Below are 72089 nucleotides of genomic sequence, written 5' to 3'. Positions count from 1 at the left end.
CGAAAGCCATCCAACAACGCACAAGCCAGAATATGAAAAGGAAGAAGGCGAAATTCCGCTACCACATGAGCATGCAACATAAAACATTTTGACCTTTTATCTCATCATTTCTTCCTGCTTTGTTTCCATTATTGCCCTCGAAAATATTTTAATGCCGCTTTAAAAGATAGAGAACAAGTTTATTATTGTTTTTTAACTGATGTAAGTGTACCACGGTTGTTTACGGAGGTTTACTATAGCACATGGAGTCAGCAGCTCAACTACGCGAAGGCCTTTGGCAAAGCTTTGTGTATATGCATTATTATGATAGATTTAGACTACATGTTGTTATGCTCGAGGAAAATAGGGCGAATGAATTCAGCATACATGTAAAGGGTCCGTTTACGTGCTCGCTAATTCAGCCAACGCATATTGTTTCACCTTAAAAATTCCCTGCGAAGGATTCCATCCCGTTATCCTAGGTTCAGTATGCCAATTAAATTCGCCATGCACCCTTAAGTGCAACATTTATTTGATTCTACTTGTTGAAGTAAGAATTAAAAATAATTTTCGTAAAAGTTCCTCCTTGTTGACAGCATCTTAATAATAAATAGGCACTCTTCGGCAAATTAAGCATTGATTCCAACAGTGGAAAGTTTTCACATGTCATCTATTAAGGTAATAGTTACTTGCTACATGGTGTAAAATTAAAGTGCATAAGGTATTAAGCCTATGGATGTTATTTTACTATCGGGCGAGTTCTAATTATAGAACGGATTATCAACAATTACTTAGGTGACGATTGTTAGAATCGCTCCCATTATTTTTTTCCCGTGCGAATGTCATCGAAGATTGTCAACTCTTTTCACTATCTTTTTTGAGCGCTCGATTTAACTTGACTTCAGAGGCTAGCGAGCTGTGGGGATATCAAGTCACGCTCATTGCATAGAAACCACTCGTAATAGCAATATGCTCGTATATATAGCCCCTCGATTGAAGAAAGATTCACCAAAATACATTATTTTTACGAGACAATTTCATCTTCGATGAAAGTTTCGGCTGGCTTCTCTCATTTCCCCTTCTGCTCCTCTCAAGTATTTTATCAAGCAATCACTGTGATATCTACGCACTCAACCACCAACGAACTACGAAGTGACGAGATTGATTGCCTCAACAGTGTGCGTGTGTATGTCATGACCTGCTTTCCCTGGTCACACGGGGTTATAAAGCGCTATTTTTCATTCTTTTATTACCTCAGGATTTGTCACTTAATAAATGGCACTCGAATTCACATTTTTTGTCAGCTCATTTCACGAATCTGCCCTTTCGCCATACATGATACCATCCGCGAGAAATTTCACAGTGTACATTACATTTACTTGGACTGAGATTTGAACCCGGAGCCCTTGATTTCCGGTCAAGTACTTTCGCCATATTTTAACTATAGAGGCATCCTGTGCTCTGTGAGCCAGTCTAGGCGAACTATTTCTGCGCTGTGAATTTGTTTCTCGTTCATAGGTGCGGAACAGCAATTGATGACTCCTCCGAAGTTACTGTTCCGGGATCAAAATCAAAATAACTCTGCATTTAACTCCGGGACCACTTCTTTGACACCCCTTGACCTCTTCTTTGACAGTATCCCCCCTGTAATATTTGAGGCTCTGAAAGTAACACTTTCTCAAATGTATGTAGCCTTTTCTTCTCATTGCAAGTCATATGCTTAAAAAACCCCTTTTCCTTCCGCGAGTCATTGTCAATGCGCTGAGGTTATTTTCTCCAGGCACGGTGTCCACGAGTGAATCACCATTTCATTCTTCATCCAGACGCACCGAAAACTCAATGCGATAATTCCGACGAGAATGTAAACGTGGTAGCAGCCTGGCGTCCGCAATGATGAAGTCAAACCGATTCATACGTATGCTGGGAATAACAGTTATACCACGCGGTCAGATATTGATTGCTATGATCTCCGTAATAAGTGCGCTTAGTTTTTTAAGAGCACATTCGATGAGTATTCCTTCACGTGAAAAATAGGTTAAGATGTTCGGGTGGATCTTGTGCAACTTACTTCAGGCGTAGAGCAAAGACGGCCTTCCTTGCGACAACTTTCGCTTATCCACGATGGGATTTCATTGCCATTGTATACGAGGCTCGTCTATTGATCTGGGATACTCGAAGAACGGAACCGTTTCACTGGGCGAACACCCAGCGCGATCACTTTCGATAATAGCGGCTCTTCGATGGTACTCCGCACTTCTACATCTACATCATACCCCGCAATCCGCCGCAAGGGCGTGTGGCGGGGGGTGTTAGGACACCACCCGTAATTTAGAAAAGAAAAAAACCCGCATGCAAGAACCACAAATCCACACATCCACAAAAAAACACGGCATACATTCATGCAAGAACACTTCCAGCCCACACACATGCAAACACTCAAACTACCACTGATATAAGTACACATGCACCTGAAAGTATACCTTTGCTTATATATAGTAGTAGTATTATAAGTATAGCTTTGCAGTGTTTAACTTTGCTCCGACTTGTAAATTCAATGTTTTTTATGTTTCTAACCATTATGATTTCTGATTGTTTGGGGAAAGAATGAGTATTTGTACCTATCTGTCCTGGAGTCTATCTCCCTTATTTTATCTTTGTGGTCTGATCTACCTATAGTATAGTGTGGGGCCATTATAATTCCTTCAGTGTCATAGTTAAACTCGTTTGTTCTGAACCTTTCTAAAAGTCTAAGCCTCGCTTGTTCTCTTCGCATTTCAAGTGGTTCCCAGCCTAAATCCCCTAAGAGACCTGTCACACTTGTGTTCTTATCATTACAATTTTTAACGAATCTAGCGGATTTTCTCTGGACTTCATCTAATTCTTTTTGCCAAATTTTCTCCCAAGAATCCCAAATACTTGCGAACACTTGTACGTAACATCTCAGCCATTTTGAGGTTGTGGCTGTTTACTAGATGCCTATAGCTTTCGAGACTGCCAATCGCGACCTCCAGTGGAACTACGATATAGCGGGAAATTCAAATTGAAATCTGTCCGGATTTTTTAGCCGCATCCTGTATTTGTGCGAAAAAATAGGGACGATGGCGTTTGCTTACACTACCTGCGCTTAATTCGGTTGCCCGAAAGCCAAAAGAAGAGTTTCAGTATTGATTCACATAGATTTCAGGTCCAGCTAATATTTTTCCTGACTTACCTTAAATTGTTCCCAGACTAATTTTCCAGCTGATTTCCAGACATGATTTTAACCTTACTGTAGAGCGTACCGATGTCATCCTTCCTCTGCGAAATTTCCGTATCAAAAAACGTTGATGTGACAAACTGAGAAGTGCACCCAAAATATTAGAGCGGTTAGGCTGGGAATCACTCACGGAGCGAAGGTCAAATTATAGATTAAATCTCTTGCATAAATTGGAAGGACGTCTCTTTAGCAGTGAAATTGAAAATGTATTATTACCCCCCTTCGTGCTATGTACTACGATCATGTCAATGATTTAGAGAGATTAAGTGCAGAACAAATAGATCCAAAGTGTCATTTTTTCCTACGGACGACAAGGAATAAGAATAAAATAACGTTTGCCCGACCGCGCTAGGAGGGATGGGTGTTTTGGGTCAAAGATAGTCGTCTTGAGTGTAATCGCCCCCTGCCACAAACCCTAGTGGTGGCTAATGATGCGCTAAATAAACTGAAATTGTGTTTTGATTTTAAATATAAGTAGAATTAGTCGTGATTTCACATCCTCATTGCGGATATCTCCGAACAACAGTTTTGGGGACTTGCATCTGAGGCATTCTTCATTGACATGAACCTGCGCCTGTGAAAATTTGAATTGGTTTTACAATTTCTTTCGTTAAATGGGATAATTAAAAAGTAAGCCTACTGCGCTTGCAATAGTCCCCGTTAAAAACAGGTGAAAGCCTGAACAGTCGAACTCTGCAATATTCAGTAAGGGTTGTGAATTCGTTCGCTCTGAAGCTGATCTCCATGGAGGGTGGTGAATGGTTATTATACCTCTGCAATCTAGCTCTGAGACTTCGCATATCTAACGGTTATGCGTAAAGTTATACCTGTACATGCTCTTGGATGAATTGGAATGATGTCTCTTTGGTAGTGATGTTGAAAACCTATTATTGCCCCCATCGTACTTCGGTAGGAGAGATCATATCAATGAAGTTAGTGAGATTAAGTTTATAACAGATTGATTTAAGATGTCATTTTTTTCACGTACAATAAGGGATCAGAATGACATTGTTCGAGCGCAGTAGGGTCATATTCGTGTCAGAATTTGTCTGGCATGTATTCACCCCCTGCCACACACCCTATCGGTGGCTTAGAGGGTACTTAAATATCTACATGCTATTACTTGAAAACTATGACCAGTATTTTGAGTTAATTCTTTCGCTCTTTTCGTCACTAATTTCTATTCCAAATTCAGAGAACGCTCACCCCTTTCTCGATTTAAGTTTTGATCTTTGCAAACGTTTTATTTTTTTCCATATATGTACCGTGCCTGTGGATTTCGGATACCACATGCCATACGACGGAAAAATGTGCCACCCCTTTAATATTTGTGGGGCTTAATGAAGCCGAAGCCGTTTCTGCAAACTTCACACGGACATTGAATAAATGAAAAACTCCAATAGCCGTAAACAGTTTACCTTTCTAAACAAAGTACAAATGAGATTAGTTGGCTAACGCCAAAAGTCAAGGTTGGGGTGAAAGGTAAAAAGGGAAGGGATAAGAAAGGTGAATACGTATACGCGTATTTCGGCCACAAAGTAGCCCTCTTCAGCGTACTGAAGGTGAATTTGAATTCACGACAAAAACCTTCACCTTTTTGCATTTTACCCCATGCTTGACCCGTGGCGTTAGCCAACTAATCTCATTTGTACTTTGTTTAGAAAGGTAAACTGTTTACGGCTTTTCGAGTTTTTCATTTATTCTATACTACAAGCCGTAATAGCTCAATTCTATCAATATTTCACACGGACACTCGCAATCGTACCATTTAACAATTCGTAATGAAAATTCGAAATGAAAGATGCCATGAACAATTTTTCAAAGTGTTTCTCGTATATTGGTTGAGTATTCTAAATGGGTCAGAGGTGCAAGAAGGCAGCTTTTGTTAACCTTTGAATAACTCCTATCTAACCTATATAACTCCTTAATTTTTCTTATAAAATTTGCTTAATTTGTGATGCTCCATGCTTTGTGTGTTCTCACCCCCTGCCAGATACCCTGGCGGCGGCTTGCAAGGACTATGTAGAATAGAATGTAAATACGGGCCCGGAACTTTCCACCTATGAGAAAATTTTTAATGAATATACGGCGTATAAAATTTGGCACATGTATATAAAATTATGTAACAATCATAGTGTATCTCCAACACCATTGCGCAGATTAAGGCACTGTTGCAAACATCTTCATGATACCGTCCATTTTGCAGTCTTAAATCTAAAACGTGGAATTCCCACTTAAATTGACAAACAGGACCGAAGATTAAAATTTCTAATGTAATTTCTGAGAGTAATTTCTTGTGGAATTTTGAGCTTATCCTGCTATTTCACTCAGTATTAAAAACGTGCTGATTTGGCATCAAAACCGTGTGGTATCTGTGGCACCTGTTAATTAAACTTCATTGATCAGTGATTATTATACTATTGTAGTTCTTAAAATATTGTTTGCATGTGATGTGGATGGCGTTAGAAGTTGTATTGCAAAAGTGAATGATGTGTTAACGGGGCGTGATTTTGAACGGTGTATGAAATTGAAGAGTGTGTGATTATGGACGGAGTGCGGCGATGGACGGAGCGTTGGGTAGGTATGGTGTGAACCTAGACCTTGTGTGATGGCAAAGGTGCGGTTGGTAATCTTAAAGAGTCATTGTATATAAGAGCATTTGTCTCATATCTATTCTTCTTGTGTATATATGTGCATTGTAAGAGTGACCGTTGACCAGACTTGACCGTTGCCACCAGGACAATTGCCTAATTGCAACGATATAAATTCTTAAATAAAGAAACAAATCAAAGTTCTCCTAATTAATACCTCTGAGCATTCGAAGAGAAGACATTTGTCATCTTTATTCCGACCATTGGTTCTCTTTTCTCCGTGGAGCGCCTCCGTCCAGCCTCGCTTTACCAACAATAAAAGGCAATGCGAAGCTATGGAAAGAAAAAATGAAAATCTTGTGATATCCATGAAATCGTTTTCGCCGTAATGACGAAGCCGACGCGACGACAAGAATAGCAGAGGGAACTATAATGAGGCGTTAAATGCTGTAAAAGAAAATTGTGCGTATTCACGCGTGAAAGCTGGCGCATGAATAAGCGGATGCTGGACGCTTAAAAAATGTACTCGCTTGATATGACGAATGATATATCTCCAGCGATCTGCGTATTTACTCGAACCTGAAGGCGGGACTGAGCATGATTCCTCAACACGTCGTCAATCATGAATGGACAATGAGTGCGGGGGGTTCCTCCTCTCGCTCGCGACTAATCAAGCTCAAATTCGTCTATTAGCCGCACTTGGAACATCGGCAGTGCGATGACACACTGCTCGAAGGAATACTCCAGGATATTCCTTCGCCATAATCGATTGACAGTGTTTTTAAACGTTTTTATGCTACCCAACAAATTAACCATCCCGGTTCAAAAACCGGTCACCAAATGATTTCCAGGACATATTTCAACCCGTTTCCGCATCGCTTGAGACGTTTGAATGCGAGGAAGGCCCCACAAACATTAAGAATGTTTGCATACATAACATGACGTTGCAATGTTAAATTTCGTGCCAACTTGTAAATGTTTTCAATATTTCTAGAGTGACTTCGATTCCTTACTATTATGATTTCTGATTGTTCGGGGAAAGAATGAGTGTTTGTATCTATCTGTACTGGAATTTATCTCCCTTATTTTATCTTTGTGGCCTGATCTACCTAAGTAGCGTGGGGCCATTATGATTCCTTTAGTGTTGTCGTTAAACTCATTTGTTCTTTCTAAAAGTCTAAGTCTCGTTTGTTCTCTCGGTACTTCAAATCCACTTTGCCAGTGTTTTTTAAGCCTTGCAACCATAGAGCGCCATGCTCCACACGAGTCTTGACGAATTGCTTCCTTGTTTCCAGCCTTAGGTTCTTTGAACATAGTAATTGTCTCTTCTTCATGAATGCATTCTTAGCTTGGGATATTCTTCGCTTGATGTCGTTCGAACTTCTTCCATCCCATGTTATGCTGCTGCCAAGGTAGATGAAGGATTCCACTTGCTCTAGTTTCAACCCTCGAATGGTGATATCTGCATTCAGCTTCCCTCTGCCACACACGAGGATTTTAGTTTTCTTCTTGTTGATTTTCATATTATATTCCTGCATTTCCCCAGTACTTGGTCCATAGCACTTAAGAGTTGCTTGCAGGTCCTCTCGTTTTTCCGCCACTACTGCAATGTCATCTGCAAACCGGAGCATGTTGATATCTTCTCCATTTACGTACCGTGACTCCTTTGATACCCAATTCATGTGTTACTTTTATTGCCTCTTCCAGGCATACGTTGAATATTGCTGGCGAGAGGTTGCATCCTTGTCTTACTCCTTTGTTTATATGTCTATAGTAAGCATTAATCCGCATTCCTTGAACCAATCCGAGGTTGTGTCTAAGTCTCTAGAGAGTAGCTCGCGATCTAATTGCTCGCTCGATCTCGTCTCATTGCACACCACCGTGTCGTCAGCAAATAATCTGAGATTGCTACTAACGTGTGCGCTTAAGTCATTAATCTACATTAAGAATAGATGCGGCTCTATTACACTTCCCAGTGGAACGTCAGAATTCACATCTCTATCCGTTGAACACAACCCATCGATAACTACTTTTTGTTTGCGATTTGACAAGACGTTTCTAATCTAATTTATTATTTTCTCAGTATATCAATCGGTTTGACTTCATCGTTACGGACGCCAGACTGCTAACGCATTTACATCTTCGTCGCGATTAATGCATTGAGTTTTCGGCGCGTTTGGATGAAGAATGAATCGGTGATTCACACGTGGACACCGCACCTGGAGAACCCCAGTGCATTGGTGATGACTCGCGGAAGGACATGGGTTTTTTGAGCATATGACTTGCAATGAGAAGAAAAGGCTACATACATTTGGAGAAAGTGTTACTTTCGGAGCCTCAAATATTACAGGGGGGATACTGTCAAAGAAGAGGTCAAGGGGTGTCAAAGAAGTGGTCCCGGAGTTAAATGCTGAGTTATTTTGATTTTGATCCCGGAACAGTAACTTCGGAGGAGTCATCAATTGCTGTTCCGCACCTATGAACGCGAAACAAATTCACAGCGCAGCTCGCCTAGACTGGCTCACAGAGCACAGGATGCCTCTATAGTTTAAATATGGCGAAAGTACTCGACCGGAAATCAAGGACTCCGGGTTCAAATCTCAGTCCAAGTAAATGTAATGTTCACTGTGAAATTTATCGCGGATTGTATCATGTATGGTGAAAGGGCAGATTCGCGAAATGAGCAGCCAAAACATGTGAATTCGAGTGCCATTTATTAAGTGACAAATCCTGAGGTAATAAAAGAATGAAAAATAGCGCTTTATAACCCCGTGTGACCAGGGAAAGCAGGTCATGACATACACACGCACGCTGTTAAGGCAATCAATCTCGTCACTTGGTAGTTGGCGGTTGAGTGTGTAGATATCACGGTGATTGTTTGATAAAAATATATGAGAGGAGCAGAAGGGGAAATGAGAGAAGCCAACACAAACTTTCATCGAAGATGAGATTGTCTCGTAAAAATCATGCGGTATAGAAGCAGGCAAGATCGTATTTTTACTACATTATTATTTCACGCGAAAAAAATAGCTCAATATCCTAGACAAGAAAGAGAACAGTGCGTTCATTTCACGATTTCAAAAAATAGAACATTTTTCAAAAAACATTTTCAGAGAGTAAAAAGCAGTCGCCTTGCCCGGGATTCAAACCCGGATCCCTCAATGTCCGGCCTTAAGTGCTGCAGACAGTTAAGCTACGGAGGCATCCTCTTACTCGTGCATTCCGAGATTTTGAAAGCTTTGAAGGAACAAAATGTAGTACAGAAATACCGTACATACAATGTCACAGGCAATAGGTAAAACACCCCTACTGTTCGAAGTTAGAATATATTAGGAGAGTACTTGGCATATGTGATGAAGAGGTCAAAGAAATACGTTATCTGTCGTTGGTTATGCCACATATAGAATGTTTTGCAAGTATATGGGATCCTCACGAAGTTGGATTGATTGCCGAAATGGATCGCGTGCAGCGTATAGGAGCTAGAATTGTAATACATTGTTAGGTGAAGCTTAGTAGGGTATCCAAAATATTAGAGCAGCTAGGCTGGGAATCACTCACGAAGCGAAGATTAAGTTACAGGTTGAAGCACTTGCATAAATTGGGAGGAGGTCTCTTTAGCAGTGATGTTGAAAATGCATTATTACCCCCATCGTGATACGGTAGGAGAGGTCATGCTAATAAAATTAGAGAGATTAAGTGTAGAACTGATAGATTTAAGATACCATATTTTCCACGAACGATGGGGCATAATAATAATATTGCTCGACCGCAGTAGGGCCATGTTCGGGTCAAATTATTCTGGTGTGCACTCACCCACTGTCACATACCCTAGCGTAGGCTTGCAGGATGCATAAATAAATAAATATGTATAGTTGCTAGTTCGATCGTGAGGCACTTTGATAGTAAGGAGTTATCAATGAAAAATCAGCATAGTTTCCGAAAACATAGACCCTGCGAGACACAACTAGCGCTTGTGGTAACGTCAGCTTACGCTATGACATTCTTACTTCGGGAGAGCGCGATGTTCAAGTAGCCGCGATTTTTCTAGATTTTAAGAAAGCCTTCGACAAAGTACCTCATAGTAAACTACTTGCAGAGCTAGATTTATATGCTATAGATAAAAATATCTGGGGTTAGATTAAAGACGTTTTGAATGGTCGGGTACAAAGAGTAGTGATAGATGAAGTCAGCTCAAATGCAGTAGAGTTGCTTCAGGTGTTCACCAGGGAAGTGTTATCGGACCTCTTTTATTCCCCATTTGTGTTAACGACATTGACTCCGTAGTCACTAGTCAGATACGTGTATTTGCTGATGATGCAGTGGTTTACCGTGATATCCGTTATTCTGCGGAAACAGCAGCTTTATCAGATGGCCTTAATGCCATGTGACGTTGGTGCGACTATTGGCAATTAGAATTAAACTTAAAAAAAGTGTGTAGCGATACATTTTTGGAAAAGAGCAATTCCCCCTCGAACGCTTACTGCATCGGGAAAACCGGAATGATATGTGTAGACTCGATTAAATACTTAGGCGACACCTTCACTCACGATCTCTCATGGGTGAAACACATGCGGGGAATATTTATTTATTTATGTACCCGGCAAGCCTCCGCTTGGGTGTGTGGCAGGGGGTGAATACACACCGGACTAATGTTTACTCGAGCATAACCCTACCGCGGTCGGACAATGTCATTATAATCCCTTATCGTTCGTGGAAAAGATGACATCTCCAATCCATTTGTTCTACACATTATCTCTATAGTTGTTGTATTGATACAGGTATGATCTCTCCTCCTTTCTAGATACGGCGCAATTTCCGAAGCTAGTTCCTAAAATATACGAGCGGGTATTTTTTATTGGGCCCGTAGGATATATTAGGCTTAATATTTTTCAGAAAGCGGTCTATTCCATTTAATGAGATTTCAAATTTGGGCACCTATACGATTCGTTTAGCAATCGGAGGCATTCGGTGTGATATTGGTGAAGACGCTTTGAAAGACAGAATTTAATAAGTAAGCCTTTTCCAAACTGCTGGTTACTCTCTCGCCTTTATCATTTTTACGTGAATTAACAGTTGAGTTATTTCCCAGAAAGTCGCTGACATACGACCAAAATTCTTTGGAATTTTCTTTCAAATTTTCCACTAATTTTTACACTTTGATTACACTATTTTTTACATCTATCCTCCCTAATTACCGTTGACCGACTGCTATATAGAAATATAAACGTATTCAAATATAAATGAACAGCCTCGATGCTACACTTTACATTTAAATAGCATGGACGTCTGAAAATCACGGGCCGTAGTTGGATTTTTTTAAAACCACGGATGATCATCTCAGAGTTGCCATTTGACCGATGAGGGCGCAGTGGTCAAGCTTCGTGCACAAATGACTTCATACCGACGATATTGGCCGATATTGACCCCCATAATGGCGTATCTACCCCACCCTTGCTCTGGAAGTATTGTATTAAAATTCGCGAAATTCTCCTTTTACTTCATATTGTTTTATTTTGAGTCTGGCAAAACTAAGCTCAAAACAAAGTAGGTATTGCAATTTAAAATACGATTTTGGAATCTAATGTATGTGACCCAGGTTGAAAGAGTCTGAATCTGCTCTTTTGCCTAAATACTTAAATTGTTGATACTTGTTGGTCCTTGGTAATAATAGGACAACCTGCTCCCTTCACGTGTCCATCTTGAGTATCGTATCCTTCTCCCCAATCTGCCGTCGGAGAGTGACGTCACGATTACCTTGGCTGTCTGTCTCGTGACGTCACTTGAGAACCTGACGCTGCCTCACGCGCGACGTACGCGTGGAGCCACCTGTAGCGCACGACTCGGCGGCGACGGCGCGACCGAAGACGTTTCGCTCTCTTCCCTTCAAGTTACCGGCGCGAAGGCCGCGATCCGTTCGGGGGGGGGGGATGAGATAAGTTGTCCGCGGCACAATTTCCTCGCACGGATTCGAACCGCGGGGGGGGGGGGACGTAGAGTAAGTGGGGTGGGGGGGGACTCATTGCTGAGCCCGGCTGGAGGTCGACCGCACTTGATGGGCGCCTGCGGAGGTGGAAAACAAAAGGGGGAGGTGTTTGATGCGACGCGAACCGGCATCGAGATATCAGCGTCCTTGATAGAGGTCGCGGGGGATGGATGGGTTGGAAAGGCGGGGAGATGCAATGATGGGGAGAAGATGGCGATTTTTTTCGATATCCGAAGGTGAATTTTCATTAATTATTGTTTTTTTGCTTAAAATTCGTACGAATGCGGGCCTAAATTATATTGTTACCATGTGGTAGGTGCAAAACATAGAATGCTGGTTTAAGGAATCAAAAATGGTACTATTTAAGACAGTATAACTCCCCACATTATTTGCGATGTCTGTCCAATAAATACTTGAGCTGAGGCCAGAAAAACTATACTTTGCAAAATTTAATCTGCATCGACTTTATTCCCTTCAAATTACTCTCCATTCGTCGTTGCTATGCACTTATTCCATCTTTTTTTCCACTCTTTAAAGAACCTTAGGAAGTCCTCGGCAGTTAGGCTTTTTAGTTTTCTCGTAGTTTCTCGCTTTATTGTGTCCACATCTTCCCAGTGATGTCCCTTCATCACATTTTTGCACTTTGGGAATAAGAAATAGCCAAAGGGGGCGAGATCTGGCGAATAAGGAGGATTATCAAGAATGGTGAATGAATTTTTTACCAGAAACGGGCGAACAATCAATTCCGAATGAGCAGGTGCATTGTCCTCGTCTAAATAATCCGGCGGTCACGGGTTCGATTCCCGCCTGGTTGGGTTTTCCTCCACCTATGGCGTGGGGGCTTGTAATCGTGTCCATTGTTATCACTGTGAATAGTCCGAAGTAAAGGCGAAAAAGGATTGTTTTCGGACTATGGCTAAATAAACGAATGGAGAGGCGAGCCGTGCGAGGCTTCCGGATATTTCCTTTCGTTCATTTGTCAGGCCGGAGAGGTTTATTCACAACTCATGCTAAATATGGCTTCATTGTGTTAAAATAAACCACGCCGGAAATTACAAACCTCAGATATTTGGGGCAAATTCCGGAGTGGTGACTTGCGTGATGGAAATCTTGATGAGATGCCGGAAAATAACTTTGCTATTCCTTGAAAATCAAAAGCATGTTAAGAACTCCAAATATATAAATATATATAAATGCAAACATAATCCTTTCATTCTTAAAGGTGTGTTATTTACTATCGAACTATTTGGTTAGCGTTAGCCCCTCAATTGAAGTAATTTAAGATTCAATTTTATGATTGATGACAAGTTTATTAGAAATAATGTGGGCTAGTGGTTAAGGGATAGACGTACGAGTACATTATATTTCTCAGCGAGTACTTCCTTTCGAAGAATAAAAGATTCCGTTGGAGTTCACTCTAGGTTTAGATGTACGTGTAGAGTACAAAAACGCACGACTTAAAAGTTGGCCTTTAAGTAAAGAGGAGGGAAGTGGATGGGTGAGGAATTAGATTGGTTTGGGGGGAGGCTGTAGATAAAAACAGGATATATAGCGGAGGATTGCCGAGTTAATCGCTTGAAATTGAACGTGGAAATTCTAAAAAGGCAGAAAAACTAAATGGAGTAATGTTAAATGCAGGTATCTTTACGACTATTTTGTGAGAAAAGATAAGGTAAATAGGGGGCAATGTGCAACGAGTAAATAGGGAGGAAAAATAGCAGGAATCGATTAGAAAGAAGGTAAAAATCCTATTGACTAGAGTTGTCGAAGTTACTCCAATGTACCGCAGGGTCCTCAGCTATAGCTGTACGATAATAGGTTGGGAGGCGTTTGATTACCAGAAAACGGTTTTGGATAGTCCTTCCCTACAACTTTAAGCCCAAGGCTTTCATGCCAGACGCCAACTGCGTAACTCTGACCCCATTGCATGAGTAAGTCTTAGTGAAAATTGAGGATTACTTTGCTGAACCTGTAGATTTGATTTCTCCAAGCTATGATCACTCGAACAAAACTCATTCGGCCTCGAAGAAGACAAAAAATGATACATACGAGCTCTTGAACTCGCGTTGACATAGCATTAGAATACGTCTCCATATTTCCGCCTCTCAAAAACCACTGGATGGTTTGGTTGAGGGCGTTGAGGGTAAATGTTACTTCCACATGCCACCAGGAGTGCTTCTGAAGGTCATTTTGTTTGTGGTCTACAAGCATGTGTGCATTAGTTTTCTTAGCCTACCCACGTACACTTATTCCGTATTTGTTTTTTTTGTAGACTAAGAGCACAAAAAATATACATTCCTCCATAATTCACTCATTTTTCAACCCATCTGTTTTTGTTTTCACCACATACATTCTTCAATTACTCCATACCAACCGCTTTCACTCGACATTTGTGGTTATCCGAATCACGCTGTCCGTTGCCTGCAACTGCTGTGTCACATTCCCAGCTGGACTAAATTGGGTCAATATGGAATTTAAAGAAATAAGAAAGATTTAGCTCATGTCAGGTTATTATTACTTTTGGCCGGAGTTCTGTATCTGTAACTTTAGGGGCGGAGAATAGGATTTGCATGCCCTTGTAACAGTAAATATTCCCCTGCTTAATTTTCAATTCAGTATGACTTGTCTTGTTATTGTGGAGGCCTGTCGTAAAAATGGCTGTGGTTAATTTTTATTCCCTTTTTTAACAAATGACTAATTATTTTCACGTTATTTGATAGTTTTTTACTATCATTCCCTGTTCTCTTCCTCCCCCATATCTACCCTCATCACTTACCCTTCCTACCTGTTGCTTGCACCCCCTGCCACACACCTTTTTGGTGGATCGCAGGGTATTTATGTCGATGTTGATACTAGCATACATAATTTTCACTTTCGTAGACAAATGTGAAATGATGAAGGAATTAAATTTAGCATATGGAATACAGAATTCGAGCAGCTAGAAAAGTTATAGCACGTGAGATATCTTGCGATGTGTGCCATGGGCCCACCTTGAGGAAATGCTTTGAGTGTAGTGTATTTCTGTCTGGTGCATAGAGTTGGACATGAGGGGAAACTGAGAAAAAGATGCCTTTGAAATATGGTTTTGCAGATGAAATAGAAGATGAGTTGGAAATATAGGGTACGATATTCTAAGAGTAAAAGATAGGGTTAAAAAATGTTTGGAACAGTTCAAAGAAAAGAGAACGCTATTGAGGACAATATACTATATTTGTTTACACTAAAATTCATTCTCACTTTTATACCAATGAATCCGTACCGGTCGGTCCTTCTGCAAACCTTTCGGACTATCATTCATAATTACTGCATCATGGATGTATATTAAACGGGTATATTCCCCATCATTACACTCTTACAATCCCCAATAATCAATACTACTCTATGCATGTATCATTATCCTAATACATTCATCCATAAAAATAGCCTCGATTACATTTTTCAATTGTTTCCCACGATGCTTTATTTCAGTCCAGTCGCTCGGGGTCCCATTTATTTTATATTGTCGGCACGTTGTCATGAATGTTTTTTACACCATTTTACAATATCTGCTCATTCTCTCAATCTTCTCACCACACCTTCCAGAACTACGCTCTTTTTACCCCATTCTTCTCCAAATAAAATGTACCATAAACTTTCATTTGCACATCCATGTGCTAATCACATTAAACACTGGCTGAAGTTCACTATGAGAATCCTTACATCTCCTTTTCAGACATAAGTACAAACAAAGTTCTCTTAAACTTGTTCAATGGAACCTTCTTTTAGTACTCTTTCAAACAATTCTTCACCGAGCACTTACCCAGGCACGTTCAAAATATTAGTTTCTGTATAATTCTTATATGCTATTTTATTTTCCTCTCATTTACTGAGTGCAACAATTATTGAAATAATATTTGGGAATTGTAATGAAAGTGTGAAGGAGCTTTGTTATTTCATGTTACTTAGGCCCAACCTTGAGTATGCTGCAAGTGTATGGGATTCTCATGAAGTAGGCTTAATTTTGAATCGATTGCAACGAAGAGCAGCTAGGTTTGTGAAACGTTGTTATGAAAGAGGTAGCAGTGTCACGACACTATTATAAGAATAAGGATGAGAGCCACTAGTTGAGCGTAGGATCAAATATATGTTAAATTTACTTCGTAAATTTGAGGCGGATTATTTATCTGAGGATATTTATCGGTGGATGAGGAAGACATATTACGTGCACCCACTTACTGTGGTAGATCGGATCAACAACTTAAAATCACGGGGATTAGTAGAAGAACGAATAGATTTAAAATTTCGTTTTTTCTCGAGCCATTAGAGATCGGGATTAGACATGATAGGAATCGCGTCGGAGATTATTAGAATTGGTAGTCTCTGTATTTTGTCGATATCCTACATGTTATGGTATCAAATTGTGGCTTTTGCATGCGTTTTTTTTCTTTCTTAATTACGGGTGGTGTCCTAACACCCCCCGCCATACGCTCTTGCGGCAGCTTGTGGGGAATTAATTGGATGAAGTAGATGTGATGAGATGTTATTCTTTATATTTAATCGGCCCATCTGTTTAACAGTTCTGCAGCATGATTGGAATATAGGTATATTTTTATTGTAGTGTTGCATGTGGGTACTTTCTTTCGTGTGATTTAATTTGTTCCTGTGCATGATCCGATTAATATTTGTGTGGAGGTGTCATGATTGATATTTTTGATGCAATTGGTTGCATTCTTTTTACGGGTGGTGGCCTGGCACCCCCCGCCACACGCCTCATGGCGGCTTGCCGGGTATTAAGTAGATGTAAATGAGTTGAATCCTTCCAATCATATAGTGCAACCAAAATTTGTAAACTTAAGTTAAACGATTTCCACAAAGATCAATGGTGAACTTTCGACAGCACCTTCGACAGACAAATTGTTGCTCAATGCGCCGCTAGCTTCGACCACAGTTTTTCCATTCTTCTTCCGTGGCATCGCTGCTCTTCAGATCTCATTTTGCCATTTATTCATCAATTCCCTTGCACTAATGCCTACCTTCTAGCGTATAAGAACAATTGTTGAGTGGAACACCTTACCTGCAAAAATATTCGAGCCCTTTCCTAACAGAGTGTATACTTTTAAGAATAGATGTAAGGTATATATGTAAAAATTTGATTTGTGTGTGGTGTATGGTATTATATGTTATAGCTTAATTTTTTTTTATGTATCTTTTTTTTTTCTTGCTGGTTAATGGTTGTAAATGGGATGGGGATTCACTTGTTTTGTTAAAGAGATCTGTGTTTGTCTGGTTTTATGTATTATATTTTGCAATTGTTTGGGACTTGTGTGCCACCTGAAAGTGTCTATTAGCACATGTGTATTTATAATAATAATAATAATAATAAGGCTCACTCTAAAACTCCACCCTTGAACTATACAAATCTACAGAATACACCATCAGTCTCCAGTGCCACAGCAAATGCACTCATACCTTAAAATTTCACATGCATGTTGGAAAGTAAGAGAAACTATACTGAACGTAAGTGTTTGCTGACTGCCACTCGCAGATGGCGTAAACTGTTTAAACCCTGCCGGTGGAAATAAAGTACACAACCGTGAAATTCAAAATTAAAAATATTGAGTATCTTCAGGCGTGATGCGGTGGAAGTCGAGCATAATGGATAGCTGATCGTAGCACTTTTACACATGAAAATTATTATAACTTATGAAATGGAAAAATTATTGTAATTATTATTAACTTATCAAGTGGAAAAGTGCTACGATCAGTCATTCGTCAAAAATGTTATTTATTCGGTCACCACTCTCATTTTTTATTGCATTTTTTCCGTTGCCATCTACTTGCGTTAACTTTTTCTTCACTCACTTCCAACACAACTTATTTCCATTTAAGACATTCCTCAGTGTTTTTTTTTTTACTGTTGACATTCGATTAACTTCCATACTTTCTTTCGCCGCAATTGGCATTTGCCCTTTGTCTCCACGCCAACACGCAATTTCCCGTGCATCCTCGGCTTTCGCTGCCAGCGTCTCTCTCTTCCTTTGCCCTCACAGGCCATCTCTTGCCTTTTTCATTCCACCACTCATCACATTTCATTCTTCCTACCACACCTTTTCCGCAATCACTTTCTACACGTTCAACAACTGTTCTTTCAAAACTTTCTCAAGTGTCAATCATACTTCAATTTTTCGATATATTTTTTTTCGCATTTCGAATGATTCACGTTAAGTTTATCCTCAAGTATTGCATTCAAATTGAATTCTATTACTTTTGTCTCAGAGGTTTCAATTTTTTCCTCTCAATCTCTCTCACAATGCACTCACTCCACTCTCACTCACTCCTGTCAGTTTCTTCTCCGCGCAAGTCCCGTTTCCTCCCCGGACCCAACGTCAAAACTACCAAATTGTGACCTATTCTATATTTAATGCCTCTCAATGTCTTCTAAATCTACATCAACATCAATACCCTGCGAGCCACGAAAAAGGTGTGTGGCAGGGTGTGTAGCACCAGGAGGAAAGGGTAAGCGTTTTTCAAATGGGTGGGGGGAACCTACAAAAAAATTATATACATTTATTATATATATACATACATATATATATATATATATATACATACATACATATATATATATACATATATATATATATATATATATATATATATATATATATATATATATATAACCACGCGCAGTCCCTACCTTGTAGGTTAATACTTATTGAGTCGAACTGACTCCTGGGGATTTCAACTACAAACATTCTAGTCTCTTATCCTTCTTGGAGAAAATGAATGACATTTTAAACCTGCCAGTCTTGCATTCTATCTCTCTAATCTTATATTCGTGATCCCTCCGCCCGTAATACGCTGGGGTTCGTATTATGTTCTTGATACCATTGGGGAAGGACCCATCTTTAAATGTTTTAATAAGTTAAATCTATATTGTTAACGCCGCTGTGTAAGGGCGTTTTTAGACTAACCAGCCTAAATTTTCTATCGAAGTAGTTACGCTACTGCGTTGGTCATAACAATATTCGTGACGTCTTTGAGTCCTTAACCAACACTGTTAGTCTTTGTCACATCTAACGAAATCAATAATACTCCTGGTCATCGCCCCCTTTGTCATGTTTAAAAATGAATGGATTGATGCTCATACCATATGTTTGAGGCAAAGGTTTCCATTCGTACCATCAACAAGTTTTCACTATTGTCGTCGACACAAGGGTCATCCAAGGGTCGCTTCATGTTTTCGGAGGTATCCCGACAAACACCAACCCACCCATCCCTTAATTTCTCCCTATATTCCTTTTGCCAGGGTCACGCTCTTTCATAGCCTTTCTCTCTTCACCAATCGCAACCCATTGGAGCGTATCAAGTTGCAATCGAACATCTTCTGGTACATATTTTCATACGTACTGAACGTAATCCAGGAGCCACGAGTCCGTATTTCCTTACAAGTCTTTCCCGACACTATAATTCATAAACAGGCCTATATCACGATCACTATGCTTTTTATTATCAATTCTTGAACATTTCCATTTCTATCGATTCGAAGAACGAGAGAAATTTGACCTTTGTTTCACACACGCATGAGACGTCCTTTCGTCTTGTCATAATATCATTCACCTGCTTTTTCCATACGCATCTCTCACATTCCAAACACCAACAGTCCAGTCTATTGATGGACAGATAGATATAATGCGATCCACGCCGCCCATGATGGACTGCGTCAGTTGCCCGTGACTTTTTTGACATTTGTGATGGTAATGAAATAATGGTTTGCAAGGATAGCTGTATTTTGAGTTATCGCCTCACGCGCGCAATTCCCCGATGAAAGTTAAGAGTGTTTTACCTATCAGTTTTACTGAGCGTTTACAGATCAGATATACAGGGTCTGTCCCAAAAATAAGTAGACTTTTTTTTGCCACCAATGCAGATTGCTGGGGTGGGGTAATTTGTGGCGATATACAATAAAATTGTAAAGCGAGCTTGGAAAACTGGGTTCGGAGACCATGACCATGGTTAAGGATGCTTATGGAGATGGAGAAATGTCCCAAGTGATGGTTTTCTGCTTGCACAAGATATCCCGGGAGTGTAGAGAGGAGGTTGAAGATGAGGGATGCCCTGGACCTCAATCAACAACACAGTGTGATGAAAATGTGCAAAAAGTGAGACACATACTCAATTATAATGAACCGCAAAGTGTCAGGATATTAGCAGAAGAGTGCAATATTCAGAACATCACAGTGCATTGCATTCTTAGAGAAGATTTAGCCATGAGAAAGGTGGGCCAAGATGGTCCCCAAGGTGCTGTCGGTTTACAGGAAGCTCCCGCAGCTGGCTGATGCACCGGGCATTGGCGCGTCGATACATAGGGGGGTTCTTATGAAGAATTTTAGCAATTTATACTTTGATCTGCAACTATTTTTTTCCTCAGATTAATTCTTCTTATTTTATGGACTGAACCTGTAGTTTCGCCAGCACGATACTAGCGAAACTAATGTCCCAGGTTCGCTTTCATTATTCTGAGCATTTTTTTTTCCTTTTGGGGTTCACCTTTATAGGCAACGTACTGCTGCCCTCATCCGAGTGATTTCGAAGTGCATTGAAGCATCAGGACGCTCGGATTGATGGATACGCGTATTGATAATGTGTCGATAATAACCAACATCCGGTCTTCCCGGAATGGATCAAGGTTTTGAAATGAATTTCGTATCCTCCATTCACAATTATCTAGCGATGAAAGTCGATGTTTTCAACGGTTACCTAAACGGCATGATCATATAGGTACCAATTAATGTCACTTGCTGAGGGATTGACTGTGCACAACCAATGCAGAATGTGCAGGTGCATTGTCATGGTGAAGGATCCATCCATCATGTTCAGTTAAAAAAGTGTGCACTGTTGATTTTCCAAAATTCAGTTCATCGGCTGTCATTCGGACAGTTTTACGACGATCGGGAGGACAGAAGGACGGAAGGACAAGGGACCGCACACGATCAATGTTGTCAACACAGGTGGTGGAAGGTCATCCTCATTGCGGGAAACAGATAAAATACGTTTTTTTTTACTTCTGTTTCAATTAATTATGCTCTAGGGGAAAGGAGGTGAGTCTTGATAGCTGTCTATTGGTTTTCGCTTGTGACTCAAGAGAAATAATTTGCTACGTTGAAAACACAATAAGATGAACAGTCTGTACCTCATTTGGATAGTTATTCAAAGGAAAAGTGTTACGCAGAAACAAAAGCTTGTAAAGATTACTGACGGTAGGATCAAATGAGCACTCGGGCAATGATGCGTTTTGATAGAACATGCGGAGATAATATTTTAGTTATTCGCATTTAAGACTTCTCCAAATGGGCAAAAAGGGCATTTTCATTCATTGTGTTTGCTGTATTATTCGTTCTGACAAGTCGATACGATATCAGTATCGTTCATAATGTTACGTGTGTATCGGTAATGTAAAAAAATCGCTACCGTGTCCATAAACGTGACAATAATGTTGTGATCAAGTGTTTTACAAAATCATCATAAGTGGGAATTTGACTTAATATCCCATATATATTTAAGTAGGAGTATTTAAGAAATATTTAAAAGCAATATAAGTATCTCAATCAAATGCAGTCTTTGATTTTCCACATTAAATTAGTATATTACTGATTTTTACTGAAACATACATTTCAACCCACGCAGACTGTATGGATTACTAATGCGTGCGTTCATCGTGGTGGATTTTTTCAAATTTTACCGTTATTGCCGTATTTATTTTTCCTCTCATTACATGTGTTTTTGTCTTCCTCGAGGGATCCATCCTTATATTATGCCTTCGGGAATGTTCCATGCAAAACGTTCGTGTCTCAAGGTGTGCCTAATTCGTTTGATTCCTCTTAATAGTGTGCTTCTCGGGGCCTCACCCTCAACTACTCCCAAGTACTTGCCCAGTCCTTTCTCATCTTATCACTCCATTTGATCTTCTCTATACGATACGCCTCCAGCCCCGCGTTCCAAGGCTTTTATTATTTTTGCCTGTGGTTTCATTATGGTCCATAACTCTCCTCCGTTGAGTGCCTCCCACCACACGAATGATTTCACGTACTTACATCTCCTTGTTTGTAACCATCTCCTCCTTGGGAACAGTGGTTGGTTGCCTTTTCATGGTGAACCCATGAGAGTACGTGTTAAGTTTGAGCTAGTGCCCCGTAGTCGCCCATTGAACGTTCGCCATCATACGCTATGCTACTAAGGGAGTGGGTTTAAAACTTGACGTGCTATTATTTATCTCTCTAATGCGCATCATCTACTTTTGGTTTATCACTTCCACATGTTAGGCTTTTAATTTTGTCTCGATTTATTTGTTCAGAGAATGCAAAAATACCGTCGGTTCACATGTCTTTGGACATCGATATTAATACTCCGCGATTCACCCAAAATGGTGTGTGGCAGGGGGTGCAAGACCCAGGTGGGATGGGAAAGTGACGAGGGAAGATATGGGAGAGGAAGGGGAAAGGGAAGAATATTTAGTATAAATCTATCAATGCATCAAAGATAATTCTATACTAGAGCTATATCAGCAAATGAAATGTTTCTCATCCCCCTATTACAATCTCGACATTATAATCGGGGTGATTTCAATGTCCCATCTATTGATTTGAGCACATTCAAGTATAGTTTTAAAACGGGAGGTGTGTAGAAAATAACTACGAGTCGCTATTACATTCCACAAGAGACTGATACGAATAAAATTCCAAAACTTTACACTTTATTATGAAAGGTGAATAATTCCGTTAATTAAGCAAGCTCACTCCCAAGAGATTGATATTTAGAGCAAAAAAATGAACGATGCATTCTCGAACTCTATATCATTGAAATTAAGCAGGCGCAGGATAAAAGAAGAGAGGCTGACTCCATTACCGACACGTTCATGCACTCGTTCTTGCCTCTCCCGCTTCACAATCATGCTAATATCGCACCCTTGTCACCCAACATTTTTATTTAAAAATCGTCGTTTAATTTACTCGAACACACCCATTATAGCATTTTTTTGAACACAGGAATATACTTCTGTTTGCAAGTGTTCGTGCTTTTATCTTTGCTAAAATATTTTTCGGTATTTATTTTCTGAACTGCTTATTATCTCAGTTGCCGGGATGTCTACGATTTTTTTAACTGACCCCGTTGTTTTAATACGTTATAATATGTATATTTTGTGTGTTGAAAGAGGGTGCTCCTTATTCTGAGGTTCAACGAGTTGTCGTTAGCATTTTTTTTTTCAAATTATTTTCCCATTTTAGTGACGTAGCGTGTTTTTCTTTATTGATTGATTGATAGCCTGTCCTACCTCAACTTTCCGTTAACATTTTTTGTCGTCCCAGTCATTTGAATCGGTAATTTGCTTATCACCTATTCTAATTTCTTCATCAGCAATATTTCCTGGCCGGCGTTCTACCATGGTGGCTTTAACAGATTTATTCGTACGTTTCCGTTCCCTCCATCCCCCCTACACCCAAGATTTTTTAGTCTTGGTCTACGTGAAAAGTGCCAAGGCTTTCTTTCGTTCACCCATTCGGCCAAGATCACCTTTTCCTTTGGGTAGGCATGCCTAATTCATAGCCACTCGCCATTTGTGGCATTGCCTGAGGAACGAACCTATTGGTGAGTTCCGATATGCTGCCTTGTTTGTCATGCAGCGGAAGGACTTGGTCCCCGCATTATACCAAGTCTGTCCAATAAATACGCGAACTGAGGCCATAAAAACTCTCTTTCAGCATATTTAGTCTACATCCATTTTGTCTCCTTCAAAGTACTCTCCAATCGTTGCTATTTACTATTTCCATCTTCTTTTTCACTTTTTAAAGCACCCTCGGCAGAAAAGATTTTTAGTTTTCTCGTCGTTTCTTGCTTCATTGTGTCCACATCTTCCAAATGATGTCCCCGAATCACAGTTTTGCAAATGTTCTGGCGAACAAGGAGGATGATCAAGGATGGTGTGAATTTTTTTGCCAGACTCTGGTGAACAATCAATGCTGAATGTGCAGGTGCATTGTCATGGTGAAGGATCCATCCATCATGTTCGGTTAAAATAATGTGCACTGTTGATTTTCCTAAATTCTGTTCATCAGTTATCATTCGGATAGTTTTCCGACGATCGGTAAGGTCAAGGGACCGCGCACGATCAATGTTGTCGTCAACACAGGTGGTTGAATGTCGTCCCGGCCTTGCATCATCTGTGGCGTCTTTTCAGCCAGTTTTAAAACACTTATTACACTCGAAAACGGATGGATGTTTTCTTCAAAGCATTATCACCGTAAACAGCTGTCAACATTTCAGTAATTTCTTAATAACTTTTACCATACTTCACCAAAAAACTTGATGTTAAGTCGGTGCACAGTGATTTCCTCAATTTCCATTTTCGACAAACAGTAAAAACAAGGACACCAGACACTAACATAACTGGCACAGCTCGACGATCCGCCAAGCACAGACGGCTTATTGGGTCTCAGGCAACTAGCGCCGCTAGTGGGCTATGGTCCGCGGCATGGCTGCCGGATTGCACCAGTTCGCGTATTTATTGGGCAGACCGCGTAGCTCCGATTAAAGATGGAATAAAGGGGAGCTGAAGACACCACTGGAGAAGGGGAAAAGGTCTCCGTGTTGTGATTCCTCTGGAACGATCCTCAAGCCCATTAGTATTTGTATCTGGTAGATTACAGATACCATTCTAAACCGGAGTATTCAATAGGGGCTGCATAATAATCGTGTATTGTATCCTTTTCAGTCGTTTTACTCTATTCTTGTTTCAGGATTGAAATCAGAATGCTTAAAAAATCGTATTCCGATTCGATAAATTAGTTGAATTCAATTTTTATGAGATAAATGAAATCGATATTTAATTTCTATCCGATGCTTGAATCCAACTGCCAATCGCAAGTCGAAAGCAATTTCGCATCCGAAAATCGAAAGGTGAGTTGGATCGTAAAAGAGGATTTATCCAAGACTATGAGCTAAGTTGAACCATTGCATGTCATCTTGATTAACTGTTGTGAATATCGTGTAACGGTATTATCGAGTCATTTACATGAATAAATGGACCCGTAAAAAGGTAGAGGTAAATTCTAACAAGGCAACAGAGTGGCGATTTGAATATGCATTTGATCTCTTTTTCAAATTCGAACTCCGGGGGGAATTTAATTAAAAATTCAAATTTTCCAGTATTCTGGTCAATCAAAACATGACAACTAAGGCAACTGGAATGTGATGAATACTATACGTAAAATGGCATGACAATGGACAAACGTCAAGATCGCGACAAACTCGCTTGTTTCTGGGAATGCAAAATGTGCGATACCCAAGCCGTGTGCAACATCTGTTTTCCTCTGAATGCATCATGATGATGCTCTGGTTTTGGTCATCTCCTTGGCCAGCGCAGCATCACATAGGAGCGTGTGTGGCTATTTGTTGCTGTCGTAAGGACTCCATCATTCCAGCTCCGATTGCACGCGCTAAGTAGCATCGTATGCTGTAATAGTAATCTCCTCAAGGGATTTTGTTTAATTAGCACAAAACGTAGTAATCGCGTAACGTTGCTCGATCGTCGATTCCATTTTTTGTGACGCGGTCGGCGCGCAGAGGTCTACATTAACTTATGTCCTGCCGCTTCCACAGCTTGGAGAGCACTGAGACTGATTTCGCGGCAAAGCTTAGCTTAGCATCCCTTCCCACCTACTCCAAGTGCTTTGATCCCACTACGACCAAAAGGAGCGGCGCGGGAAATTCAATTGCATTACTTACGGAACGCACCTTGTTTATGGGCGCTGAAAGACCGAAAGCTATGCTTCGGGCGCACAATAAAATGTAGAAAGTGGACGAGGTGTTGGTGTTGGGGGGAGGGAAGATGTGGAGGAAGCATTGCGGTACCTTATATTGGGGGCGGCGGTGGGGTGGGGGGGTTGTCGGCCACTAGTCCCAAAAAGTCTTAGCGTGACTGATAAAATCTACCCGAACACCAGAGCCATTCGCTGAGCGAATTGAGTGTCATTTACCACATTTTTCAAATGCATGCCAAAAAAGCAACATCATAATTGGTACAAATGGAACTTTTGGCGATTGAACAAAAGAAGTGAACACTCTTGATTTAACCTGCCAACCCGTCGAGTGGTCACCGCGGAATTCCCCATAGCACCCTCCCCCCCAGCTCTGTGTGCCATTTAAGGCACGCATGCCATAGTTTCGCTACCCCCGTCCGAGAGAATAGGGATAAGGAGAACCATTAACCCCCAAAATATCCGGAATCACACTTGGAAAGGTCGAATTGCTTGTGAAGATGTAACTTTTTTCCTAGCTCAAAATAATATTTCAAGTAAAAAAGAAATCGCGATTATAATTGCTAAATATTTCTGATTAATCAAAATCAAATTAATCAAATCCAACTTCACTGTAACTCTTGCGAGAGTTAAAAATCAAATGATGAATTACGATGCTATTTTTTCTTTCGCTTTTTAATTTTTGAGCAGGAAGACATGAGAGGTGAAAGCAAAGCGATTTTTTTATAAGAATTAAATTCCCGCCAGTGGCACGTGCTCCCTCCCCCTGAAAAAAATGAGGGTCACACCTTGCAAGACTATCGGCGATGATGTTGCCATGGCAACGACCCCTCTTGCCCCATGTCGAAGAGCATTGCTAGGTAGAGATTTGCCGAGGCCGGGGACCGTCATACTCGCGGCAAGACGGACGAGAAGGCGTTTTCCCGCCGGGGTGTGATGTCCTCACCCCATCCGCCCCTCCCCCTCTCTCCGAGCCGACTCAAATCCGCACCACCCGGGAATTCCGAGTGGGCCGGAGATAGTGCGGCCCGATTTGCGGTCTCGCCGATAAAGTGGTGAGGAGGAGCGTAGCGCCGGGATGACGGCTGGCGTATTTTAAACGGGGTGAGGAAGTTGGTTACTCCCTAGTTACACCGCGTCCGCTGGCGATAAGGGATTCCCTGCCGTGTCGACACAAAAGATCCGTAGAGTGGGTGCCGCACTGAAGCGAAGGGCCCGAGAGAGAGAGTTGTGGGATAACCAGCGACGGCGGGATATTTCCCGCTTCTTAAACTCCGCTTTCAACAGTCCAGGGCTCAATTTCGCCTGGCCGTGTTGGTACGTAACCCTCGTACCAAACTCATTCCTGTCGTACTGCGGAGTGACACTAATGTCATAGACTCCAGTCACGCGTCACATCTGAGAGTGACGCTTATACCAGATTAGGTTGTCACATTTGGGGTGTGAGCCTCATTCTCAGATGCAACTCTCTGTCACACTGGGTTAGGAACGCTCGTGGATAGGTTTAAAGCATTATTTTCTCCAAAGAAAACTCTCCTTCATTCCGTCATATTAAAACTAAAACTATTTTGATTAACGAATTGTCATATACGATTATTAGTTTAGTCTTCAGGAAGGGTGTGGGCGAGCTAGCAAGGAGATAACTTAAAAGGACGCTGAACTTTCGGAACCCTTAGTCTCTAGATCTACTGCTCTCTAGTTAGAAGTATGAGTGTTGAGGTTCGGGTCATGTTTTGGATCACACACTTTTTGCTGTAGTTGACGCTAGGGAACTCGCTTCGTAGCGGTTGAGATAGGACGCACCTTTGAATACCTGACCTGTATTTGTTGTACCTGATGTTAGGCCTACTGTAAATCGATGGGTAGTAAATTTTCGTGGTTGAGAGCCTGGAAAAGCCATAATTGTTGATGAAACACACAGCGGACGTCAGATCACTGCCACAGACGGTAAACATCGCAAACTCGTCGAAGATTTGATTAAAAATGACCGGCTAATCACTCAAAAGCGTATCGCAAACCATATTGGAATATCCAAGGAACGTGTCGGCTTCGTTATTGAAGAATTGGGATACCGTAAAATCTGTGCACGATGGGTACCACGCCATCTCACAGACGAGAACAAACAAAACCCTCCTTATTCCCCCGATTTTGCGCCTTGCGATTTTTATGTTTTTCCTCAACTCAAGAGACACCTCAAGGGTATTGATTACACCTCGGACGTTGAGGTGAAGGCAAAAAGGCGATAACAGCACGCTGTGTAACTCGCGTTGACATAGCACTGGAACACGTCTCCATACTTCCGCTTCTCATAATACACTGGATGAATGTAACGACCTCAAGCCTGCGCATGCGTGTTGAGCGGGAATGTTACTTCCACATGGCACACGGAGTGCTTCTGAAGGTCATTTTGTTCGTGATCTACAAGCATGTGTGCATTAGTTGTCAGCCTACCCTCGCAATTTATTACCGAGCAGATGTGTCGATTGATATGCATTATATTGGATGAGAAGTTCTCTCACGCCCATGTCAGTTGACTAAATCTCTCAGCAGAGAGGGAGACGGAGTTATTTCGGAAGGACCAGTTTTCTATCTCTTTGAATTTGTCCTTGCGCATTGGTGCCGGGAAAAAAAGGTATTAAGATAAGAAAGAATGGTTTTGGAGACCAATAGCATCTACGTGACCAGTTATTATCATAATATGTCGACGGAGTCACAGTTCACGAGCAGAGACTTGTGATTTAGTTACCGCCCAACCGCAAAACCGTAAGCATTAACGCCCATCCACATCATTCAGTAATGAACGAGTTTCATTTCAACGTAAAAGTTAGCCATTTATATGAAAAAGTACGCATTTGAGTGCTTGGGTTCGATTTTCCTATGGTGGTGCAACGTGCGAGGTAAGTGCTCGTTGGCGAACCTGCCAGTGACGCCTCTCTCTCCATTTTATTTCGGATTTAATCTAGCAATGTGATGTGGAGCCGTGATAGTGTCCATGTACCTCATTTAATCCATGAATAAACAAATTATAGAGGTGGTTTTTCATGTAATTTATTAGATCACAACAATCAATTTGCTGTTCACCTCTATGTTTTAATTACTTATGGTGTTATCAGGAATGTTTGGTCTCTCTAGGAAACGTGGTTTCAACTCTTCGTGACTCCCCCTGCCACGCACCACGCCGGTGGCATGCAGGGTATCAGGAAGAGATGGTTTCGCTGTTTTCGTAAGTGCGAAAATTCTGATCAATTCGAGGGAGCACCTTCCATTTATTCACTGCCATTTGTTTACTGCACACCATATCACCTTTCAGTACCTCCCACCAACCTCTCTGGCTTCTTCGGATATGGAAAACGACTTCCTCTTCCCCAATTACTAACACTTTCACGAAATAACTTATCTCTCGACACGACATCAGTGCAATGTCGACCCCTCCTCGATAATTCGATGTTGACAATATCAAGGACCATGTTGATGTCGGTGTTCGACCTCATGTAGACATTCTTGAGGTCGATATCCATATACCGTCGACTTCCAATTTAGTCTACATCGATTTTGTCCCCTTCAACAAAGTACTCTCCATTCGTTGCTATGCACTTATTCCATCTTCTTTTCCAAAGTTTAAAGCACCCTTGGAAGTCCTTGGCAGTTAGGCTTTTTAGTTTTCTCGTCGTGTCTTGCTTTATTGTGTCCACATCTTCCCAGTGATGTCCCCTCATCACATTTTTGCATTTTGGGAACAGGAAACAGTCGCAGGAGGCGAGATCTGGCGAATAAGGAGGACCATATCAAGGACCATGTTAATGATGGTGTCCCTAATGTAGACATTGTTGAGGTCGATATCTTTATACCGTCGACTTCCAATGGCGAGTCGACATTGTATCTCGTCGACACCGTCCAATCTCTCGGTCTGTGGTCTTGTCTGTAAAATCGGACTGTTAAACCCATCACTGAAGAGTTTACATTTGAAGAATTACGATTAGCGTGCGTTCGAATCTCATCCCGAAACGATTCTCGCAGGGTAGCATCGGACGGAGAGGAGCGCTCCTTATGACTAATGTGCACGTTACACGACCCTTAAGGGTAATGCTTAAATGTGTAGCAAATGTGTCGTATGCCTCCAAAATATATGGAGCCGTTGGCTTTGTCCCGCATGCATGAAATGTTTCCTAACATGCTCCTATGCCCACGAAATGTAGACATGAATATCGCCCACGATATGTTGACGACATCTTATCGGTCGACAGGTGGTCATCAAAGTAAACATCGACACCCTTTCGACAAATTGAAGTATCGAACAGTCCTTACTCCTCAGCCTCTACCCCGCAAGTCGCCGCGAGGGCGTGTGGCAGGGGGTGCTAATTCACGACCAGTAAAACAGAATAAAACCACATACAAAACCAAATCATGTTACCTCCACACAAATATTTGTTTGATCACGCACTCGAAAATTGTTAATCACACTATAGAAAGTACTTATAAGCAACAATATTTAATAACAGGACACGTATATTCAAAACATGCTGTAGAACTGTTAAAAAGATGGGTCTATCAAATAAAAAGAATAACATCCAGGAAGAAACGTGTAGAATATCGACAAATATGTATGTACACCACCAATTCAAATTATCCCCTACGCGAGTGCTGTCATATCTATTTTGATCTTTAATGGGACGAGGAAAATACGACATATTAAATCTATCCGTTTTATCATAAACCTCCCTGATTTTACGATGGTGATCTGATCTATTATAGTAAGTCTAGACCCGTAAAATGCCTTTAACATCCTCAGATAAGTAACGCCTCTTGAGTGGAGTCACATCCTCGATGGCCCTTCGCGTGAACAGCATCGATGAAGGGACTGCCGTATAATCAAGTAGTATAAGTCCTTAAGGACTTGTCTGAAAAATATAAACCACTCTATGTCTCACAGTTCCCATATTCATCTCTTCTACTTCTTTATATTTGTCATGTTTTCCAAGTAAGAGTAAAAGAAAAAGACGGAATAGCGCACGGCAGTACTGACTGACTCAACCTGCTCATTTTGGTCCATCTCGATTCTTCATCGCTATCCTTATAATTCTTTTTGACTCCGACGCACAGGACAATGTGGGTCTTTGAGCAAACTAGCACTCCCATCCGAATACGTATTCTGGAACGATTATGTAAACGTTGTCGAATCCACTCCGAAAGCCATTCTCGAAATTGACGAAGCAAGCGGTTGCCTCAAATTAAGACGTTAAGTCGATTAAATTATTTATTGCTCCCAAATGAATATTTTTTTGAATTAATATTCCCCGTAAAGAGCAGCAGCCACTCCATTAAATAAGTATGAACCGGTTGCGCGAACTCGAGAAATTGCACAGCAGTGACTCGGCAGAAGCAGTTAGCTTTTAATAATTCATGAAATAAGGAAACGTAATGGTGCAATTGAAGGACAAATTAGGAATACTGCGTGATATTCAATCATCCGATTCATCTACTTGGCATTCACTTAATTACATAACGTTTTACCATAGGAATGCGTGACTAATCACCGTGATGGAGTACGGTGAAGTCGGGCGAGCGACTTCGTCAAATAATGTTTTATTTAAAAAGACGTTTAAATTACTCCGACCACATTTTTTGCCGCAATTCCCTGTGGAGGCTTGCCGGGGAAGGATCCACATGAGAATGAATGGTAGCTGTCAGATATTTATGAAGAGACTACACATGAATCATTCAAGTTATTTAAATGTTCGTGGTCTATTGATTCAGAAGCATGTTATGTTTTGCATTGTCATGCACACTAGGCTGAGGTTCCATAGTGGTTGGAGATTCTATTCCGTTTATCGGACGGAACCTGTTCACTGTGACGTGAGCAAATTTTAGTGCCTTAATCGAACACTGTGAAAAATATGACAGCTTAAAAATGCTTTATAAGATCATTCACTCGGAAAAGAAAAAAAAACGTTTTATGACATTTGATGAATTGACTTCATAGGTAACGAAACAGTGGAATCTATTATTTTGAACCATTTTCTTTCATGTACTAGAAAATGGAATATATGTGTTCAGGACTTGGTTGAATACATAATGAAAAAGGCATTGTAAAATTTCTAAATTTTCTTAACATACGGCAAATATTAAAAAATATAAGGGTGCACAATATCCCGGGAAAAGGTATTCTAAAGAGAAAAATACGGTAAGGAAATGGTTTCTAGATCACAAGAACTTCAGCACTAGATAATTTCAGTTCTTATACCGAGTGACCCTCCCAGGAAAGGGTGTATTAGCTACATGGGTGGACATTATTACTATATAAATCTCGGTGCAATCAGGCAATTGTCCTGGTGGCAACGGTCAAGTCTATTCAACGGCCACTCTTGCAATGCACATACATGCATACAAGGTGTCATCAAAAAAAAGACCGGTCTGATTTTATTCTGCGCAAACCGTTAAACGGACCGAAACGAGACACAGTGTGCCATCTAGCGACACACCTGACGACTAAAACGAGAGGTGTTGCGTTTGTTTAAGTCGAGTCGTTACGCAGCAGCAGTGGTACGTGTCTTAACCTGTTCGTCGCCGCGTGCAACGGCAGCAATGAAGGAGCTAGAGGAACAGCGCGTTTGCGAGAAATTATGTTTCAAACTTGGCAAAAGTGCTTGCACACTCTTTACAGCACATACGTGTACACAAGGAGAACAGATATGAAACAAAATACTCTCATTTGACATTTGGGATCACAAATGACAAACCTGAGGCCGAAAGGTGAAGGTGGCAAATGATGTGTCTGGGGTGTAAATGTACATAGCAGTGATATAAAAAATGTTTTAAACTTGTCGGTGACTGATGGTTTTAAGAAATCCAATATAGTTTTTGAACCTGTGAGTCGTTCCCTATCGGATCAACGATTTGCTCATAGTACTTTTGCTAAGCGGCGACTTTCGTAATTGGATCGTAGACCCGGATAACCTATGAAGCGATTCCTAGGGATTCACAGATATTTTTTTAATATTCTTAATCATTCATTGACAGAGATAACGTCATTGTATACCTCAATATATTATTCCTCTGTCCTGACATTGACTGGACATTGAAAACCATTTTGCTGCCATGTTCATTCAACTAACTCATTTGTTCCCAAACTTTAGGTCGCGACTCAATGGAGACGTGTGACATTAAGCTCAAAGAGGGATGAATATTTATTATTTATAAGAGCCATGAGTATCGTTTTTAATAGAGTATTTAGATATTTCAAAAATTTGAAAAGTAAGGAACTAGAAAATTTCATACAGTTCTGACTGCTTTGCCTAATTGGGCATTGTAAAGTGACTGTTTTGTTGATATAATTTTATTTATGATAAGACCAGGATGGTGCGGTAGCTTAATGAATTTAGTGCTCGGCAACTGACCGGAGAAGCTCTGGATCGAATCCTTCCATTGGGGAAGTCCCGCTAATAAAATCCAAGCGAGCCGATTACCTGAATACCAGATCTCCATGGGAACAACCCCCTCACCCTAAACGTCCCATCGGGGCTGAATTCAGGGAGACTTCTAACTTCATCTGAATAAAAATAGCCCTTAGGTTTGATTAATGGGGTAGATACTAAGGAAAGACTTGCTACATATTTCTCAAATTCACTCAGTTTTCCTGAAAACGTGTTCCTTTCTCGTAAACCGCACTTCCACCTCAGCCATGTTTCTTTTTTCAATGCCATGCGTTTCTTATGTACAATGACCGGTAAAGGTGGGACTTCACTCACCGGGACGGTTTATACTTGCCCGCTTGGGCTGTCAATGAACCTTTGTGTGTTCCTGTCATCCATTTCCAGCCGTCAGTTATATTAAGACCTACCACACTACCTCCCCATTCGCCATCGTTATGAATAAAAAATCGCTATTCTTGAATTTTGATCTTGATAATGACACACTTCGCAGGAACCATGGTCGGAGAACTGAGTGTGAAAGTTGGCTAGTTTTATCCTTTCATAGTAATGGTTATAAAATACTAATTTCACAAGAAGACGTCCGAGACTCTGTCCCATGTTATGTATGTATACGTGACTGTGTAGGCGTTAACGTTTACGGATCTCTCCAGCAGCAATTATTCATCACGAAACTCTCGTTGGGACTGGAAACCTTTCTCGCCTGACCTCTGTGCAGGTCAGGAGTGCCCCGCCAGAAGGACGACGCCAGGAGGTGATGAAGGAGGCCGAAAAGTGACGGGGGGGAGCAATGGTCAAAAGTGCCGTACTCTGGCGGACGACCCGCTCGCTCTCTATCCCAAAGGGAAGTGCTCACAATCCCCGTTCGCCTCCCGATCTCATCTCCCGCAGGTGTCACTGACCGAGACAAAACTTAGTGGGGATTGTTAGAAAATACCGGTCAACGTTTGCATGTATTAATCCGTTTCCTTGGTCAGTGTTTTCAATCAGTGCTACGGATGGCATCAAAAGTGAGGGCTGTTGTGCGCGGGGTGCACCTTCACTTTAATCTTTGGCGTTTAATAACCCCATTCAAGCAAACTGGGTGGTTGATGTATTCTGGCGCTTGCTCCATTCGTGTCGTTAGATCTCGACACTTGAATTTTTCTCCGTTTTCCAGAGGGCGTACTCTGTCCAATAAATACGCGAATTGAGGACGTTAAAAACTTTTTTTTTGCAAAATTTAGTGTACATCTATTTTGTCCCCTTCATAGTACTCTCCATTCGTTGCTATGCATTTATTCCATCTTCTTTTCCACTGCTTAAAGCCCCCTTGGAAGTCCTCGGCAGTTGGGCTTTTTAGTTTTCACGTCGTTTCTTGCTTTATTGTGTCCACATCTTCCCAATGATGTCCCGTCATCACATGTTTGCATTTTGGGAACAGAAAAAAAGTCGCAGGGGGCGAGATCTGACGAATAAGAAGGATGATCAAGGATGGTGACTGAATTTATTGCCAGACACTGGCGAACAATCAATGCTGAATGTGCAGGTGCGTTTCCATAGTGAAGGATCCATCCATCATGTTCGGTTAAAATAGTGTGCAGTGTTGATTTTCCTAAATTAAGTTCATCAGCTATCATTCGTACAGTTTTTCGACGATCGGTAAGGACAAGGGACCGCACACGATCAATGTTGTCGTCGACACAGGTGGTTGAATGTCGTCCCGGCCTTGCATCCTCCGTGGCGTCTTGTCGGCCATCTTTAAAACGCTTATTCCTCTTGAAAACGGACGTGTTTTCTTCAAAGCTTTATCACCGTAAACAGCTGTCACAATTTCAGTAATTTATTGTTAACATTTACCGCACCTCACTTCAAAACTTCGAACTTATTCGTTGCTCCGTGATTTCTTCAATTCTCATTTTCGAAAAACAGTTAAAACAAAGACAACAGAAAATAACATTACTGGCACCGTAGGCACAGCTCCACGATCCGCCAAGCACAGACGGCTCATAGGGTCTCAGGCAACTAGCGCCGCTAGTGGGCGGGGCTATAGTCCAAGTCATCGCCACCAGATGGCACCAGTTCGCGTATTTATTGGCCAGACTACGTATGCAATTTTCAGGTTGTTACATCAGTGTTCAAAGTCCGATGTATGTTAAGGTCGTAGTGCTGTTTTCGAACTAATGCCAAATAAATAAATAAAATCTCTCTTCTTCCTATCGTGTACCCTTTCCGAAGAAAAAATCGCAGATTTATTACAAAAATATCCGCATCTTGTTCGACAAACATGGCTTAGCAATCCAAAGAAAACAAATCCATATGAAACAATGATTATTTACAGGTATGATTAAACCATCAAGCAATAGGATGTCAAATCCGAAGGGCGGGTGAAAGGTCAGATTAGCGCCCACTTCATGCCGAGAGCGCCTCGGCTCTCGGCATTCAGCGAAATGGGGTCTAGAGCCTTCTTCTGGTGGCATCTGTGATTTCCCAGATTTGGTACTCGGAGAAATCAACAGCTTGATTGCTACTAGGGGTGTTCAGAGTCACAAACGGGGATTCGAACCCGGGTTCCATGGTCAGTAGCCGAAAACTATACCCACTAACTACTACTAACTTTTCATTATTTCGGAATTGCCACTGTTGTAAAAAAATTGCCCTTCTTCCCTCGGGCAAATATTTGATCGTTTTAATGATACCTCAGGTGAGTGTGGACAATATTTTCTGAAAAAGGTGTTTGGAATCTGTTGTCGTTCGGATATCGATCGGATTGTCAATGTCCAATGCATTAAGCCACACGAATGAAAATCCATAAGAATATACTCATCTATGCAAAACCGCACAAATAATGGTACATCACAAAATGGAAAAAATTGCATTAAAATACTGCGCACGCTATGATTACCCTATCTACATCTCAATCTAAATAATACCCCGCAAGCCGCAGCAAGGGCGTGTGGCGGCGGGGGTTAGGTTACCACCCGTGAAAGAAAAACAAAACCACAATAAAAACCAACACACATATGTAAACCCATTCCCACAGTGCCGCATACATTCATGCAAAAATTCTTTCATTTTACACGTATGTAAATACATACGAGCATCATTTAACATATAATTGCACCTTAGGATGCAGTAAGAAATTTATCCAACAACGTGTAAGGTAGAATTTGAAAAGTAAGAAGGCGAAATTCCACTTCCACATGGACATGCGACATACAACGGTCTCCTTCCTCAGGACACAGGTAGGGAATGTGACCTAGCGCTGCAGGTAGCGGGAGGGCCCCCCCAACAGAGAAAGACGAGGGATGGAAAGGGAAACTTAAAAACAGAAAATGCAGAGCAAGCAATGCTGTAAAGAGCCCTACATTAATTAATGGCATTCTAATGAGGTAATGTGGAAAGAAAGGGTTATGACAACAACACACGCGAGTTTAGTGAAAGTGGATGCAATTGAGCAGACCTAACTGTAATTATTCCCTAGACGCTGAGGGTGGCAAGAGGAAATTTTGAAATCTACAACCTTACAGTTGCTATCCCGTATTGTCCGTGGGGAGAAGAAGTCCTTCAGTCTGCATTTATTCCCTAAATTTTACATGCATAATCCAAGCGACCAATTTATATCTGTGTGCGAATAATTTGCGAGGCCGTATCCGCTATACGACACACAGCTCTGGGGTAGTGGAAGATCTTATTTATGCGGTTTGCCAAGTGAGTTCAGCCCTTGGAACTTCAAACAGAGCATTGAGTGACTTCCATCAGGGTTACGTATAAAGCCATTATTTACATAAATACAAGTATATGGTAAATAGCACCACGTAACCGCATTGGAATTCCGTTCTATTTCCTACGTTGTGACATGGAGTCAAGCCTGCTTATATGTAGATGCTCCCCAGTTAAATTCCAGTAAATATCCTGTGGCATCCCTGAACCGAGTACGTCTGGGAAGAGGCGAGACGGGACAAACAGTAAATCCCGCTCCCCCTCCCCACGCATTCCTTGTAGGGCCGACTCGCCCACCCCGAGCAGCGTGGCGTATATAATTTGCGATGGAGCCCAAAGGGGTGATGCCCTGGCGAGGAGGACGACGGGTGGGGTGGGGATCTGGCGGGAAGGAGCCGCGGCGTCGTCGGCGGGCAAAGTTTGCGGGGACGACGAAAAAGTAAGAATGGAGAAGGGGAGAGATTTAGCGTTCATTTTTATATTTTCCTGCTTCATTCGCCCACTCCCAGGGTGAAAGCTGACGCTTCCCCAGGCTCTAAATATTGGAATTTACGCGATTCCGGCACTCCTGTGACCCATCCCGCAGGCTCGCTTTGATAGTATTATTGAGATACAATAGGAAAGTTCACTCGCTCGCGGGATTGTCGACTGGGAGATTGATCGAACCAATCTTATTCCTTATATATCCAATATGGTATGTGTATATGCTTTCGGAGACGTAACACGGAAGTGCCGAATAGTACAATACACAGTAACACACAATATAGAAAAATAAAAAAATCGCCCTCCGGACTAATACCTTGACGTGGTGGAAGGGTTTGTGCGTTCTGATGACCCCTAGAGTTGTGCTGGCGGGAGTAATAATAATTGCTCCTGGTAGGGTCACCCATGCCAAATAGGTCGAAGGTTAGGAGCCAGACGAAAGGCAGTCCATGCAGCGTCTGTTCCTCGGTGAGGCGGCTGCAATGGCGTCTGACCCCAGTGGGGCGGCCAATAAGTGATGGTGTCACGTTAAAAACACTATTGAGGAAGGCAACGGGAAACCACCTCAATTATCATTCCCAAGAAAAATATGATGGACTATACAGAGATTTTGAGTCCTGGCAACTACGGGGCTCGGCCCAATCGGCCGTGTGTCGTGCCCGGCAGCGGGGGAAGCTAGGCTTCCGCGGTCGTCATCCCACGAAACCCTTGCAAGGGAAAACCAGCAGCAGCAGGACAGAAGACGCAGGAGAAGAAGACCAAATTAGTTAGAATAGGAACGTGGAATGTTAGGACGATGATGAGGACAGGGAAATTGGAGAATGTAATGCGAGAGATGGGAAGGGGAAATATAGATATTTTAGGTCTATGCGAGGTGAGATGGAGGGGGGATTACTGGAGTGATAGGTATAGAATAATGTACAGCAGCGGGGACGAGAACCAACGAGGGGTTGCCATAGTATTAAATGAAGAGTAAGGAAGAACATAGAGCAGGTAACGGACAGAATACTACTAGTAGAGATAAAAGCAGAAGCGACGAACTTGGTTATTATTCAGGTATACATGCCAGCGAGCAACCATAAGGAAGAAGAGGTCGATAGGATATACGACCAGTTAGAGGAGGTAATCGCGTGTGTTCCTGCAGGGAAACATTTGATAGTGATGGGGGATATGAATGCGACGGTAGGCGAAGGAAGAGATGGTGATGAGGTGGGGGACTACGGTTTAGGCACGACGAATGACCGCGGGGAGAAAGCAGTTGAGTTCTGCAGGAGACAGGGGTTAGTCATCACCAACACTTGGTTTAGACACCACAAAAGACGCAGGTGACGTGGAAAATGCCAGGTGACTCAGAAAGGCATCAGCTAGATTAAATTTTGGTTAGACACAGGTTTAGGAACAGCGTGATAAATTCGCACAGCTTTCCGGGAGCGGATGCGGACTCTGACCACAATTTAGTTGTTATGAAATGTAGCGTCCGTTTCAAAAAGATAAGGCAGGGGCGGCGGGTTAGAAAATGGAAATTAGAAGCATTAAATGGATTGAAAAGGAAGGAGTACCAACAGGCTGTAGAGGAAATCATGTAGGATAGTAAAGAGCTAAGTACTATCGAAGGAAAATGGGAAAGTATCAAGAAAGGGTTATCTAAAGCCGCAAATGGCACTATTGGAACCGTTAACGCGAAAAGGATTACGGAACCATGGATCACGGATGAGATAATTACAAAGAGGGATGAGCGGAGAAAATGGAAGAATTTAAATACAGAGTTAGGCAAAATGAAGTACAAAGAATTAAACGATAAATTGAGGCGGGCAACAAATAAAGCAAAAGAAGCATGATGGAAGACGCAGTGCGAGGATATGGAGAGTCTGCAGAGAAAGGGTGACATTGGTCCGCCGTACAGCAAAGTTAAATCTTTATCGGGAAATAAGAAAGGAAGATCTATGCTAACAGTTGGAGATAAGGCGGGTAAGATAATAGTTAACACTGCCTATCCGGGGAGTCCGGATGGGCAGTGTTAGGAGGAGGTGTAAAGAAGGGTTGCCCATTATCACAGTTGCTATTCTACGTGCCCCTCTAATTGTTTCCTCAATGTGGAGGAAATAATTAGAGAGGCACGAGAAGAACTGGAGGTGAGAATGATAGTCGGAGGGGAATTCGTAAAATACGTCAGGTTTGCTGATGGTCAAGCTTTATTTTGCCATTCAGGAAAGGGCTAAGTCATTGCTGTGGGCATTGGAAATTCATTTCAATAGGTTTGGAATAAGAATCAATTTAAACAAAGAGAAAATATAATTTGGTTTTCAATGAAGTGAAAATCTGAGTTAAAGAGGACATAAACTTAGTTTGAGTACATAAATGAAAACAGGTTGAATATTTCACTTGCCTATGAAGTGTTTTGTATCCCAATGATCCAAGTAGCACGAATACGAAAATAGGAATTGCGTTTGACACGTCTACATTTAATTCTTGAACTTTGATTGCATGGGGTATTGGATTGCATTCATTCAATACTATTGTTGTTCAGACCGAACAGAATTATAGGCTATAAAGCGCCTCAGACTGGAGACCGATTTCTTGTGGTATTTTCGAAATGGAGATTAAACGATGACTTCTCCATGCATATGCATCATTTGTCCATGTCTTTCTTGAATAATCCCAGCATTTTTCATGGATTTAATCGATAATGATGCTTTGATATGAGAAATGGACCAAAGTAAAACAAGATGATGGTAAAGTAAAACATATGGGAAATGAACGGTGATGCATCTAGTGTGGGGAAAACTCGTTAGCAGCATCTCACCAAAGAAACCTGGCTTCAGCAGACGAACATTGGGGAATTAGCTGAAATGAAAAAGTTAAGATAGGTGTTGTTCTGAGTTGGAGGGACCTCGACCTTGGATGCGAGACGGTTATTGCAACGCTGAAATGAGGAGCATCAATTCACAATTGTACAACGGATAAAATCTGCCAGTTTCGGGTCAAATTGCAATGAACGGGCTGAAGAAATCACAAAATTCTGAAATTAGGACCTTTGGAACAAAGAAAATTAGAGCTTACCATCTGGCTGTTGGATAAATACAAATCTTATGAGTTAAACGGTGACACAGGGGAAATAACTGAGCATCCACGAATGACTTTGATGTGCCCGATCACAATGAGACGGATAAAGGAAAGCGGCTACTGTACTGAGTGATGTGAGAACCAAGCAAAACAGTTATCCATTATGATACGAACAATCTATTCGAGCCACCAGAATTTGAAACGAAATGCTACGAAGCGAAAAATAAAATGAACGTTTAAATGAAACGAAATGCTACAGTGCGACGGGGTGAGGCCCGAACGGGGTGGACGACGGTTGGGGTGGGGATCTGGCGGGAAGGAGCCGCGGCGTCGTCGGCGGAAACGTTAGGGGGTGCGATGAAAACAGGTAGAATGGAGAAGGGGAGAGATTTGGTGTTTATTTTTATAATTTTCCTGCTTCATTCGCCCACTCCCAGGGTGAAAGCTGACGTCTCCCCGGGCTCGAATTTCCGCGATCGCGGCACTCCTGTGACCCATTCAGCAGTCTCGCCTTGATAGTATTGTTAAGATACAATTGGAAAGTTCATTTACTCGGGAGGTCGTCGACTGGGAGATTGATCGAACGAATCTTCTTCCTCATGCGTTAAAATATTTATCTATGTTACTTGAAGAAGGCCGATAGCTCAAACAATATACAATGTGAGCGTCCTTCTAGTTTTATCTATGTTATTTGTGTTCTATTGTGCCAATATAGTACATTACACAGTAACAAACAATAAAGAAACACAAAAAAGGGAACACTCACACGTTATTTCTTGATAATTTCGATGGAATTCTACCCCGTCTTCATCGGAAAAAATAAAAATATATACATATATATATATTGTGTATATATATATATATATATATTTAGTATATATATAGTATGTATATTGTACCGATATATATATATATATATATATCAGCAGTCCAACGTTCTACCCACTGGACTAACGCGACCATAATTATATATATATATATATATATATATATATATATATATATATATATATATATATATATATAATTATTATAATAATACAATATATATATACGAGGGTCATCCGGAAAGTAGTACCCGTTCGTGCCGCATGACGTGCTGACGACGCGAGTAGCCGCTGGACGAGGTCAGATAGCTTCAGTGGCTTGTCTGCCTTCTCTGAGCCAAGTTGCGTGACGCTAGCATTGCCTGTGTTGTTTCTGTGATTGTTTACAATGTTTAAAAAAATTGAGAACGCCGCCAGTTGTGAAGTGAGGGCAGTGATTAAATTCCTCAATGCAAGAAACGTTCGCCCATGTGATATTCATCGCCAATTAAAGGAGGTGTATGGAGACAATGTAATGGACGAGTCGTCTGTTCGGCGGTGGTGTCGCAACTTCAACATGGGGAGGGGGAACACACACGACGATGAGCGTTCGGAGAGACCGTCTGTCATTACAGACCAACTGGTGAGCTCAGTTGACGAATTCGTGAGGAACGATCGGCGCGTCACAATTGATGACATCTGTGAGCATTTTCCCAATGTTTCTCGAACAATTGTTCATGAAATTGTTAAACACCATCTGCATTATGCAAAAATTTGTGCAAGATGGGTCCCTCGCGTATCTCAATGAGCTGGCGGCGAAGGACTATGCAGCAGGAATACAGAAACTTGTCACACGTTATGACAAATGCCTTAATTTGCTTGGAGATTATGTTGAGAAGTAGTTTAAAGTATCCTCTTTCAAATAAAATTTTTTATGTTTGTTAATATTTACTTTTGTCTTTTTATTTCACGAACGGGTACTACTTTCCGGATGACCCTCGTATATATATTGTGTGTGTATATATATATATATATATATATATATATATATATATATATATATATATATATATATATATATATATATATATATATATATATATATATATATATATATATATATATATATATATATATATATATATGTATATTGTACCGATATATATATATATATATATAATTATGGTCGCGTTAGTCCAGTGGGTAGAACGTTGGACTGCTGATCGGAGGGTCCCGGGTTCAATTCCCAGGCAAGGCTCTCTGAGCACCCAAGCTATGTGATTTTTCGGGTACCAGGTCTTCCTGAGAAACCATAATAGGCACAGGGAAAGGAACTGCCCCCCCTACCCTGATGTGTGAATTTCACACGTCGTCGGGCTTAGTACTGGGTGAACTCTACCATCACCTACAAAACCGACCTGCTTGGCGACATATTAGACCCACGGATCTCAGGGTAAATTACGTTTCCTCGATAGCTGCCTTGATAGCAGGACGTGCCTGTGTTCACCGAGTGTCTAAAATCGCTGGCGTCCGAGGCTTCGGTCGCCGGGGTTTGGAGAGCGGCACTGCCGGACTCCCTCGGGAATCGAGGTTCCGATCGTGTTTTGTTTCGAGCGGCGGTTGACCGCCTAGTTCATCAAGAAGCGTGCAGTTTTGACTCTCGACTTCTTCCGCCGGGAAGGCCGTACTTTTGTTTTGTTTAGTGGATCAAGACTGATCTTGACTCCTGGTGTAGAGCTTAGGCTCCTTTTGTTTGCTACCGCCGGGTACGTGTGGCGTGGAGGGAGCGTTCGTGAGTGTTTTATTTCCCTTTAAAGTGCTCGTTTTTTTGTTGCGCTTTCCTTCTTCATGCTAGTGTGCTGAATTTGATTTCTTCAAATGGCTGTGCGCCGCTTAAACACGCTCGCCTTGCAAGTTGACGAGAAGGCGAAGCCCCCTACCCCGTTGGAGGTCCACCTCTTCACGTTAGAGTCGCTGGGCCTCACACCCGAAGAGATAGTGGCGATCCAATTTGGATACAATCGCCATTTGATATTCCTGAAGTTGGCAACTGAAGCTACAATGACTAGGATTTTAGACAATACTCCGCGGAAACTACCGTTTCCGTCTTTAAGTGACCAGAGGACGACAATAACAATTGACGAGACTTCCGGCAGCCCGTGTAATGTCAGGGTTCTTTGTTTCCCCGTGGAGACCCCATTGGAAGACATAACAGGCGAGCTCCAACGCTTTGGTAAAATACAACGCTCGTGGGAGAACAGGTGGGAGGGAGACAAGATGACGCGGGTGCTTACTGGCACCAGGGTTGTGCGGATGACGGTCGAGAGAAATATCCCCTCGTACCTCCACAGCGGCGGCAACCGGGCCATCATCATCTATGAGGGTCAGCGCCGTACTTGCGCCCGCTGTAACCAAGAAGGCCACGAGCGCAAGACCTGCCCTCGAAACCAGGGAGGTAAGAGCTATGTGGAGGCAATGACGATGCCCTCCAACCCTAACGCTGCCGTGGAGATGGACGAGTCCGAAGTGGCTGTGGAGGAGAGAGCGCGGTCGCTTCTTCTCATCGAGGGTGCGGTCCCGGCTGCTCCCGTCGGTCCCCCGCATCTCCCTTCAATTGGAGGGAAATGTCAGCGGGAGCGAAAATCGTCAACGGAGGAAAGGGAACCGAAAAAGAAGAGGACAGACAAACCCAAGCTCCTGGTCTCAAATACCGTTCTACAAATGGCTCACGTACCTACTACCTCGCCTAATATCACACGACCTCCAGCCCCCGTCTCCGTGAGCTCGTCAAATGAGGAGGGATGGTCTTTCGCCCCCCTCCCCCCGCTCACGCCATCGACGCCCTCGCTACGCAATCCTTGCATCACGGGTTTCAAACACCCCAAGAACCTCTGGTGACAGGTGGGGAGGATGAATCTGATTGCGATGTTTTCCCGTCCCCAACAGCTCATCCCTCGACCCCTTTATCATTGACTGTAAAGGAAGCGTCACCGACCCCGGAAGTCGACCCGCATACAAGTTTCCCAAAGTCAAAAATCCCACATACCCCATCTTCTTTCCCCATTAAGGACAGCCAAGGTGTCGACGATCTTCCCAGCGCTTCTCAAGATACGGACCACAAGCAACTATCTCCCCTGATTTTTCCCGACCACAACCCTTCCGCAGATGAGCCCCAGTCCGCCACTCCGACCCTCCCCGAGGGTGCGTCCTGCCCCTTGGCGGCCCCCTGCGGTGCTCCTTCGAAGAAGGCCCCCTGAGGAACGCTGCCGAGTTACCCGGTCTTCGAGGAGACCACGGCTGGCTCTTCCTCTTCGGACGAGGCCGGGGGGGAGGGATATGGCGAAATGCCGCGTCCTCGCTCGTCGACCCGTTGGACGAGGCGTCCCGGGAAACGGCGAAGCACTCGTCGCCCGGGATCGAGTCGCGACCGGAGCGACGCTAGCCACGATCAGAACTCTGGGAAGTGATGTCCGGTAGCCACCCGGTGCCGGACACATTTCGTCCATCGTTGAAGAGTTTTTTTTCTGAATGACCGACCCTGTATATAGATGGGTTTCTATGTATACTATATGAGTATATATATAGAAACAGATGGTCGGACGTGTTAGTACAAAACACTTCCGAGGTACGTAAACTGTCCTACCTGCTCTAGTTTTTGCCCTCCTATTTTAATGCTGAGCTTAGCCTTTTTCTTTCTAGAAAATCGCATAACCTTTGTTTTATTAATATTGATTTTCATTCCATACCTATCGCACTGAATTTCCAATTCACTAAGCAATGCTTGCAACCCCTTGGCTGACTGATAAACTAAAGCTTGGTCATCAGCGAACCTAACTGATTTTACGAATTCCCCGCCCACTTTCATTCCTACCTCCAGTTCTTCCCATGCCTCTTTGATCATTTCCTCTGCATACAGGTTGAACAGCAACGGTGATAATGGGCAACCCTGCCTTACACCTCTTCCTAACACTGCCCATCCGGACTCCCCGTTCCCCACTCGCACCTGTGCAGTCTGAGACATGTTCAGGTTGCGGATTAGCCTCCTTTCCCTCCAATCTATTCCTATTTTATGCGATATATTCATTGGGTTTTCCCAATTCACTCTATCAAACGCTTTTTCGAAATCTACGAAACAGGCAAATATCAAATTAATGAGACACTGAAGGGTACCCTCTCCCAGTATATACATTCCGAAATTTCCACCGGAGAAAGCTGATAAAAAGGTACGCAAATAGTTGCTGACCCCATTGTTTCTTCCGCACTTCAGCTGCGAGTGGCCATTAAAGGAAAAACCGTGATGTGGAGGAGAGGAAAGTGCACGTGTGAGTGTATTATTCGCTCATCCATAACGAACCTGTTCGGCGACTGCTTATTAGGGTACCCTCGTTGTTTCCAACGCCGTGGTTGGGGAGAGAGGTGAATTAGAAAGAGGATGGTATGGGGTGATGGCGGGTTGGCTGAATTTCGGCGGGGGAGGGGACAGGGATAAAGGAGGGACAGTGATGGAGCTAATTGGATTTCTGGGCAGGGATAATAGGGTGTTGGGGAGGGTGGGGAGGAAAGCCGAGCGGGAGCCTGGAGGAGGGAGCGGCGGGATGGATGCGGGCCCTCGCGGAATGCGGGGGGGGGAGATATCGAGACCGGCGGAAGGCATTCCCACGGGTGTGCGGCCCGCTTAAGTTCTGCGGTCGGGAGAGGCACCCCGGGCGACGGGAAGGAGACCGTCTCGAGAAATGGCTTTCCTTTCGAAAGAGGAGCCCCCTGCGCAATCGGACATTTGATTGATTGCTCGTAAGTCCTAAGGAGTGAGTGACCGTAATCAATTTGTTCGGGGTCGACGTCTCGGACGTCAAAAAGCGAGCCCATTTTGACGCGGCATATTGCTTTTCAAGTACTTTTCGTTCGTCAAATTACTCTGGCCCCTGGCAACCAGAACAGGTCCACGTCAGCGGTAACTAATGAATATCGGTGGAAGAAGGTGGTTTTTTGTGGGAACTCCAGACCTTTTGCAGTTACATATACACATCTTCATCAATATGTGATATTCCAAAATCGGAGGCAGTTCAAATGATATGAAGACGTCATCGAATGTTGACAGCCGAAAGGGGATCGGGATGGTGCGGTGGCTAACGTAATGGCTTCCCACTGACTGGGCCCGGGTTCGAATCCTCGAGACAAATATTTTTTAGCGGTATCCCGATGCCCACTTGAGGTGCTTTGTGGAGGGCACTTTGAGTGAGTACGCCGTCCGTCGGATGGGACGTTAAACTGCGGACCCCTTTGTGTCTTTCGACAAGAGGAAATGCCGACGCCGGGTTTCTCTCGGCCCTTCATCCTCTCCTGTCCATCTCTAATGGCGCAAATGACCTCAGCTGTCGGTCGCCTCCCATAAAAACTATAACTGCTAGAATGTTTTCCCCTCTACTTGACAGCAACACAACATACAATGTCGACTAGTGAAAAAAACTCGTTATCAATGATTGACGTCTTACTTACAGATCCCGAGAAACAAGCTGACTCATAATAACAGATCAGTTCTAATCGAATCGTATTTCTAATCGACACAAAAGGGTCGAATTGTCTTTGCAAGATGGTGAAAACGCTGAAAGCCCCTCAGATTTCTTCGCGCACAACATTAAGAAAAATAAATATGCAATAAAAATTATTTGTTTGATATTTTCAATTTTTTTTACATTTTACTTGACGTCTATCATGGTATTTGTCGAGGAAAATGAAATTAACTCCTTCTTGAACTTTAATATTTCAAGAGCGTGATAGATCTCGGCTTGCCAAACGCTGAGCGTCTGACAGTCTATGATAGGTTCGCCATTGAAGTAATTAGTGATTTTGCACAAAGTGAGTAGTTTCAGGCGTGATGTGGTTGAATTCGAACATTATAAAGACCAGACAGTAATAATTTTCCACTTGATAAGTTTAATTGGAGGATTGAAGACCTGAAGATGATGTAATACATCGAAACCCGGTCATACAATTAAAATTTTTCTGGTGAAAAATTGTTACTATCTGTTCTTTATTAGTGGTTTTGCTTAAAACTTCGTTTCATTCAATTTTTCTGGGACTAGAATGACTTTCCGATGTGTTCAGCAATGGTTTTTACCACTGAGCCGACGGGCAAACTAAGGCTGGATTATCCGCAAGCCTGATTTTATGGATTATCCCCCGTCTTTCATTTCTATCTCCAGTTATTCCCATGCCTCTTTCACCATTTCCATTGCATAATCGTGGAGAAACATGGGTGATAATGTCTCATCTTTCTTCCTTAAACTGCTTAGCCCTGATTTTCGTTCTTACACACGTCCATACGCCTTTGTCATATTTATGAATTGCTTCATACATTCTCTTCCGTGCCTTAGACTCTTTAATGTTCCTCGTCTTGACAAACTCTTCGCACATATATTTCTCGGTGTAAGCATTCCTCTCTCTAAAACCATTTACCCTCCTCCTCAATTCGACTCTCAACCATACGCATTATGAACAAGACCAAACCAGCAGATTAAACTTATTTCATCATTGTCTATCACCGGTGCATCGAATTCATATCCCTTCATGACGCACACATTTCTTACCATAAACCAACAGCAGGAACAGATATATAGAATAATTTTACTCTACTAAGCGAATAAGATGAACCCGGCCCCATACACTCTGGCCATTTTGGTCCCCTTATAAAATAATATTATTCTGAGAACAATCAGCAAACGACATGATAAAATCTATTTTGATATAGTTTTTACGCCATTTCCTAAAATCTATTGCAAAGCTGTTCACACCTTGTAGTTCCGGAGCTTCACACCCGAACGTCCTCTCTTTCCCAACACGACCAATTTCGTCTTATTCATTCATATTTAGATTTCCATAAATACATTTTAGATCCACTTTATGGATTATGCTAACTCTATTTTTCGGCGATTTTTATAATATAATAAATCGTTTCAGGCTTAGCTTTGTGGAATTGTTCCTTGATGAACAATGTCAAAATAAAACTTTGTAAATCCACACTTTTTTTAAATTCAGGTGCACAAATGGACATGGGAGATATTTTTTGCCAGGTTAGGACTTTACTCGGTGAACTACGAGGTTAGGCTGAAAAGTAATGCACACATAGTTGTAGACTACAAACAAAAACAAATGGCAACATAAGGAATAAAGTACATCAAAGTACAATTCTAAAGTTTCAAAATCATATATTTATTTTTCAACATAGTCACCGTTAAGGCCAACACATTTCTCCCAACGTGTAACAAGCTTTTTCATTCCGTCACTGAAAAACTTCATATTCCATTTCGGTGTTCCCAATGGAGTAAGTGTTCGGGTGGGCGTTGCTCATTTTCCAAAAATTTATGACTACCCACTTTTTTAAGTTTAATTCTAATTGCCAAGTCTCGCACCAGCGTTTTATTGCATTAAGGTCATCTGATAAATCTGCTGTGTCCTCAGGATCACGGATATCATGGTAAACCACTGCATCATTGGTAAATAAACGTGTCTTACTGGTGAATACGGAGTCAATGTTGTAACGTAAAGTAGGAATAAACGAGGTCCCATAATACTTCCCTGCGGAACATCTGAAGTAACTTCCACTACATTTGAGCTAACTCCAGCTATCACCACTCTTTGTATCCAACCATTCAAAAAGGTCTTTAATCCAACCCCGGCTATTTTTGTCTATGCCACATACTTCTAGCTTATGCATTATGAAGGGCGGAGTGGCAGGCCCAGGATTCAGACCGATTAAGTTGTCCGACAAATGGACCAAGAACTGCCATATTATCCACGATTGACGATTAGTGCCGTGGCTGATAAATTTCCTAACGCTGGACGCACCGCTATTTGCACAATTCTTACTAAATAGCTCGGAAAGAACAAATTGTGTGCAAGGTGGGCACCAGAAATGCCTACCGGCCAACACAAAGAGCAAAGAATGTTGATTGGACGAGCGATTTTGGACCGCTAGCGAAAATCCCGATCTTGAATCAAGCGACTATTTCCCCTTCTTGCCCGTGAAGCAGTGGTTCGGTGGACAACGGTTTGAAGATGGCGAGGAACTCAAGACCGCCGTCTTCAACTGGTTCAATTTCCCGACGGCGAACTTCTATGGTAAGGCATTATTGAAGACGGTTCAGCGTGACGAACAGTGCTTGGCTTTTTTTTAGGAAATTGTTAACCGTTCATCAGAACTTTATCTAACAAATATATTTTCTCTGATTACCAAACGGGCCTAACTTAAAAATAACCCGTGAGGATTTGTAAATTCATCCAGACTACGGCCAAGTCGATCGGAAAAATTGCCGAAGCCCACGCCGAGCCGTAAGGGAGAGGGAAATCGGCACGTGCCCTCCTCTTGCGCAAGGCAACCACGTGAACCAGGAGTCGACCACGTCGGGGCAGCGCGTTAATGGGGGCGGGCGGGCGTCGTAGGCATACTATATTATCGGATGGGATTTCGTGATTTTCAAAATACTCCAAAGCGGAACCGTGGAGGAAAGAAAAGGCGGCTGCGAGATAGTAGTTCGGTGGGCTGACTTTACCGCAGCCGGAAATCCTCGCACCGGCAGTGTGCGGTCACGTGGCCTCACTGTCAGTAAATGAGCATCCCCCTTCCCATCCCTCCCACATCCGACAGATGTCACTCTCGTGCGTGCACGTATGAGAATGATAAGGAGATTGGGTGCCATTTCGCAAACCTTCAGGCTTCATCTCGAATGCACTTAATCAGGGGATCCGTGCTGAAGGATCCAAGTTACGAGGTAGGCTGAAAACTAATCCAAACATGCTTGTAGACCACAAACAAAATGACCTTCAGAAGCACCCCTGGTGGCATGTGGAAGCAACATTCCCCCTCAATACCCATGCGCAGGTTTGAGGTCCTTAGTATACGAGGGTCATCCGGAAAGTAGTACCCGTTCGTGAAATAAAGACACAAAAGTAAATATTAACAAACATAAAAAATTTTATTTGAAAGAGGATACTTTAAACTACTTCTCAACATAATCTCCAAGCAAATTAAGGCATTTGTCATAACGTGTGACAAGTTTCTGTATTCCTGCTGCATAGTCCTTCGCCGCCAGCTCATTGAGATACGCGAGGGACCCATCTTGCACAAATTTTTGCATAATGCAGATGGTGTTTAACAATTTCATGAACAATTGTTCGAGAAACATTGGGAAAATGCTCACAGATGTCATCAATTGTGACGCGCCGATCGTTCCTCACGAATTCGTCAACTGAGCTCACCAGTTGGTCTGTAATGACAGACGGTCTCTCCGAACGCTCATCGTCGTGTGTGTTCCCCCTCCCCATGTTGAAGTTGCGACACCACCGCCGAACAGACGGCTCGTCCATTACATTGTCTCCATACACCTCCTTTAATTGGCGATGAATATCACATGGGCGAACGTTTCTTGCATTGAGGAATTTAATCACTGCCCTCACTTCACAACTGGCGGCGTTCTCAATTTTTTTAAACATTGTAAACAATCACAGAAACAACACAGGCAATGCTAGCGTCACGCAACTTGGCTCAGAGAAGGCAGACAAGCCACTGAAGCTATCTGACCTCGTCCAGCGGCTACTCGCGTCGTCAGCACTTCATGCGGCACGAACGGGTACTACTTTCCGGATGACCCTCGTAGTTAGTTATCCAGTGCATTTCGAGAAGCGGAAGTATGGAGACGTGTTCTAGCGCTATGCCAACGCCAGCGAAACAGCGTGCTGTTATCGAATTTTTAACCGCTGAAAAAGTGACTCATTCCCACTGAGATTCATCGTTGTTTTTATGGTGACGATATTGATAGGTCTAGTCCTGTAAATCGATGGGTAGTACAATTTCGTTGGTGCGTTTAAAAATTAAAAATTGGCAATATTTTCCACAAAATGAAATTTATTAATGCGACTGGTTTCAATGTAATTACGTCATCGTCAGGTGATGACGTGGTTACATTGAAACCGGTCGCATTAATAAATTTTATTTTGTGGAAAATATTGCCAATTTTTAATTTTTAATTACTTATGATATTCCACTATGCCGCGCCTGAAACGTCTCTTTTTATTCGTTGGTGGGAGCCTGGACGCGAGTTAAACATCGCGCTGTTATCGAATTTTTAGCTACTGAAAATTGACTCCTCGTCGTTCAAAGGCTGTTTATGGTGACGATGCTTCTAATAGGTCTACTGTAAATCGATGGGTAGTAAAATTTCGTGGTTGCGAGCCTGGAAAAGCCATAATTGTTGATGAAACATGCAGCGGACGTCCGATCACTGCCATAGACGATAAAAATCGCAAACTCGTCGAAGATTTGATTCAAAATGACCGGCGAATCACTCAAACGCCTATCGCAATGCACTCACTCCGAGAATCCGTGCTGAAGGATTCAAGTTATAAATTGAATCTAAGACAGAAAAATTGTCCGTTTCTCAAAGAAAAAATAATGCATAAAATGTCGCATGATTTTTGGGAAGCCTGGAATGGGAATCCCTGGAAGTGAGATATTTACGCCTAAACCTCCTTGTCGGGTTGCCCAGGAAACATTCACGCCTTGAGCTCATGTCCAAAGCTTGCATGTTTCCCGATAAACAGTAGGAGTAAGGCTTATAATGAATTGGCAGGCGAAGCCACAGAAGGCATGTTGAGTGAGAATGACGTCCGCGCACACTGTAAATGTACATGTCTCTTAGCCCATATCTGGTGGCTTGTCACCGCCGCCGAGAGCTGTGATCTGTTGAAATCCAAACATTTGGTGATGTAAAACTCCGGATGCACTTGTGGTGACTGGTAGCATGTCATCCACCAATGAATTCTCATTTTTCCCTATGCCCATTTGCCCTACGCAGTCATCCGTCAGAGCCCGGGTTTCTAAGCGTTGGAGGCGTTCCAGGTTGACTGACTTCTTGCCTATGGAGGCAGTTTATAGGTTCCAGGTTTCTTAAAATGAGACCTAAGTTGTGAGTCATATACGTATTCATTAATTTAAATCATTAATTTAATTCATTCATTATTCATTTCTCTATCATTCTGTAGTGATAATTTCAGTTTTGAGAGGGATAATTAATTGCAAATTTACATATTAGAGTTTAGTTTTTTATTTATCATCGATTGCCCAAGTTAATACGTAAAATGATTAAAAATATTGATTATATTTTAATATGAGAGATGAGTGATTCCATGGAAACAACTTCTTCTCTCCCCGCTTATAAATCTCCGTAGAAACTGTCACAATTTTTTGTCACGGCATTAAGGAATTCGCTCATATTAGATGCTTTTTAGCAAAGCAGAATTTGGGTGAAATTTTGGGAAGAATGGGTCTCCTGCGATCATTTACGCTAACCAGGATGAGTGCGTTCAATATTTGTTGGGGAAAGAGGATGCGAATCAGTGCCATCTTTAATGAGAGACGTCATAAGAAAATGATTAGCGTTCAGTTAAACCTACAGTATGTTATGTTGGTTGGTTATAATGTGTATGTTAGTTTATATTACATGTGTTTGTATGCGTATAAGTGAAAAAGGTTTTTGCATGAATATATATACCTCTATGGGTCTGCATGCATATGTTGGTTTTGCATATGGTTTTATTCTATTTTACGGGTGGTGACCTAACAACTCCCGCCACGCGCCCCCGCGGCGGCTCGCGGAGTATTATGTAGATGTACAATACTTGAAGCGCTATCCTCGGGTATGAAGAGTGGGATCAGAATGCATGAACCTCAACCTGTAATCAACCAGGTTCTGAATGCACAACGCGTCCTGTAACAAAAGCACACAATACGCCGTAGGATATTTCACGCACATCACACAGTTAAACAAATTAATGATACGATTAAAATGATTATGGTATATGATAAACCTTCATGGAGGCTAAATTTCTCTTAAAATGGAGAGAACTTCTCAAAAAAATTCCATCACTGATAATTTTCCTCCGTCTCCAATTTGAATGGATTGTAATCGTATCATCCTCGAACTTTGGAAAAAAGGAAATAATCGAATTTATTCTGTGTCTTGGTAATGTGGAAAAATTGAGCGATTAAAATATATTTTAATATAAAGTAACGTATTTTATGCATTGTAACTCTCAATCGCTCCATTATAGCGGTCCATTTCTCTCCAATGCCGAAAAACATCATACATATAACAATTATTGATAGAAATAGTTTAGAGAATAAAGTTCCTGCACTAAGTCGCTGACATTATATTTAATGAAATTTTCATAAAGGCTAATGTAAAACTTTTGTGTTTCTTACCACTTGTAAGGCTCATTAATTGTATCTAATGCGAGGTCAACACAGTTGAGATAGTTCGGGTCTAACCTCCAAAGCCAAAGCATGAGACCTTGACACTGCTTTCATTTAAAAATGTTTTAATTAAACTCTCATTCAATGTGCCAATCGTACTGCAAATGAATAAAAGGTGAAAATAAAGGAAGAGCTAGGAATTTATTTTGGCAGGATAATAGATAAGTATTTATTTTCAGTGATCGGCATGGCATTTTCTAAAATTTCATGAAAGTTCGAGTGTAACACAGCCACCCACGTATACATTCTTAGAGACAAATGCTAATTTTTAAAACGCCATTGGGACCTCACGTTTTGTGCTAGGCGCTGTGCTTCGTGTCGCGTTCAATTTTATCAGAGACCTCTCTGATCTCTGAAAGGACTTTAGCATTGAATACTACAGTGGATGGTCGAACACTTGTCCTTCTCGTGATCCCACAATAAGTTACTGGCGTCCATTGGAGTCATTCTCACAGTGGTCCTGTGGCCAGTAAACTCGACGTTTGCTCTGTTTCTGCCTGCGTGAGGGCTCTAAAATGTGTCTTATATATGATAGTTTCCCTGTTTTGTTAAAAACCCTTTATTGAGTGTTGTACGTGTCAAAATGTGTCCCAGCTGGACTCTTTTATCATTTAAGATATGCCGTATTGCTTCATGCGGATGATTTCTCATGATGGCGTAGTATTTTCTGTGAAGGCATTTTGCTTCGTCCCTTGGTAAGGAGTAATATTGAGTGTTGGGTACACATCTGCTTTCCCAGGAGTCGCCACCTGCGTTGATTTTAATGTCCATTTTTCGTATTGCTCAATGCGTGTCCACTATGAGCGGTATAGTAGACCTGTTCATACAGAGTCCGCATCTGTGACGATAGGGCGTATTATCGATTCATGGAAAATGACTTTTAACTTCCCTCGCGACGTGTTTGAGTTTGAGTAAAGGGCTTAGCCTTTCCAATGACTGCCGTGACTTGCTTGTCCATTTTCAGCGAGGTGTGTCAAGGTGTACTCAAAGACATTTGGCATTGTCTCTGAATTTTATCTTGGTGCCGTTTATTCTTAGTTTCCTGGCGGTGTCGGTGGAGAAGAGTTTGCGAATGTGGATTGCTTGTGTCTTACTTTCGTCCAGTTCCATTCTCCATTCTTTACACCACTGGCTGATGGTTATACCTGTCGTCTGATCGAACACGCTGTTTATCTCGCGTTGGCATAGCACTAGAACACGTCTCCATACTTCCGCTTCTCAGAATACACTGGATGAATGTAACGAACTTGCGCATGCGTGTTGAGAGAAAATGTTACTTCCACATGCCAACAGGAGTGCTTCTGAAGGCCATTTTGTTTGTGGTTTATAAGAATGTGTGCATTCGTTTTCAGCCTACCCTCGTAATTGGCAGTTGAGCGCTTAAGTTCACAAAACTAAGGTATTGAATTGATCTTTCGGCTGATGTGCCTTTTGATTGTGTCACTTTAAGTTGTGATAAATAACAAAACGCCAGCATCAGAAACACTAATTTACAGAGGCATTGAAATTGAACACCCTGTACTGAGGATAAGGAGCTGGGGTAATTTTTGACGAGTCAATTCGAAATATTCATGCGTATTTGCGTATGCGTATTCATATTCACACCGCTGGTTTATCGAGAGGGGTAAAAAACGCGTCGACGAGTTGATGGAACTTCCTCACGGTGGTAAAAAATGCATCTCATAACGTTTTGTCGGGGCTTCTCTATATGGTTTCACATGGCTTTGATTACTGATCTGGGTAACCAAAGCGAAAAATAAATGCTCGCATCGTAAATCGCGTGGATTGCCTCGTTGCTGGAGATGGAGCAGAATCACTGGCTCAAAGAAATGTCACCAGACGTTATTTGGTGTGAATGTTTTACGCTAATGATGATAAATTAAAATCACCAGTGAATTTCCTCTCATTTCTTTTATTGGACCAACCATGGTTTCGGCACGTTGATAATGGCTCACGGTGTCACGAAACCATGGTGGATTAAGCATGAAAATTTACCTAGTGGTATTAATTATATTTCATCACTTGCTGGTTTTCGTTAGATCTCCGAAGGTTATTGGCTACCGCTATTAGAAATAATGTCTAGAAATACTATATGCCCTGATTAGTGGTCAATCTTGTTGAAATGATGGATGTCTTCAATGTAGGTTTCTACGACCTCACTGATACATAACGAACGAATTTTTATATTATGTAGGGAAACAATTTCTCTCACCATGCCTAAGGTACCGCTATTGTAATGACTAAAATTAAGTTAAACTTGATTACAAACCATCAAAATAATATATAACCATAAGAAGGATTAGAAATTAAAAAACGCTTTTCCCCGATTCTTCACTCATAGTGTTGATACCAAGTAGAAATAACGTCATCTTCCCCGGAGGATAATTGCCTTCATAATGTTCTCACAAGGCTTTCTCCTTTCAATTTGATACCCAGAAAAATAAAAGAATAACATTGTTGGCATTTTCTCTGGCATTCAAGAAGACTTGCCTTTCACTTCCAGTTTCGGATGATCTATTGCACTTTACTATAAACAGAGATAATTTGTCCCGTGTACTAAATGCTAAAGCTACCTAAGCTTCTGGATTTATGGAAATGGGACAGGATGGGAAGAGTGAGACGCAATGGACTTAAGCATCTTTGAGGGTAAAAGGCTTCCCTACATTTTTTCCGGAACAAAGGAATAGAAGAGAATTTTATTTTCAATAGAGCTGATATCAATAACATACGAGGGTAGGCTGAGAACTAATGCACACATGCTTGCAGAGCACAAACAAAATGACCTTCAGAAGCACTCCTGGTGGCATATGGAAGTTACATTCCCCCATACGCAGGTTCGAGGTCGTTGCATTCATCCAGTGTATTTTGAGAAGCGGAAGTATGGAGACGTATTCTAGTACTATGTCGTGCTCGTATTATCTCGATAAAACTTTAGCCCAAAGGAAGTGTCGAACGGATTAGAATATTTTCAAGACAATTAGTTTTTGAAAACAAATTTGATTAAAATTGTAGTTGGCTCTATGTAAATTTTTAATTCAGCGCTTTTTTTAAAGTCGAAGAAATGTGTAAATTATTCCCCCAGTGTGAATAGTTGATTGCATTATGTTCACTTTGCCCCAATGTGATCGGTTTTCCCGCTCACTTCGGACTCGTTTGATGGACTCGGTTTTTAAAATGGCCATGGATTCACTCGGACATGGTTAATGTAAAATTTCTTACTACTCAGACAATTTAATATTTAGCTATGCTAGGCTTGACGAGCACAAAATTGAAATGGAGGAATGGCGTATATCGTAGTCGTCAAATTTTTCTGAAAAAAATGTCCCCTGTCGTTTTGTGGGAGTGAGAATAAGCATTGTTTCAACACCAACATATTAAATGAAGGCGAGCAGAGGATTTCATACAGTTGTAACAAAGATTAAAACGAATTGCACCTTTTATGGATTAAATTCTTCTTGTACATGCTTCTTTCGCTAATGCAATTACCTACTTTCCCATTATACCTATCACTTATCCCACACATTTTCCCCCAAAGCACTGCCCGAACACGTTTACCATTCTTCCCATATCGATATCCAACTTTCATCTAGGATAGATTGCATTAATTATTCCGACCTCTTTTGTCAGCCTTTCGTGAACGTTGTAGTGGGCAGGCAGTGAGTTTGGAATCAAGTTTTCGCGGTGGATGTTTCACAATCAAGCCCAGCGAAAATGATACGAGGAAATGAATTTCCTGGGGGTGACGGATTTCTTCATCGGTATGCAGCTCCCCCAGTTGGGTCCAGGTACCTCCACCCTTGCGCAGAACTTTCCTCCACGTGTAAGAATGGATCATTTGACAAGCTCATCTCATCAGCCGAAAGTTTCCTTTCGTTGATACCGCGTCTCGATTCACCACCCCCCCTCCTCCCCTCCCGTCCCAATGAGACGAGCGGTTTGTCCATTTCTTCCGTCCAACCCTTGAGGCCGTGGAAAATGAATGCCCTCCCGTCATTCGAACTTTCCTGCCCCCGGAAGGGTGCTATATGTTTTCAGGCCAGTTGGGTTCCATCGCTAAAGTAGCGAAATTTGGTGGTCTATGCACGTGGACCAACGATGTGACATTCGATGCTATATCGGAAAACCCTGCCCAAATGCGCAATTCGTGAGCTAACACAACGCCCATTTTTGGGATTTGTGTTCTCGACCTCTTTTCTGTGCATTGCCAACCTGACAGCCACCACCTTAGGAAAAACATTATTTCTAGATTATAATGCCACACCCTACTCCTCTATAGTTCTCATTTCAAGCGCATCTGCGGAAATGTGGAATGAGAACCATGAAATCAGGGGGCACAGTGTCTATAATACGAAACGGAATATTTTATTAAAAGTATACATATGGAAGTCAATTTTTTTTATTTTATTCATTTGGGAAAAATTACAAGTGGAGGAGGAAAAGAAATAATTTTGTGCCCATTTTTATTTTTATGTTGAATATAGTTTTAATTCAAGTTTTTAGTTTCAAGAATTTTAAATTCAAGTTTCGACTTCGTGAACAGAAGCCGTGGGCAAAGGTGGTGGGCTGTGATGAGTCTAGAGCTGAAGTTTTCCTTTGTGCCTGTAACAACAGTTGTAAGACACTGCGTACACGTGTGTCGTAATTGTAAAGAATAGTTGAAAATAAAGTTGACGCTCTTTATATAATTTTCAGTTTCCTTTAAATATTTTTCCCTCGATTGTTCGAGAGGGAATTTTTCAAATCATGGGTTTAGGATTTAACGGATATCCAATTTGTAGAACCTTTGGGGTGAGTTAAGGGTATCTGGTGAAGCTAATTTGGAGGAATATAATTTCATCTCTCAACAATTTGAGAAAAAAATAATTTTAAAAAAATATTTTGATATTTTTCCGAATATTCATGCATTTTAGGACAAGGTTTTATTTGATTTTGTTACTGCATTGGTTTTATGCATCGAGTATTGTATGCTGTTTAGGCAGCAATAATGTTTAATCAGAGTTTTTCTTTTTAATTTCAAAGATCTCCTTTCCTCCACCGTTGTTCTTGTAGGTTATCCTCTCTCTCGTCTGATTTGCTCTCCACGCACAATACAGGTTTGAAAATGTTCGTGACACGTTGTCACGCATATTCATTCTTACCTTCCACGAGAAAACTTTTGCCTTTTCCTTGAGTAAAAGAATAATAAATTTTCAAGAGTGTCGACATTCTCAACCATTTTACAGAGATCCTAGAAACTTTCTCATTAATTAATACCATAATGCTATAGTATTAATTCTCCGGAAGACTGCATGGAATTCGCAAAGAGATTCTCATTTGATCTAACTTCGACTCAGATCAATATCAAAGAGCAGGGACGAGTGAAAATCGTTACATATTGCCTCAACATGAATTTACTCCCGAAGCTGCTCTTCAATTTGGGTGAATTTGTGTGCAAAATTCTCGACACTCTGCCTGCGGGCATCGGTGAAATTTTGTTGGGGGAGTAAAAGAAGAAAAAAAAGAAATCATTTAAAATTGTATGCGCCTATGGCTGTAGACCGAAAACGTCCATCTAAACATAATTATTCTTCTTAATAGGAACGCACATATTAAAATTGATTTATATTGAAATATCCCCTTGATACTTTCGAGGAAAAAGAATCTTTAAACTCTGACACGCCAGAATGGAAAAATACAAGGATTGATAGAGGATTTTTCGCGTGCCAAAAGGCTCCAAAGATTTTATTATGACCTCTCAAAAAAGGTTTTATTGATACCCTTGTCCGAATGCGGTTTTTCATCCATATAATACTATGTGATTTTTCCTTTTCTGCATTTCTCACGGGCCTTGATGAAATGGGCATGATTAATAACAATTTTCTTTGCATGAATTCACGCCTGTCGGAATCTATCTAACCTGGCGCTGGCGGCGAGGGTGCTATAGGCTCGACACCCATAACTTCATTATGCATTTCCAAAGCAATCTCATATGTGTTCCAAAAAGTAAGGACTCTGGATCAATGTTTCATTTTTTCTCCCAGTCGCCAATTCCCCAAAGGATGGCAAAACTAAAGGAACTTTCGCAAACTGTCGCCTTTCCCTTATTACCCTGCTAACGTGCGAATTTCACATGATAGAGTTCACCCAGTACTAAGCCCGACGGCGTGTTAAATTCACACATCAGGGTAGGGGGGCCAGTTCATTTCCTTGTGCCGGTTATGGTATCCCAGGAAGATGTGGTACCCGAAAAATCACACAGCTTGGGTGGAGCTGCAGATACCCAGAAATGCTTACCCGCGACCCACGATTTGCACACACACGCACACACACACATATACATATATATATATATTTATATATATATTTATATATATATATATATATATATATATACATACACATACATATATATATAGTATATATACACACATATATATATATGTAAATATATTTATTTATCCCTTTCCCTTGTATCTACAGGGTTCGTCCGGAAAATAAGTGTACTGACTCCTGGGCTGGGCGCGCCGCTCCAGGCGCGCCCAGCACCGCTCTGACGGGCTGCGATTGGAGGGGGGTATGTTGGCAAGCGACGCTGAAAAAGGCAGTCGGCTCTGAGCTGTGGTGAAGTGAGGAGCTCTGTTAACGCGAACCTCCACGCTCGACCCACGTCACGGAACGCGATGCCGAAGTTTTTGGAGCAGCGTTATTCCATCAAATTTGCGGTAAAGCTTGGGAAATCGTCTACCGAAACTGTCGGTATGATTAACCAGGCTTACGGGGAGTCAGCCATGTCCAGAAACATAATCTTTCGGTGGCACAAGATGTTCGTGGAGGGCAGAGAAGAGGTCGACGACGAGTCTTCGAGAGGTTCCCGATGATGCCTTCGCGGGAGCGTTCCAGGAATGGGAACGCCGCTGGAACAAGTGTATCGACTCACAAGGGTCCTATTTTGAGGAATATTAGCTTAAGATATGTAAGTGTAATAAATTTTTTTTCCTGAGCTCAGTACACTTATTTTCCGGACGAACCCTGTATTTCCATGTGAATGAATATATATATAAGTATGTATATGTATGTATGTATGTATATATATATATTTATATATTTATATTATATATTTATATATATATTATTATTTTATATATATTATTATTTTATATATTTATTATTATTTTATTTTTATTATATTATATATTTATATATATATATATTTATATTTATATATGCACACACACACTCATCTTGTGTAAATGACTTTGTGAAAGACTGAAAATTTGATAGAGTTTGAATGAGCGGTTGAGAGTTAACAGAGACCCATATTTTCACCACGCCTAGGAGAGGCGAAAAATAGACACTTTTTCGGTTCAATCCGAAAACAAGAGGGATTAATCATTATAATCTTGGAGTGGAAAATTATAACAAAATCGGTGAAATCTCTTATATTTTTAAAAGGGTTCTGATTTAGGGGAAAGTGTTAAAAAATGCCGCGTTAGTTCTGTGGGCGAGTGACTACAGATGAAACCTGCTTCGTCGGGAAAGGTATCACTATGCGCAGAACGCTTCCTGGGGTTTTTCCCCGAAACTTATTCGATGGGTGCTTTTTGCATTTTATCCATCCACTGCCATTTATGCTAAAATCAAGCAATGATCAATATTATGCACGATGAGGTCGGTTGAGCGGTGTGGTTGCTTACGCGCTAAAGACTGGATAGTAACAAGTTTCGGTTTTGGGTCACGGGCACCCTTGGTTAGCAGCAGGCTGTGATTTTTTGGTGTGCTGATTTACGTGTGGATCTACAGGTGGTCCCAATGAGATGCCTCCCTCCCCCCCCTCCGTGCATCTGTGTGATATTACTCCGTCGCCGTCCTCACGAACCCGTCCCCCTTTCGAAGATACGATGATTTCGAAGGTTTGCTGCTTCGTTGGCGTCAAGCGAAATCGTATTGTTTTTCGCATCAAATAAACATTCACTCTCAAAAAAACCGTTTGGTGAAACTGACGGCTGTGTGTGGTACCTGAAAACTAACTGCCTAATAAACTCGTTCCAGACAATTCGTCATTTCAGGCTCATGTAAACGAAATTTGGCTTCGATTCCGTAAAATAAACTTAGATGCAAGTCAATTTAATTTGCATCCAATCTACGTAGTTTTACTTTTTTTTAGCATTATTTAAGGTTAAATTAAAAATTTGGCTTCGATAATTTTATTCCATGTCTCATTTTTACTCCATGTACTTTTTGGCCAAAAGTTCGTGGTTTAAAACTTAGTTGATGCTCTGCACCCAACCAATTAAACTATAATATTGGACGATAAAAACTAAAATATTCACTATTTAACTTTGCCACTTGTTAAAAACGATTCACTGTTTATAACTTTAAGTTGACTACTACAAGTTTCAAAGTATTAAAGAATTAACTAATTAAAATTTATCAAAAGTAGAATTAGCTCATAAAGTACCTCATCTAAGACAAGAAGGCTTTCATATCGACTGCCGACGGATTTTTTCTTCATACGTGCCGTCATTTAATAAAAATTTTCTGGTAAGAATAGGTGGTGAGGCGTCATTTCAACGAGTGTTTCGAAATGTGCAATGAAAGGGAAGTGAGGAACAGGGCAGAGGACATTGACGAGGATCGGAGTACAGATGGTCTGCTTTACGGCTAATCTCCGTTTAATTTTTGTAGTTCAAAATCGGTATTTTGTAAAATATTTTTTATTATTCTTGAAACATTTTCTGTCGAAATAATTGTATACAAAAGTGTCACGGAGTAGAATTTTGTTACTACTCGGTTGCATTAATCGCACTTAATCCAGGTTTTATTACATCTCGCTAAACTTAACTCAAAGTTAACTCCAGATAAGGCCAAAAGTCAATTTTACCATCGCTATTTAAGTTCAAAATCGACCGTTAAATAGCTAATTAGCAGAAAGACGGCGTTGACGCGTTTACGGCTTTTAACTCCATTAATGAGCAATCTTTTTTGTTTATGAATTCGGCTTTGTCGATAATCTCCTAGTTACAAGAGGTTTCGCCAACGAACGCTCCGCTTTCCGCCAAGGCCTGGAGCCAGCAATTGAACGGCCTCCCGACTTTCCTGAGACTCTCTTCCCTCGAACCAAGCCAGAAAAACCATTACCCGTCCGCCCGTCTATCCGGGCAAAAATATGACATGCTACATACGTTTGGGACAGACCTTGTAAATTCAAGTTTACATAAATTAACGACTAAATTTAACGAGATATAAAATTGAACCCTAACTGGTAAATAGGGTTTATGCGCATACGCATTATACATTACACGCCTTTTACGCAAGAAACACCTAGGCCTCTATCATTTTCTGTCACGCCAATAGACTTTCTGAGAAGAGTATTGTCGTCAAATTGGATACGTATTTGGAATTACATCAGTCTTGTCTATCAATTGTCACACTCATTATAGGAATAGATTAGCATTCATGGCTGTTTCGATTGCTGTTTCGTATTAGTATGATGTTTTACGTAGAACTTCCATAATGTTGTCATAAAAAAATAATCTTATCTTGTTATTTCAAACGATCTTCGCCCCTGCCTTTCCAGCGTCCACTACCCAATGAGTTGAGTCCTATGCTGGGGCGTTGGTTATTATTAGTCTCGCGAGGGATATTTAATCTCAAGCTGATACTGCAGTATCTCTTATAAGTTAGTAATTAGCCCTTTTCTTCGAGGCAAGCTCCTCCGCTAATTTGGCCGGATAGATATATGTCCCATTTAAATTTATATTCCAAGAAGGCATTGATAACCTCTTCCTCCTTCGTCGTCCACTGCTTCTAATATGGATGTAAGTCTGAATTTATCGCTTCTGATAAAAAGCTTAATACGCATTTATATTTTCCTAGAACTGCTTTCTCCTTAATGGCACAGGGACGAACCAATGCATTAACAGACACGGCTGTTGGCCTGATGTACTTATTTGAAAAAAAAGTTAACGATATGCTCTTTTGATTCGTCATGAGAATACAATGTAATCGTACCGTAATTTGACGGATTTTTTTGCCGCAAATGAAATGTTAACGGTAATTTACCATTTAATTGCAATTGTTTTTCAAACGTTGAGGAATGGCTCGGTGGCCGTGTTGGTGACGCTTGTCAGGTTCGAGAGCCCTGTGCCGATGAACGGCAGTGATAATGATTAATTGATGATCTAGTGATGATCACATTGCGTTTTTGTAACATGCCGACCCGAATTGGATGGCAAAATTTAAGTTTTCAATTCGTCATATTACCCCATAAGCCATACTACCCCGCAAGCCGCCGCAAGGGCGTGTGGTGGGGATGATACGACAACAGCCTTTTATGTGTCATTATTCACCGATAAGTATTAAAAAATATATTTCAAGTACCCAAACATACGAGGTATTTCGAGAACTGGAAGCATGGAGACGTGTTCTAGTGCTTTGTCAAGGCGAGTTAAACAGCGTGTTGTTGTCGAATTTTTCCCTTCATCTCATCGTTCGAGGTGTAATGATTACCCTAGTCTCTTGAGTAGAGGAATTAAACAAAAATCGCAAGGCGCAATATCGGGGGAATTAAGGAGTGTTTTTTTTGTCTCTTCTGTGAGACGGCGTGGTACCCATCGTGCACAGATTTGATGGAATCCCAATTGTTCAATAATGAAGCCGACACGTTCCTTGGATATTCCAATGTGATTTGTGATACGCTTTTAAATGATTCACCGGTCATTTTGAATCAAATTTCTAACAAGTTTGCGATGCTTTTCGTCTATGGCAGTGATGGGACGTCAACTGCGTGTTTCACCTACAATTATGGCTTTTCCTGGCTCCAACCACGAAATTTTACTACCCATCGATTTATAGTAGATCTATCAAAAGCATCGTCACAGCCTTTAAACAACGATGAATTTCAGTAGGAGTCACTTTTTAAGTCACGCTGTTTAGCTCGCGTTGACATAGCATTAGAACACGTCTCTATACTTCCGTTTCTCAAAATACACAATGAATGTAACGACCTCAAATCTGCGCATGCGTGTTCAGGAGGAATTTTACTTCCACATGGTCATTTTGTTTGCGGTCCACAAGCATTTTTGCTTTCAGTTTACCCTCGTATTTCTAATCCCAATATTTTTATCGATTTTTTACGACACAAGTGCCCTCACCGTCGACAATTATCTTCGGATAAGTGTGAAGTCTCCCGACTCCGTTCACACCCAGAGGCGAAACTTTCCTCTTGTCATATTTCGTTTTCACATCTTCCTCTCCTTCCTGTTTCTTTTGTCCCTTCCGGAGCCTTCCTCAGGAGTCTTCTTCCCTGACGCCCCACTTCACTTTCCCTTCTGCGACTGCCTCCAGCGAGCAAGTCTGTTCACGTCTCACCCGTGTCCAGGAGATAAAGTTAACCAATTCGTCATTCGAGTACCATGGGGATTATTTCAGGAGGAAAAATTAAGGCGGGCCGAAAGAAACTCCCCGATGCAAAAGCGCATGTGCCATCATCGCCAGCCTAGACAGTCTTCAAATCCGAAGGTTGGCGACGAGGGTAGATTCCACCTCGTGCGAAGGCCATCGGAATGTGTAAAATCACTCATTCTGGGAAGGGCGACCAGTTTCTTTCCTTGCGGCCTCTTCCTAAGGTTTCCTAGATGAATCCGGAGCGCGACCACTTCCAGACAGAATGCATTTTCTTGAGAATTACCAAATTCGAGATCGAGGGTGCCGGCAGCAGTTTGTGAGACAAATGAATATTTTTTATCCAACGTAATTATTTTATTCACGCTCAATTTAAAATTAATACCTATAGAAGTCCATCGGTCTTCAAAGCAAAGAAAAAATCGAATGTCCATACTTTTTTTCATTTTGCGTTCTTCGCTGGCAAATTCTTTGTTTAATGTGGGCCGTGAAGACTGCTGTATCGAGACATGTTGTCATGCCTCCCCCCCCCCCACGGCCAGTACTTGTGTAACAGATCGTCGAATCTTCTGGCCAATCCGAAAATGTAGCCATAATGCTCGTCTTCAAATCTTTATCCTTTTCCAATAAAATATGCTTTATTATTTTCTAGATATTTTAGTACCCTACAAGTCACTGCTACGGTGTGTGGCAAAGGGTGAACACCAACCAGACTAATTTTGACCAGAATATTTTTACCCCTACCGCGGTCGGACAATGCTATTCTGATCCATTATCGCTCTTGAAAAAAACGATATCTTAAACCTATCCGTACTACACCTAATCTCTGTAATTTTATCAGCATGATCTCTCCTATCGTATTGCGATGGGGGTAATAATAGTAGCACGAGGGCTATCCAGAAAGTAACCTCCGCTTTCGTGCAGAGTGATAACTAGTGGAAGAGAGCCGAATGGTAGCTGTGTTGACGCAAACAATAGTTCAGTACGCCTCGGAGGTCGCATTGCCGCTTGTCGTTTGTTTACAATAGCGAGTCAAAATGAACGACACAATTGAAATTCCCGCCAAATGGTCTGTCCAGAAAGTGACCTCCTTTATACAAGATACTCGTACGTAATAGCCTAACTTTTCATTCGTGTTTCCATGCAACAGAGTCCTATTAATATGTTGAACACTTCGTAGAGATTTCAGTTATCGCCAAACGATTTTCACGAACTTTTTCATCAATTTTCAGATGCAGTTAATTGTTCACCACAGGCCATTATGGAAACTCGTCCGTTCACTCTTAAACGAACGACAACACTGACGCACAACTTTCGTCACTCATCAAATATGGCCCCTACAGAGCAATAATTTTCCGATGAATTTCAGCAGCTTTGAAGTTTTTTTATCGGTAAAAACTTTATCACGGAACGAACTTTAAATTTGGCGGGAACTTGAATTTTATTGCTCATTTTGATATGCTATTGTAAACAAACGACAAGTGGCCGCACCTTCCATCCACTGCAGTTCGAGGCGTACTGACCTACTCGTATACTTTGTAGGTCAATACAGCGACCATTCGGATCCCTTCACTAATTGTCACGCTACAAGAAAACGGAGGTCACTCTATGGATTACCCTTGTACCAAATTTAAATGCGCCATGATACTAAACTTCATGCTATCTCAGTATTGATGGTAAGAAGTACTTTAAATAGCAATAGAAGAGTACTTTTTGGTCACAAAGATTACTGTACACTTTTTGCTATCTACAAGTTACCTGTGGTTAAAAGCTTAGATAAGATGGAGCATGTATAGTTTTGCTATCATTACACAATACAGTGAACGTAAACTAAACTAACCACTGACTCGTACGTATGGAGGTTATTTTCTTTTTTGCCATGTATTTATTTTAACTGCACGAGAGTAAAAAGGGTAATTGTCGATTCTGTTTTTTTTTAAGAGGATGGAAGCCGTTGCTCACGTCACTACGACCAATTCCGTTATGATCCTAACTTAACATGAGCACCATGGAAAAATTAAACGTGTCCGATATCTCGATCAAGTTTTCAGTCAAATGGGAATGCATCGATCTATATCTCTTCCAAGGACGTCCCGTTATCCAGATGATTAATTACGGGAGATTAGGTTTTATCATTTATTTCTCAGGGCAGTATTACCAGTTAGTTGCTCATCATTTTTAAGTAAAATCTTATCGCTATTCAACTTCTAGCCACTACTTCCTTTTATTTCTTCTCTTACCCGTGATCCTTCCACCAAGGTATTCTTCCATGTTTTGGAGAGGGTTCTCCCCTTGGTTTACAGGGTTCGTCCGAAAAATAAGTGTACTGAGCTCAGGAAAAAAAATTTATTACACTTTTACATATCTTAAGCTAATATTCCTCAAAATAGGACCCTTGTGAGTCGATACACTTGTTCCAGCGGCGTTCCCATTCCTGGAACGCTCCCGCGAAGGCATCATCGGGAACCTCTCGAAGACTCGTCGTCGACCTCTTCTCTGCCCTCCACGAACATCTTGTGCCACCGAAAGATCATGTTTCTGGACATGGCTGACTCCCCGTAAGCCTGGTTAATCATACCGACAGTTTCGGTAGACGATTCCCCAAGCTTTACCGCAAATTTGATGGAATAACGCTGCTCCAAAAACTTCGGCATCGCGTTCCGTGACGTGGGTCGAGCGTGGAGGTTCGCGTTAACAGAGCTCCTCACTACACCACAGCTCACAGAGCCGACTGCCTTTTTCAGCGTCGCTTGCCAACATACCCCCCTCCAATCGCAGCCCGTCAGAGCGGTGCTGGGCGCGCCTGGAGCGGCGGGAAAAAATTAGTACACTTATTTTCCGGACGATCCCTGTATTCAGGCATCCACCCTTAAACTGCTGACCAACATTTTCTTCGTTTTACATTTATTTCTAGGTTATACGTTTTCATTGATTACTTCATAAAGTCTAAATTCCTTAATTAGATTTCTCTCGTCTCTACAAGATTAGAAAACCGAAACATGCTCATATTTCTCTGCAATTAGCAAACAACTTCATACGATGTTTTTTTAACTTCCATGATTTCTTTCTCGGTCCATGCGTTCATCATCACGATATCCATAGATGATCAATTAATCAACTGTTCAGCCTTCGTAAAGTTATCCTGCATGTAGGCTATCTCTTCATACTACTTCATATGATTACTTGGAGCCATCAACTTCCAGTATTTAGTGCCCCAGGTTTACTCAGTTCTACCATTGTGAATTTCCATTGATTTATTTCTTCAGAAAATAATCAAAACCCAAATAGTGTTTAATTATTTTAATCCCTCCTTCAGTTCGTTTCTTTCCAATTAAATTTTCTCCCCGGAGGACTTCTTCATTCATAAAAAAATGTTTCGGCTCAGGTGATTTATTTTCGTTACGCTTCATTGTTTTTCCATGACGGCGTACGCATTTCAAACAGTTTGATTTGAAATATCATGTTTTCTTCTCGACCCAAATGCATCCACGTAATACCCCGCGAGCGGTCACGGGCACACGCGGCAGAGGACGCGAGGGCGCGTCTTCAACATGCGAAGGCGAGTCAATGTAATGTGTCACAAATGGAAATTCCAAATTACGATTAGGTTTTTCGATCCCAGTTCTCGGAGTTATGAGCCTAGGTTTTGCTCTGATCTCGTATTGTGCGAGGGATGAAATAAGCACGGGGGTAGGCTGAAAACTAATGCACACATGCTTGTAGACCACAAACAAAATGATCTTCAGAAGCACTCCTGGTGGCATGTGGAAGTAACATTCCCCTGAACACGCAGGTTTGAGGTCGTTACATTCATCCAGTATATTTTGAGAAGGGGAAGTATGTAGACTTGTTCTAGTGCTATGTTAACGCGACTTTTCTCGAATCCAGGGCTTGACAGCGGACTTCACCTCATCGTCTGAGGATAATGGTTACCCTTGAGGTATCTCTTGAGTTGAGGAAAAAAAAATTAAAATCGCAAGGCGCAAGATCGGGGGAATAAAGAGGGTTTTGTTTGTTTTCGTCGGTGAGACGGCGTGTGACCCATCGTGCACAGATTTTACGGTATCCCAATTGTTCCGACTTTACGGTTTTGTCCCAATTTACGGTATCCCAATTAATGAAGCCGACACGTTCCTTGAATATTCCAATATGGCTTGCGATACGCTTTCAAGTGATTAGCCGGTCATTTTGGTTCAAATCTACGACGAGTTTACGATGTTTATCGTCTGTGGCAGTGATCGGACGTCTGCTGCGGATTTCATCTACAATAATGGCTTTTTCCAGGCTCGCAACCACGAAATTTTACTACCCATCGATTTACAGTAGCCCTATCAACAGCATCGTCACTATGAAAAGTCTTCGAAATACGATGAATCTCTGTAGGAGTCACTTTTTGAACAGTTAAATATTCGACAACAGCACGCTGTTTAACTCGTGTAGACATAGCTCTAGAGCACGTCTCCATACTTCAGCTTCTCAAAACACCGGATGAATGTAACGACCTCAAACCTCCGCATGCAGAATGAGGGGGAATGTTACTTTCACATGCCACCAGGAATGCTTCTGAAGGTCATTTCGTTTTTGGTCTACAAGCATGCGTGCATTAGTTTTCAGCCTGCCCTCGTATTTTGAAATCTATCCGCGGCTGAAGAATTTTTCTCTTATTTTCCCCGAACTCGGCGATTAGGTGTGGAGCTCTACGGATTTCACTCGGCAATAAACTCTCGTTAAGTCTTTTGTAAATTTCTTAGTCTTATTCTGTATTTTCCTCCACGTGTCTCTAAGGGCTCTCACCTTAATTTTACCATTAACCCCAATCACCATTTTACACACTTTCGTGACATTTGTGGAAATTTTATCTCGAAGCTGTCGATTTTTCCTAATTTCATTATGTAGCTCTTTACAATGAATCCCTGCTAGTCGATCACGGTAGCCAAACCGTGTATTTGGCGCGACAGATAAGAATAGGAGGCTCTTCTCGTGCTATAAGCCCTATGCGGCGAGAGAACATGGCGCACTTCTACCTACGGTAGTACCTTCCAATGCGCCCGCCGTCTGCGGTCTCCTTGGGTGAACTAGAGCCCGAAAAATCACATTTTGTTTGAAGGTAAAGGTATTCAGAGGCATCACCTGTAGTCGAACCTTGGCCCACCAATCGGAAGCCGAACTTTCTATTCATTAATCGAACGCAATGCTCGTCGCATAAATGGTTTGTATAAAAAGTATCGGGAAAAGTTTCGGAAAATAGATTTATTTCAGATATTGCCACAATTACCCAAAATTCTTCGAAGTACCTCCCTTGAGCGCCGATGCACTTTTGCCAGCGACTTTTCTACGACTCAAAGGCTCCCTGGTAGGCGGATTCCGGAAGATCATTCAGGATATGCGTGGAAGATTCTTACACGGCACTTGGGGTCCCGTGGTGGTAAACTTTGAGGGAGGATTTCACTTTTGGGAATAGGAAATGGTCTTCTGGTGCCAAGGCGGGACTGTTAGGGAGTTGGAAAAATCGTCGCGATGCCGTCGCAGAAGACCTTCGCAAGCCGACACTCGACTCTGCTCTTGATCGTCCGTCAAGAGAACTTCGGTATAAGTTTAGCGCAGATCTTTCGAATCGCCAAATTTTCATTGATAATGGTGAGCACTGCCATCTTATCAATGCTAATATGATCTGCAATCATGCACACACTTAATCCATGGTCTGGATTCAGCACTTTACGCATTGCAAGTCAGGTAAATGTTTGCCACCGATATGTTCAATAGAAACCTTGTATCCAAGATGTGGTCTGACAATGACGAAACATCTCCCGTATCCTTTAGTCCCTCATCGAATTTCCTCTCATGGGTTCAATGGAGCAAATTTACTTGACTCCTGAAGAGGTAGCCAACGCACCAATAAAAGTACCGCGTTACTTCACTTGCCGTCTCCACACGTGCCTTCTAGTGCTTGAGCGTGGAGCGGTCACTTGAGTGGAGTCGTGGTGACCGCTCTTTTTTTTCATTTACGTGTTTCTGCGTGCCCGCCGGCCCCATAATCTTGCCCACGCCGAGAGAGTTGCCTGCCCGTTGCGTGTCTCGTGGTGGTTCACGCCCGTCTTCTCCGTGTGCCCAATTGGGGGGGGGGGGGGAGCGCGAGTGCCAATCGTGTGCGTGTCTACTGGGCGCTAGCACTTTTAAGAGGGCAGGCCATCCAAATTGCTGGCCCGGCAAGCGACGACGGTTGGATGCCACCAAAGATTATCCCCCACAGCTTCGAGTGCGGCTCTCTTTGAAGCGGTGTCTCGCCTCTTTCTCTCTCTCTCTGTATGTTTTTTTTTCTTTTGAGAGTGTGAAATGTCCCACCCATGACGCCTCAACGTCTCGGGAATGCGGTGGATCACAATCTGTCCAATAAATACGCGAACTGAGGTCAGAAAAAACTTTCTTTCGGCATATTTAGTCTGCATCCATTTTGTCTCCTTCAAAGTACTCTCTCCATTCGTTGCTATGCACCTATTTCATCTTCTTTTCCACTGTTTAAAGCACCCTCGGCAATTAGGCTTTTTAGTTGTGTCGTCGTTTCCTGCTTTATTGTGTCCACATCTTCCCAGTGATGTTCCCTCATCACATTTTTGCATTTTAGGAATAAGATTTAGTCGCAGGTGGCGAGGTCTGGCGAATAAGGAGGATGATCAAGGATGGTGATTGAATTTTTTCCCAGAAACTGGCGAATTATCAATGCTGAATGTGCAGGTGCATTGTCATGGTGAAGGATCCAACCATCATGTTCGGTTTAAGTAGTGTGCACTGTTGATTTGCCTAAATTCAGTTCATCAGCTATCACTCGGACAGTTTTTCGATGATCGGTATGGACAAGGGACCGCACACGATCAATGTTGTCGTCAACACAGGAGGTGGTTGAAGGTCCTCCCGGTCTTGCATCATCCGTGGAGTCTTGTCGGCCATCTTTAAAACGCTTAATCCACTTGGAAACGGATGTTTTCTACAGAGCATTGTCACCTTAAACAGCTTCAATATTTGAGTAATTTCGTGATAACTTTTACCGCACTTCATCAAAAACTTGATGTTGATTCGTTGCTCCGTGATTTTGTCAGTTTCGATTTTCGTCAAACATTAAAGGCAAGCAAGGGTAACAGAAACTAACGTCACTGGCGCCATACGCACAGCTCGACGATCAGGCAAGTGCAGACGGCTCATTGGGTCTGAGGCAACTAGCGCCGCAAGTAAGCGGGACTATAATCCGCGTCATGGCCGCCATATGGCACCAGTTTGCGTTATTTTAGAGCAGACAGCATAGTTTCAACCCGGAGGCTCATT

This window comes from Hetaerina americana, unplaced genomic scaffold, assembly GCF_022747635.1.
Source record: "Hetaerina americana unplaced genomic scaffold, ioHetAmer1.1.p SCAF_8, whole genome shotgun sequence".
NCBI classification, from domain to species: domain Eukaryota; kingdom Metazoa; phylum Arthropoda; class Insecta; order Odonata; family Calopterygidae; genus Hetaerina; species Hetaerina americana.
The sequence above is the reverse complement of the archived record's forward strand: the minus strand, read 5'-3'. Positions refer to the sequence as shown.